We start from the raw sequence: 72,089 nt of genomic DNA, 5'->3' as shown, positions 1-72,089 counted from the left end.
GTAAGTTGATAATGTTGGGGTCTGAAAATCCAAAAGAACCCAAGCAATCACAAGGGTCAAGCAAAGCAAGAACTTTGTTGAATTAGGCAGCAAAAACTGATCATTCGGGGACAATGGCACAGATTCAGGTACTGACTGTCTTCAAAGGTTCATCTAAGTATTTAAGCAGATGACATAAACTTATTATATTCAAGCCACTAGTGATTGACTAGGGCCACAGAACCTAATGTCACAGAGGTTTTAAGCTTCAAAACCACAAACACTATGCCAAGTTTCCCACAAATCAGGATTTAGGGACAAGAGACTTCCTTAGGAACATGTCCTTGTGGTACACTTATCCTGTTCTCATAGGTTGGGTTATTCAATTGTGGTAGGGCAATTTGTCTATCATAAATGCCTCAACTTACCAACCAGGATATCAGTTACCCATGTACATGTCTCTTTCTGCCAAGCAGAGTGTCAGTTTTCCAGGGATGTCTTGAGAACTTACACTTTATTTGACCCCTATTCAAAATGAAAGCTTTATTCAAAATGACTTCAGTTTGGTTCCTTACAATAACAGTCAACATCGACAGAATAAAGCATGTTAGAGCTTTACTATTACCCTGTCAGAGTTTGTACTTGACAAGAGTACAGAGTTCCTGTACTTGAGTTTATTTATTTGTATGTTGTATATAAACTATCAAGTTTGGTCTATTTTTGTTTTTTCAAGTTTTGTCTGTTTGTTTGTTTGAGGCAGGGTCTTTCTAATTCAGGGCTGTCGTGGAGTTTGCTATGTAGATCAGGCTGGCCTTGAATTCACAGGTATCTTCTTATCTCTACCTTCCAAATGATGGTATTAAAGATGTCTACCATCATACCAGATTATTTATGCATTTATATTAGGGGCATTAATAATTTATATGCCACCTTTATAATGCAACACTACTTTATATAGCTCTATTACTACTTTCATATGTTGATTAATGTTTTCATATAATTTTGCAACACATTTCTATTGAGGAAATTTTCACTTTACTTTGAAGAACTTTGTGAAGAAAATCTTGTGTAGTTCAACAAATTCCTTCAATTTTTGCTTGTCTGGGAAAAAACCCTCCATATCTTCATACCACTTAATGGATGAGGATGCTAAATACAGAATTCTTTTTGCTATTTTCTTTTCTTTTAGTTCATTGACTAAATTATCTGACTATGTTGTCTAAATATTTTGATCTAATACATCTGTAGGTAGCATTAATGTTTTTCTCTCCCATATAAAATTTAGTTTTCTGTTGGTTTCAAAATCATCTCTGATTTTTGGCAATTTGATTATACCATTTGTTGGTACAACCCTTTTTGAAAGTTTCATTGTATTGTGTGCTGTTAAAACCCCTTTTGAGGTCAATTTCTTCAAGGATCTTTGAACTTCATGATCAGCATATACAGTCTCCTCTTAGAATTTGGAAGTTTCCAACCAGTACTTCCTTAAGCAACCTATTAGATTCTTTAGCATTTTCCTTCTTGAGATGTTATAATGTATTAGTTCTCTTGATGGAGTTCCATGAGTCCTGTAGGCTTTATTGCTATTGAAATTTTATGCTTTTCTTCTATTTTTAGGTCATTTTATTTTATTTTTCTTTATTAACTTGAGTATTTCTTATTTAAATTTCGATTGTTATTCCCTTTCCTGGTTTCCAGGCCAACATCCCCCTCCCCCCTCCCCTTCCTTATGGGTGTTCCCCTCCCAACCCTCCCCCCATTGCCGCCCTCCCCCCACCAGTCTAGTTCACTGGGGGTTCAGTCTTAGCAGGACCCAGGGCTTCCCCTTCCACTGGTGCTCTTACTAGGCTATTCAATGCTACCTATGAGGTCAGAGTCCAGGGTCAGTCCATGTATAGTCTTTAGGTAGTGGCTTAGTCCCTGGAAGCTCTGGTTGCTTGGCATTGTTGTTCATATGGGGTCTCGAGCCCCTTCAAGCTCTTCCAGTTCTTTCTCTGATTCCTTCAACGGGGGACCTATTCTCAGTTCAGTGGTTTGCTGCTGGCATTCGCCTCTGTATTTGCTGAATTCTGGCTGTGTCTCTCAGGAGAGATCTACATCCAGTTCCTGTCGGTCTACACTTCTCTGCTTCATCCATCTTGTCTAATTGGGTGGCTGTATATGTATGGGCCACATGTGGGGCAGGCTCTGAATGGGTGTTCCTTCTGCCTCTGTTTTAATCTTTGCCTCTCTCTTCCCTGCCAAAGGTATTCTTGTTCCCCTTTTAAAGAAGGAGTGAAACATTCACATTTTGATCATCTGTCTTGAGTTTCATGTGTTCTGTGCATCTAGGGTAATTCAAGCATTTGGGCTAAGAGCCACTTATCAATGAGTGCATACCATGTGTGTTTTTCTGTGATTGGATTACCTCACTCAGGATGATATTTTCTAGTTCAATCCATTTACCTATGAATTTCATGAAGTCATTGTTTTGATAGCTGAGTAATATTCCATTGTGTAGATGTACCACATTTTCTGTATCCATTCCTCTGTTGAAGGGCATCTGGGTTCTTTCCAGCTTCTGGCTATTATAAATAAGGCTGCTATGAACATAGTGGAGCATGTGTCTTTTTTATATGTTGGGGCATCTTTTGGGTATATGCCCAAGAGAGGTATAGCTGGATCCTCAGGCAGTTCAATGTCCAATTTTCTGAGGAACCTCCAGACTGATATCCAGAATGGTTGTACCAGTCTGCAATCCCACCAACAATGGAGGAGTGTTCCTTTTTCTCCACATCCTTGCCAGCATTTGCTGTCACCTGAGGTTTTGATCTTAGCCATTCTCACTGGTGTGAGGTAAAATCTCAGGGTTGTTTTGATTTGCATTTCCCTTATGACTAAAGATGTTGAACATTTCTTTAGGTGTTTCTCAGCCATTCAGCATTCCTCAGCTGTGAATTCTTTGTTTAGCTCTGAACCCCATTCTTTAACAGGGTTATTTGTCTCCCTGCAGTCTAACTTCTTGAGTTCTTTGTATATTTTGGATATAAGGCTTCTATCTGTTGTAGGATTGGTAAAGATCTTTTCCCAATCTGTTGGTTGCCGTTTTGTCCTAACCACAGTGTCCTTTGCCTTACAGAAGCTTTGCAGTTTTATGAGATCCCCTTTGTCGATTCTGGATCTTAGAGCGTAAGCCATTGGTGTTTTGTTCAGGAAATTTTCTCCAGTGCCCATGTTTTCAAGATGCTTCCCCACTTCATTTTAAATGACATGTCTCTTTCTCTTTTAATCTTTCCCCTCTTGGCTTCCCTTCCTCCAGTCTGTTAAAGTATACTGTCTTACTAGTGGCAACGTAGATGAAGTGTTATGTATAGGAGCGTGGGTGACTCAAAAGAAGGCGCATCATTGAAAAGTTTGTCACTCAGCATGGTGACAAATCATGAAATCAGCTTTACTGACTAAAGTCTCAACCCATAGCTAACCTCCCACCTCCTATATACTCTATCATCCGCAAAGACCACTATAGATGGAGGGAGGGCAGGTGAAGTGATGACTGGATCTCAGGCGAAGCTCAGGCTACTACCTCTCCATTACCACTCATCCTTGTATTATTTTCCTTGTTTGTTGTCATGTCTGCACATTGAGAGAATTCTGTGGGCCATTGAAGAGGTCTCTGCACATGGTGGCCATCCATTATGTTGATATTTAGTTTATAATACTCATTTTGAATATTTGGTTTAGAGCAGTTACTATGGAATTATTTTGCCCCTTTGTTGTTAGCTCACCCTGTCAGCTTCCTTCCAGACCTTCAGTGATGGCAACATGCATGATGGATAATTGTTGGCCTCTGTGCTGGAGGTTTTCCACAGAGATCTCTGGTCTGGCTAGGTTTGTGGGTCCAGGAGAAAGGAAGAGAACTTGGACAGGTGTTGTTCTGCCTCCATTTTAGGCTGGGCTTAGCCAGCAGGAGATGGACTAGTCACAGAGGGGTGCAGGAGGGCTTCTGGTGATGATTTTGTGAGAGCAGATCTTTTCCCCAAGCGGCGGTGTTATAGCTCTTATGACAGAAGTCCTCAGCTGACAGAGTGATTCTTGCACAACTTTAATTCTGAACACGACCCTTAAATACAGTTTTTTTGGGTGGGTCATCTCATCTACACTTTTGGGGGTGTGGTCCTGTCTCAACTAGTGATCTGTCTTGAGCCTACATGACCTGTGGTCACATCCTTACCTGTGGGGATTTGGGGCATTGCTCTGTATGACTTGGTCTGTCTCAAACCTCTCTATAGAGGTTTGTGGGAGGCTGCAGCTAGTGAAACCCTGATCTCGGAGGCTGGAAATGCTCCTGCTATCCTTTTTATGGTCCCTGGGGATTCGACCTGTCTTGACCAGGGATCAGGGTACCTTTCACAACTTGCCACCCCACAGATAATTACTCTTTTTCAGACTATATGGGTTTCTTTCTATAGGGAGAGGCTTTTGTGTACAGACAATTAAAAGTTATCAAACAAGTGGGGTAGAGTGAGTCTATCTCATAAGGGATGTGTACAGTGATGACTCCAGTCTTGGATGAAGGAGAAGTAGCAAAGTGTCTATCAAACATTGTCAGCTGAGGTCAATGCTGTCAAGGATGCCGAGGTCTCAGATGTCTGTAATTAGTGGGAAGCAGGAGACTTTCATGGTGAAACTTTCTGGTGTCCTGTTTTCCTTTTCTGACATAGGCAATTTGTAACATAGTGAGTTCTTCCTGACCCTCATTTCAGTATGCAGATGTATACAAAGGTGATGGGGTCTAGTGTCTGAAACTGCATGACATGAGCAAAGTGTCTGGGGGAAGGAACAGTCATATTGCTGCAATAGTGCCCCTGGTGTGCAAGGCACAGGCGCTCACTGAGTGACACACATGCATGTATGAAAGGGAGGCGATACCTCTGATCTGGTGTTGAGATCTCAGGTGGAGCAGTGTCAGCAGCTTTTCTCAGAGAAGAGGACAGCAGTGTTCCCTCTCATCTGGAGGTGCAGCAGTGGTGCATTTCCACTAACATGCAACGATGGTTCTTCTGGGGTGTGAGCAAGTGTCCTAGTGGGTCTTCTAGTGGGAGTACTATAGTTTCTCCTTGGTCCGGGGAGTACAGCAACATGAACTCCCATTAGCTGAGTTCTAGGGGACTTTGAAGCTATGCAGCAGTTGTGGAAGTGATGAAGGGTGTTGTCATCTTACTGTTCTTCCATCCAGAGTGAGGCCATGCTAAAGGGACTCCTTCAGATGTCAGCTGCTCAACTACAGAATGGTTTGGCACAAACATGCTGTTTGCTATGGTTTTCTGTGCAGCCCTTTTTATCTGTCTGCTCTACAGTCCTTTTCCAGCTTTGTTCTGGAGTGCTCCCACAGCGGTCCTCACCAGCATGGAGTTGTTTATTCATTATTTTTTGTGAAGGAAGGAAGCTTTGGAATCCAACAATCTGTCATCTTGTTCCCATCACTCTGGTGGGAAGAGCTGACAGTATGGTTCTCAGAGACATTTTCACTGATTATAAATTCTATAGTTGCCTCTTATGGGATGCTTAGAATGTACAAGATATTCTAATTTAAAAAAAGAATCCCATGAATTCTACCCACACCATTATTTTTATTTTGTTCCATTTTCGGCTATGTTATCTGCTCATATATAGAAACCTTTAACATAATATGTTAATAAAAATAATATGCATAATAATTCTCGGTATTTATGTTTTTAGTGAAATGCTGTTTTAATATGTACATACAAGCATTATTTTAGTAGGGTTTTATAATTATACCTGATAAAGTTTACTTATGTTGAGATTATTGAATTAGATTGTGAGAGTTCTCAGTTCCTCACATGTTCATCACCTCCCTCAGGAAATCACTGATTGTCGGGGCTGGAGAGAGGACTGCTCTTCCAGAGGACCTGAGTTCAATCACCAGCACCCAGTGTTGCTTCACAACCATCAGTGACTCTGGTTCTAGAGCTCTGAAATCCTCCTCCAGCTTCCCTGGGCACCAGGCACCCACACCAGTTCACAGACATTTGCACAGGGAAAACAAATCAGGTAGAAAATCCATACATATAGAAATACAATAAAAACAAACATATATAAAAAGGAAGAAATTACTATTTTTCAAAACTGGTAACATTTGGGACAGAAAGTGTTTTAGTCTTCCAGCTGGCCATCATGTGCCCTCCAGTGATGCTAACTTGAATCAAGTCTTTATTAAACATCTATAGTCATTGAACTACATGGTCTTACACTGTGTCCCTATTGCCTACCACATTAACTGGCAACCTATAGACACTCATCCATTCCATTATTGTATTGCAACTCTGAGGATAAGACTCTTATTTATTTTAAGGTTTTATTTTTATTTTTAAATTATGAGTATGTGTTTGTTTCTCTCTGGGCATGTGTGTATGTGGTGCCTGGTACCACAGTGGTCCTCACAGGTGTGAGGGCATCAGACTCCCTGGAGCTGGGGTTAGAGGTGAGTGAGTCACTGAGCATGGGTGCTGGGAACTGAACATTGGTCCCTTGTAAGATCAATGCAAGCATTGAGCTGCCAGGTCGCCTCTCCACTTCCAGTGTATTCTTCAGTTGGGAGAGGTTTTGTTGTTCCATGTTGTCACATGGCTAGAGCTCGTCAGAGCTCAGGTGAGGTACTCTCGGGGTTTGAGAATGATGGCTCAGACTAGGCTTAAGCTGAACAAAGAAGAAAAGTTTTCTAGGCAATAGGGGAATTGAAAAAAGAAGGCAAGGTGTTCTGGAAGAGGAAGAAATCAAGTATGAGACTTTAAAGATTGATCCACAGTCTAGATGAATATGTAGCTTGTTTGCAGCAAGAGAAGAGAAGCAAAGGTATGAGAGATGCTTAGGATAGTGAAATGGCGTGTTTGTACTTTCTTCTGTTACCACAGTGTATAATCAACTCCTTGTTGACTGTGGAATGTTATGGCTTAGACGGCTCATCACCTCCCACTGAATAGAGGAATTAGCCTTCCTTGGAAAACTGCTGCATCAGCTTCCTTATACTTTTGAAAGATTTATGTAATGTACTTTTGTTTGTGTGGATGTCTTGCCTGCATGCATATCACACACACACACACACACACACACACACACACACACACACACACACACACACACACACACACACAATGTGCATGTCTGATGCTTGTGGAGGCCAGAAGACAGTGTTGGATGCCCTGGAATTAGAGTTACCTATGACCGTGAGCCTTCATGTGAGAGATGAGAACCAAACTTAAGTCCTCTACAAAAGCAACAAGTTCTCTTAACTACTCCGTCATCCCAGTCTTTCTTCCTTTATATTTAAAAAGAGCGTTTTAGCATAGAGACCTTGAGACTCAAATGAACACGTGTGACCTAATGTAAATTACTTTATAATCTTTAAGTGTAGGCAATTTCCTTATATGAAAATAGAGATTTGAAAAGAATTTCCCTTCAAAATGTGCTTGATCTGGATACATAGGGTCTGGGTGTGCAGCAGCCAGGGGTGTGCAGCTGGACCTCACCCTCCAGATCCCAGTCCCTCCTCACTTGCAGGGCCTTCCTACTTGACATTTAAAACTGGGACTCCTGCTTAAAGTGAAAGAAATTAATATACTTGAATTGTAGGTGAATTTGAGAATATCATTTTTAGGTTGGGTCAAGAGTGAAGAGGAGACATTAATTATTAACTTGCCATCTCAGGACCCCTAAAGGTGGGAAGCCCAGATGTGTGACTCAGGAGAAAAGGAGAAGTGAGAATTGAAGAATACCTGTAAATTGGGAGGCTGCCATAACTCCAGAGAGCAGCTTTTTAAAAGTCTATAAATTACAAGTTTAGGAGAGAAGGAAGTTTTAACAGAATTGTTGATTTCAAGTTTTGAATCCATAAAAAAGTTAATAAGAGAAATGTCTGATTCTTATTTTGGTTTGTAAGCTAGAGATATTTGTAGGTGGACTTGGAGGACAAAGACAAAATAAAACAAAACAAAACACCCCAAAATCCAAATGTTGTAATAATTAATTCATTAATAATTCCTGGCGGTGGGTTCAGCTACCTACCTCAATGACTTATGTTCCTGAATGAAACACACACACACACACACACACACACACACACACACGCACACGCACACGCACACGCACACACCCATGCACACATCCTTTATATTTTAATCTGCCTTAAGCAGCACAAAAGCTGGGCCAATGCCTAACCTCTATGCTGTTAATCCAGAGTTACTATTTACTAATTCTATGTTCCATCATGGCCACCCATTTGTGCAGCTCTGGGCCTCTCTTTCTTAACCCAGAGCCCAGGGTGCTCTCCCTGCTTCTCTCCCCTATGGTGTCCTCTGTGTCTCTCCTCTGTCCACACTCTCCTTAAAGCACAACAGATCTCCTCCTCCCCCTCTCCCAGTTCCAAGTCCAGGAAATTCTAAAATCCTGCCTCTATCTGTCCTCCCCAGCTATTGGCTGTTAACATTTTTGTTTACCAATCAGAACCAACTGGAGATAGGTTCCCAGAAGCTAAGCAAACAGGTTTTTTGGGGGAACATAATTGGCATTAGAATACAAACAGCTACAAGCAAACAAACAAACAAAAAACAAACAAACAAAAACAACCAACCAACCAATCAACCAACCAACTAACTAACCAACCAATCAATCAACCAACCAACTAACCAAAACCAGAAAAGAAGCATGTGTTTCCATGAGAGAAAAATGTCTTCCCTCCCTTTTCCTCCCCTTTACTCTTTCCCCTTCTTCCTTCCCCTCTCCCTCACTTCCTGACATCTTCCTTTTTTCTTCATCCCCTACCTCCCTCTATCTCCTTCTCCTCCTCTCTCCCCCCTCCCTTCTCTCTTCTATTTATTAAACACATGTTATCCCATTGGTGTAATATATTATATGTAACTTTCAAACTTTCAAATACTGTGACAGAGATTAACAGTACAAAAGATGAAGGCTACCGTGCTCTGGGCTCCAGAGGGAACCACTGGAGGAATGAATGTGTGATGGAGAGGTGGGAAAGAGGGAGGAGTGGAGCGGCTTTTGCTGTGGAGAGAGGTAGAACTGGAAACACCATGGTGGCGAAAGGTGTGAGACAGGGCTGAGGTCGACAGTCCAACAGCCATCCAGTGTGGTCTGCAGGGTGGTGTGCAACAGCCTAGAACTTACGTAGATGCAGATTCAACCCTAAAACTTGTGGTCTCAGAATCATAATGAGGAAGGCAAAGAGAGAAGAGGAACATTCACTTTCTGGACTAGACCTCCTCAAGGGACCACTGTGGTCCACGATGCCACTGAGGGCCATGTGTGGGTCAGGGGTCTTGCTGTGGCAAGGGTCATCTAGATGTCTGTGGCCTGTGTAGCTACCTAACACCATGTTGACAGCCATGACCTATGCTGTGACCTGAAACCATGATGATGTCTGTAGACCATGCTGACTCCAGGGACCATGTGAATGTGGGTGGCCCGTGCCCTCACCTAAAGCCATGGTGATGTCCAGGTCTGTGCTGCTGCCAGGGACCATGTCTAGGTTCATGGTCCTGTGACAACTGGGGTCTGTGTTGGTGTCCATGGCATTGATGTTTGTGGCCTGCGTTAACCACAGAAGACCACAGTGAATATCCTGGTCTATGCTGCAACTGCTATCAGAGAGTCATGCTGCCACCAGAGGCTATATTGATGTGCACTGCCCTGCCTGCACTGCAACCTAAGGCCATGTTAATGTCCAAGATCTAGGTTGCCTTCCAGAACTGTGGCAGTTGTATTCTAAAGATAGAACACCAAATTTATCTTGAGCTACTTTTAATCTTACTAACGGCCATTTATCCTCACTTCTGCATCTTAACTAATATCCTTCTATCAGGTAAAACCTTCGGATTCTGTTAGTCAGATTCCTAGCTTCCAGAAACCTCCAAGCTATGAATGCCACCAGACAGCACCTGAAACATGTAGCAGAGTTCTCCTCTGGATTATTGTGACCAGTGTACTTATATATCTGTCCTGTGGCTATATAAACTCACATAATCCCTTTTGCAGTGAAATATGTAATTCAGGGTTGCCAGAATCCATATTCCTGGGCTATAGTCACTCATATTTGATTTAGAATAACCTCTATTCTCTTTGGAATATATTTTGGGGCATCCCTTTATCATAGTAGGAAAAATGTAAACAAAACCAGGAAGTACCAGATGCAGGGTAATGCATGGATGCAAGGACAAACTGGTCATCAATCACTGTTTCCCCGGTTGCTTTTGGTCAATGTTTAATCACAGTGACAGTAAAGCAAACCAGGGCAGGTTATTTGGGGGAGATTTAGATGTGGCACATTATTATCTGTTTTCTGGCCTTGAGGTAACTAGGATGAAGGGTTAAGGGCAGCATTGAAAGTTCAGTAAAGGAAATGGGTGTGGCTCAGACTCTGAAGTGCTGGTTTGAGTTTAAAAGAGTTACTGTTTACTGTCTTTGAAAGACGAATCCTAAGAAGGGTTCATAAGACTCCAGATGTCAATACATCAGAATACAGAGCACAGAGAACATAATTCATACACTAACTTGTAAATTAGTTATAATGGGATTGACTCAAACTCCAGTCTTTAATGTCTAGAGTACTAGGGCAAATTCAGGGTTACCTAAGTGTCTGAAGAGATGACATGAGAGTCTACAATTAGAAACAAGTTTGCTTGTTATTATTTCATGTTGAGATAGTTTACTGAGGGAGCTGTTTCTTCCTCTATATGTATTGGACATCTGAGCATCCTCTGCTCTGAAGAGAATGATCTTAGCAAACTAGAATCGGTATTAATCTCACATTTTGGCGAGACCAGCAGAAGACAGGCAAAGAATCCTAGAAAGTGGCTGTGGCCATCTTGACTTGGTTTTGTAGAAACAATACCTCTGTTGATCTTGAAATTTCTAGAATTGTCAGGAGTCTAACAGTTCATAAGTTAAGGACTGTTTTTGGATACATTTTACAAGATTCTTGAAGTGAAAGGAGGCTTCTGGCCTGACCGCTTCTCTCAAATGACAACAGGATCCATGAGGATCAGTTTGCAGAAGGAAAGTAAACTAGGGAGGGATGAGAGGCCTGTTTATTGGGCTCTGGGACAGAGGCGCTCTTCAGTATTAGCACTGTGCTCAAAGGAGGTCTTCACAGCTTGGCACAGTGCAGTTGGCTGTCAGAGCATATGCCCGTTGGCTAACAGTAGAGAGATGAGAAGGATCTGGGGTTCTGGAGTAAGATGTCATCCAGAACTGTAGCATGGCGAGGAAATTGCTCATGCTCTTCTGAGTTTGGGAAAGATCACTCTGGAGTCCCTTCGTAGGAAAACCAACCCAGACAACCTGGTTCTCATTACGTAGCAATTAATTGTCCCTTTACACACGTATTCTGAACTGTTTACCAGTGTTTGGCATTCCTGAGATGTTGCAAGCTCCCTTTAAATAGCATGCATTATTTTCAGGCACAATTAGAAACTTAGTGAAAAATCAATTTCACGTAAGAGTATAGATTCCATTTCACTCATGCTGTGTCTCAGGGGCTTTTCTCGGGTTAGCTGACATCCAAAGTTAGCTGAAGAGGACTTTCCCCACAAACGGGCCGTAGAAAATTCCACCAGCGTTATCTCACAGGCCAGTAAGCTTATACAACAATTATAAGTGTGAGAATGACCTAAAGATAAAAACTCCTTGGCTCCCTTGAAGAGCATCCTTCACTAGAGACTTTAGAGTCCTTAGAATAAAGGCTGCAGGAAAATGTGCATCTTGCACTTTATTTCTCTCTGTGTGTGTGTGTGTGTGTGTACATGTTTGTATATGTGCTTTTCGTGTGCACATGTATGCTCATTGGTATAGAAATCAAAGGCTGACTTGTTGAATCATTTCACACCTTACTTTTTTTGGAAGATAAGCTATCTCACTGAACCAGGAGCTCACGGACGGCCCGAAGTATCAGTTATCTTGGAGCTGGATTATATAGGTGGTTGTAGGCAATCCAGCTTGGTTACTGGGAACCAAACTTCCTCCGTCTGTAAAAGCTGTCTACTCTCTTAATTGTTGGGTTTACTCTCCGGTCTTGTGCTTAGGTTTTTACCTGGGTGCTGAGAGCCAAACTCAGGTCTTTATGCTTGTATCACAAGCACTTAACCCAACGAGCCATCTCCTCATCCTAATGAGAGTCTTACACTTTAGCATGACCAAGAGGAGATTTAAGAATGGAAATATCAAGACTACTCAAAATGGATCTCAGTAAGACAGTGGAGAGAATCTGACAAGATGATAGGTATTGAGTATGAACACTGGCACCCATAGAGTATTCTTGTCATAGAACGAAATTCTCAGGGCAGCAGAGGCATTTGAACAGTGCAACAAGAATGACCACCTTTGTAGTCTGAGTTATTTCTTGAGGCTTAAGGAGCTGCTTTCAAGGTTCACAAATGTTTAACACAAATTCTGCATTGCTAAGTTAATTCTTATCATTTAATCAAATGAAGGCTTTTACTTTTCCTCACCCTATTTTTTAATAATGGTTCTTAAATGCTTTAACCTCCCTTCTAGCCTACCACCCACCAGAGGTAGTGGGAAAGAAAGGTTATTAGGATGTGAAGGAAATGGACCTGCATAGAAATTGTTCTTTGGAGCAAATCCCATCTGCGTTATTAGAAAATCAGCAGTTTAGTTCACAGGAGTCAGCAGTGGCAGCTTGATCTACTTCACAAAAATACCAGCAGTCCAGTTGAGTAGTATCAGGATCAGCACCAGTAGCATGACCTAGCAGAAACAGCCAGGAGGATTAGGATCAGCAGGGACACCAAAAGAAATGCCTCTCTTAATAAAGTGAAGATCAGCCATGAAGACGGGAGACCAAGAAGCAAAACTAGCTGTGCAGGCAAGACCGTTTCATGGTCCACCAAGTCCTGTACTCCTTCCAAACATCATGTGCCCTCCATGGTCTTGTCTCACCATGTGTCTTGCCTCAGCATGAGAGTCTGTCTTACCAAAACTCCATGTGAGTCTGGATCAACTGGATCAACTCTGCCAATGGGCCTGAGTCTGCAGAAGTGACAAGAAGCTGCCAGCACACCACCGGAAGGTTTTTGGCGTCTTTCTCTCTTTGGCATCCTGACAAATTATAACCAAAAAACAATAGTAAGGCATCATCAAACGTGTCATCTATCACCTGTTGGGTCCTCCTTAACATCACACAGTCTTCCATGTGCTTGCTTTAGCAAACATTCACCTGTGTCCGCTTCAGGTAAACACTCCGTGTGTTTTGCCCAGCAAAACACCATCCGGCACAACTGACTTTCCAAAGAAACCAGAAGTTTACAGTTCAGGGTTAGGAGAGAGTATTTTTATGAAGCAGTCTGAAAAGCTCTAACTGTCAAAGTCACTCAGCAAACAACATTCCCCATAGACAACTCATTTCCTGGGTGACAATGTTTATAACTGGGGGAAAAGGCTGTAACTTGGCTACAATAGTCACTGTTCTCTATAAGATTCATCTCAAAGCTCTTTATCAGACACATTTGGATCATAGATTTCCTTGTTTGCTTGTTTATGTTGAAAGTCTGCATTAGAAAATTGGCTCCGTGGCACTGAAGAGATCTTAATATCCACAGATGAATATAGTCATTTCCTCAATTTTTAAACTAATTTTTAGTGTGGCAAAATTTGGGTAGGGGGTGAGACTCCTCAAGGGTATAACCTGCTGGCAGGTTCACATCTACAGAACACAAATGGTTTTCCATCTTGAAAGGGGACATCAGCCTTGAGCAAAGGGGGGGGATGCAGACAGACAAACTGCTGTAAAGGAAGGCTTGCTGTTCACTACTCATCCCCTGAAGCAGGATGGGAGCAGCAGTGTTTCTGCTGTAGACCTCGGTAGTCTGTATAATGTAAACCCATGGAACAGTTTCTGTAGTGTCTCAGAAACATCCAAACGAAAGGTTCTAATCAACATCCACAATGCTCAGAAATGTTGTTGTTTATTATTAATAATACATGTTTAGCAGACAAGTTTTCTCCATGTGAAGCAGTTCTGTTGGTGGCAAGGGTCTTCCAAGCCCCTTGAGTGTCCTATTTAACATCTTGAAGGTCTTTGGTGGGTAAAGAGAATTCCTATCTATGCTCTGGGTAATAAAAGTTACATGCTATAAATTCCCATAGGGGTATTCAATCATCAGAGCTCCTGAAAGGTCCTTGTTCATTGCAGGTAGAAATTTATAGTTTGTCCTTTTACCTTTGTGACTTGGAAATGACAGAGGAGTCACCCAGGGGCAACATTGACAGTGGAGTCATGTGCAAACCTTGAGTATCCAAAGGCTTAACCTTCTGGGCAGACAGAATGGGGACACTGGCTCAGTGACCTCTGCCTCTGTAACCACAGATCAGCTCTACCAGAACATCTTCCCAGAGGGCAGCAGAATGAAAACGTAGCATGAGGCATGGCACATTTCAGGGTAGGAAACCCACCCTCGCAGAATAGTTCTCCTATCCTTGACAAGGTCGGGGAAATATCAAATGTTCTGTCTTTTCATCAGTTTCCAGTGGTTACTTTCTCCAAATTCCCTCTCCTACGAATTAAAATCCTGACATGTTGGCACCCACTCATTCTTTGACACTTTTTATCACTTAGAAGCTTTGCCCTGGGGACATGAGAGTTTTATGATATCACCCGAGTGATGAGTCTGCTTTCGATTCTTTGCATCTTACCTTTCCTGAGTTGGTTGGTACTGTCTATGCACATCACACAGTAAACCTTGTTAGATTTCTCTAGCCATTCAGAATAGTACAGATAATAAGGTTCTGAGACTTAAGGCCAGCCACTTAGTAAATCCAAAATATATTTCCTTGTGCTTCATTTAGATTAAATGAATGGATATATTGACCAAAGGTTGTTTCTGCTTCAATGAGCAGTTATGTGAAGAGGATATGATGTTCACTGTATACACGTGCATTTCTTCAAACTTCTCCTCCTCACAGACCTGTGGGGACACATGGCTGTCTCATTGGGTTTGGGGGTGAAGTGTGCTCATTGTGACCCCGCAGCCCTTTCCTAGTTTGCACAGAGTAAATAGGTGGTGAGGATGCAAAGAGGTTGCAGTGGCCAATTTCCCAAGGCTGCATTTCTGCCCTGAATGTGCCCTGTGCCTTTGAGGGTTTGAGAAAACTGACAGAATACTTTCTCGATAGATAGAAATAATTTCACTTTTAATATACACTTCCTCATCCCAAACCTCTTATTTACAAACAAAAAGAAGATGCACAGAACGCAGGTTCAATTCCCGGCATCCACAAGGCAGCTCACAACTGTAACTCCAGTCCCAGGGAATCTGATGTTTTCACATAGACATGTATTCAGGCAAACTACCAATGCACATAGATAAAAATAAATAAAAAGCAAGCAAAAAGAAGATAAGCAGGACTGTGCCATAAGACATTCTTACAAATGTTGATTGGGATTGTAATTTGCAACAAAACTTATGGAGGATAATTCATATATTGCAAAGGAATCAAAAACTTCTGGTTCTTTGTGCTCAATGATGCTACATTTTTCATTTCTTTAAAAGATTGCATATATGTCGAATTTATTTTTGAGTATTTTATTGGACGTTAATAATGTGAAAAGAATTTGCCTGTTTGTGTGTAAAAGTTGAGAACAGTTGAGCAAATTACAGTATGCACATGTGATGAAGCTCACACAGACATTTTATGTTACCTCTAAGGAAACAAAGACAAAGAGACCAACAGAGTCGTTAGAACATTTGTTCTCTGGTACCGTGGGGAAAATATTTGTTTTCACTTTTTCTCTTATTGTACTTTGTGTTTTAGTTTCTAGAGAGGCTTTAATTTTAGAGAGCTCTCTGTAGCTCTGGCTGTCCTGGAGCTTGCCATGTAGACTAGACTGGCCTCAAACTCACACAATCCTCAGGCCTCTGCCTCCAGATGCTGGGGTTAAGGGTGTGGGCCGCCATGCCCAGTTCTGTCTTATTTTTGCTTAACAATGTTTTCTGCTTTAAACATCTATTGATTTTTAAGTAAGAAACATAATATGGAAATTAAAGCAAAAATAAGGACTTTTTTTTCAGATTAATGAGCTCCATTGGTCATTGGAATTTTAGGAGACTTCATCTTATTATCTAAGAGTTTTATATTTTTGTGTTTGTACTGAAGCCTTGCTACATTGATTTTACTCCTTCTTAATCCCAAAATTTAAAATGAGTGAATAGGAAAAAGAGAAATTAAAGCCAGTCTCACACGATCTTATTATGGGCTGCATTGCAACATACTACTTAAAAATAAGGAAGGAGATGTGGGGAACAGAAGGAGGAGGAAAGGAACAGAAATGAAGAGACTGCAGTGCTCTCTCCTGCACTTCTCAAAAACTAAATACTCATTAATAAATTCTTGGTTTTTTGTTTTCTTTGCAGATTGTTCAAGTACTGGGACTAAATGAGAACTGGCCCCAAATCTGTATTGTTTCTGAATCTTTGTCTCTCCTAAGAGAGAACTCCGCACGGAATCCAGAGGAATCAAAGGTGTTAGTCATTTTCTTCTGCAACCCTTCTTTACCTCTTTCTTGATCCCTTTCTCCCCCTCTTTCTCTAGCATGTGGGGATACTTTAATCTCTTCTAGAAGTTTCTGAGCTCTCTGTTCGATAGGCTCAAATATTTCACACATTCCACCAATAAAGAGCACCAAGCAGAAAACACTCTGTTCTGTGTGATGAGAGTTCACTGGAAGAGTAGATCCATGGGAACAAAGGACTCAGTCGTATCTATAGGCCACTTGGTAGTCACAATGATTTTTATTTCTAGTGTATTAATATATGTGTCAGCATGGGTCTTGTTAGAGTGTTAGTCAACCCTAACAATAGAAAACGTGATTAAAGTGTTCATCAGGGGTACATGCAGCCTGCTCTTGTGTTTTTGTTGAGATTGTCTCATTATGTACATCAAATTGACCTGAAACTCACTGTATTGGGGTTCTCTAGAGTCACAGAATGTATGCAATGTCTCTATATATTAAGGGAATTTATTGTAGTGACTTGTAGTCTGTAGTCCAATTAACCCAACAATGGGCACCTAAGAATGGGAAGTCCAAAAATGTCTGGTTGTTGCTTAGTCCATGAGGTTAGCTGTCTCATCTGGTCTTCTATGCAAGCTGGAGTCCTGAAGAGGTAGGTTTCAACAGATGTCCTGGCAGGTAAATGCAAGCAGGAGATGTGAATCTTCCTTCTTATGTAGGCCTCCAGCGGAAGGTGTGGCCCAGATTAAAGTTGTGTAACACCACGACGAGATCTGGAACTTGCTTTGTCCCATGCTGATCTTGCCTCAGTCTCCTGGGATTAAAGGCACATACTACCTTGTCTGGGCCTAAACTTTTCATGGCCAATATGCCTCAAGATCTCCATGCCAGTCTGAATCAATTCTTCATCATATAGTGTCTTTGGTTAAAATACTTTTAACAGCCCTTGTAAAGGCCAAAATAAATCCATTAGTATCAAGTTGATTAACCTAAGAGAGATTCTCAATTAGTAAAATGCTAGAGGCTGTTTTATTACAACTGGAAAGCATGCTGTCACCTGACTTGTCATTCTATGCCCTCAAGACTGTATCGTCTCTTTATTGGGTGGACAGCCATTTAGGGTCTTTACAGGGAAATGAAATCACTCTAGGAAAGGCACCCTTGTCCACAAGATTCGTTCAGGCACAGGATCTCAAAAACTCATGTACCACAACACTGGGTCATGATGAGATAGCTCCCACATACACTAGGGCTCTGAATGACTTGTAAAGGATTTTCAAAAGCATTCGGGGTACTTAATATTGGATGGCCTATGCTGAGCTGACTTGAAAGAGCTTTGCGAAATATGAGTACTACGTTCTGTAACCACAGAACTTCAGTATTTCATTTTCTTATGATCATGATCATAAAAATAAATGATGCTCATTGTAGAAAATTAGGAAAATCCATACATGCCAAAAAAGAGGAGCTGAGAGTTCTACATCTTCATCTGAAGGCGGCTAGTAGGTCTTAAAGCCCACACCCACAGTGAAACACTTACTCCAACAGAGCCACACCTACTCCAACAAGGCCACACCTTCCAATAGTGCTACTCCCTGGGCTGAGCATAAACAAACCATCACAGACCCCACACACACACACACAAACACAATTAAGTAAACAAACATGATTTTTTATTAACTTGAGTATTGCTTATATACATTTCGAGTGTTATTCCCTTTCCCGGTTTCTGGGCAAACATCCCCCTAATCCCTCCCCCTCCCCTTCTTTATGGGTGTTCCCCCTCCCCACCCTCCCCCATTGCCGCTCTCCCCCCAACAATCTAGTTCACTGGGGGTTCAGTCTTAGCAGGACCCAGGGCTTCCCCTTCCACTGGTGCTCTTACTAGGATATTCATTGCTACCTATGAGGTCAGAGTCCAGGGTCAGTCCATGTATAGTCTTTAGGTAGTGGCTTAGTCCCTGGAAGCTCTGGTTGCTTGGCATTGTTGTACATATGGGGTCTCGAGCCCCTTCAAGCTCTTCCAGTTCTTTCTCTGATTCCTTCAATGGGGGTCCTGTTCCCAGTTCAGTGGTTTGCTGCTGCCATTTGCCTCTGTATTTGCTGTATTCTGGCTGTGTCTCTCAGAAGAGATCTACATCCTGCTCCTGTCGGCCTGCACTTCTTTGCTTCATCCATCTAGTCTAATTGGGTGGCTGTACATGTATGGGCCACATGTGGGGCAGGCTCTGAATGGGTGTTCCTTCTGTGTCTGTTTTAATCTTTGCCTCTCTATTCCCTGCCAAGGGTATTCTTATTCCCCTTTTAAAGAAGGAGTGAAGCATTCACATTTTGATCATCCGTCTTGAGTTTCATTTGTTCTAGGCATCTAGGGTAATTCAAGCATTTGGGCTAATAGCCACTTATCAATGAGTGCATACCATGTGTGTTTTTCTGTGATTGGGTTACCTCACTCAGGATATTTTCCAGTTCCAACCATTTGCCTACAAATTTCATAAAGTCATTGTTTTTGATAGCTGAGTAATATTCCATTGTGTAGATGTACCACATTTTCTGTATCCATTCCTCTGTTGAAGGGCATCTGGGTTCTTTCCAGCTTCTGGCTACTATAAATAAGGCTGCGATGAACATAGTGGAGCATGTGTCTTTTTTATATGTTGGGGCATCTTTTGGGTATATGCCCAAGAGAGGTATAGCTGGATCCTCAGGCAGTTCAATGTCCAATTTTCTGAGGATCCTCCAGACTGATTTCCAGAATGGTTGTACCAGTCTGCAATCCCACCAACAATGGAGGAGTGTTCCTCTTTCTCCGCATCCTCGCCAGCATCTGCTGTCATCTGAGTTTTTGATCTTAGCCATTCTCACTGGTGTGAGGTGAAATCTCAGGGTTGTTTTAATTTGCATTTCCCTTATGACTAAAGATGCTGAACATTGGAGCTGGGGATTTAGCTCAGTGGTAGAGCGCTTACCTAGGAAGTGCAAGGTCCTGGGTTCGGTCCCCAGCTCCGAAAAAATGAACCAAAAAAAAAAAAGATGTTGAACATTTCTTTAGGTGTTTCTCAGCCATTCGGCATTCCTCAGCTGTGAATTGTTTGTTTAGCTCTGAACCCCATTTTTAATAGGGTTATTTGTCTCCCCGCGGTCTAACTTCTTGAGTTCTTTGTATATTTTGGATATAAGACCTCTATCTGTTGTAGGATTGGTAAAGATCTTTCCCCAATCTGTTGGGTGCTGTTTTGTCCTAACAACAGTGTCCTTTGCCTTACAGAAGCTTTGCAGTTTTATGAGATCCCATTTGTCGATTCTTGATCTTAGAGCATAAGCCATTGGTGTTTTGTTCAGAAAATTTTTTCCAGTGCCCATGTGTTCCAGATGCTTCCCTAGTTTTTCTTCTATTAGTTTGAGTGTGTCTGGTTTGATGTGGAGGTCCTTTATCTACTTGGACTTAAGCTTTGTACAGGGTGATAAGCATGGATCGATCTGCATTCTTCTACATGTTGACCTCCAGTTGAACCAGCACCATTTGCTGAAAATGCTATCTTTTTTCCATTTGATGGTTTTGGGTCCTTTGTCAAAAATCAAGTGCCCATAGGTGTGTGGGTTCATTTCTGGGTCTTCAATTCTGTTCCATTGGTCTATCTGTCTGTCTCTGTATATGGTTGGCATTCTTAAATGTTGCATTTCCCTTATCTTAGAAACATGATGCAATAGGTATTTCCCCCCTGTTTCTAGAATATGTTTGAATTTATATAGTTAATCAAAAAACTCAATGACTCTCCCTCTTCTGGTCTTTTAGTGTATTTATAATTATTAATTATAAAAGTGATGCATTGAACATCTTATGATCACAGGTCTGCCTGTGCCCTGAACTCATTCTTTACAACAGAGTCTTAGAAGAAGAATTTCAAGATCGAATATTGTGTTTTCCAAGTTTTTCATGTACATTGCCATGGTCATTTAAAAAAATCAGATTGATAAGAAATCGGATGTATTTTTTTTTCCTGAATATTAGTGTATTGGGTTAGGGAGATTGCTGGCCATTATAGCATAAGAATTTGAACTGTGTTTTGATTGTCTGATTAGCCAAAACCTTTCAGACTCTTGGCAGTATCATTTCAAGTCTTGTGCCTTAATTCTCTTACTTTGTGGGATAGTTAAATAATACCCCCTCCCTTTTTTCCTTGCGGTCTTTTAAGGAAAATTTTAAGTAGGCTGACTGACAAGAGTTTTAAAAGCATTTGAAAATTAATTTTAAAAGTTCTGTGGAAGAATAAATAATGCCAATTTGTTTATTTTCTTTGTGTTAGTGAACCAAAATCGGATGTTTGGCCCTCCAGTGGCTAGGGGTTTGGCCAGGAAAGCAGGAGACAATGGGGCTGGCCAAGGCAGCATTACTGTTGAGTGTAATTTCAAAGATATGCTAAAGGGAAGAAAGCTCAGCCAAGAATTTATGACTGGGTCAGAGGCAAAGTTGATAGCTCTCACCTGCTTCAAGGAGACCGCTTCGGTGAGTTCATATGTATGCATGGCACAGCGCTGCAGTCTAACTTTATGACTTTTAATGACGCCGACCATCTAATCACTTGTGAAAGGCTGTGCTGGAGTTCGCCTTCACTCAGCTTGACAAGGTGATGGGAGGCATATATCTTCCTTACATGAAAACACTTGTCAGCTGCATCATATTTGGTAAGACAAGCACCAGTGTCACCTTGGGGGGAAAGAAAGGTAACTCCGCTGACATGCAATGCACACGAGTCTCCAATGCGCCGCAACATTGCCTAATTCCAAGTGAAATATGCAAATCCAGCCTATTTTGTCTGTAGTTTTTATTTTCCTGATGCTTGCTCTAAGTGCCAAATCTTCTGCTGATGGAAACATTGTGTAACTTTCTCTGAGCTGATGCATATTTAAATCTGCACGGAGAGGAATCTCAGCCTTTGAGTGGAGGCGAGATAGCATACCAAGTGTACATCTCCCAGTCACCTGTCTGTGTTTTGTTTGTTTTATTTTATTTTTGGACTTGGGCTGCACTTACATAACCCATTCTCTTTAGTTCAAACTCCTGAATTTTTTACTTTTTATGCATAGTAGGTCAGTGGCATGAAGTTGGGGCTTATTAGGACTTAAGGCTAAACTATCTGGGCAGCTTAGAGGTAGAGGGGCTTATTTGGAATAATAAGAAATAGACAAAGAGCTCTGATTTTACTAAACTTTGAAAAACAATGTTTAAGCAAGTACATTTTTAAGTTCCTCTGGTAGTCTGGTATGTTTATTTGATTTTCATTTCTAAACTACTTTTTATACTGTGCCTAAACAATTCTAGGTATGAATATATTCAATAGATAAATACTGATTCAGATAAGTGTTTGCCATGAGGACAACAGGGTGGGTCTTTTCAGCATCGCAGAGCTCTGTATCCTAGGGCAAGGGAGAGTCAAGCTAGAAAGGGTGTAAGCCTTCTGCAAGGAAGAGGAAGTTGCTGGGGTGCATTGATGTGACTAGATGGCCCGTTGCTGGATGGTGACATACCTGCCCATGGAAGATGGAAAGGACTTTCTGACCATTATTAATTAGACTTCACGTATGAGATTACCTATGTCACATGTGGAGAAATTGTCTCTCTCGGCATTCATTTCAGTTTTCTGGGTTGCTGTGGGTCAGTTCTCTAGAATGTGCTTGTTAGACTGTTTCTTCCTTTTGGCTGACAGCTAGCATTTCCTAATAGCAACCAGGCAACTGTGGCAAACGGAATGGTCAAGGCCTCCATGACACTGGCTGTATCTTTGGGGGCATTGATACTAGTTATATGTATTTGGCATTTCTGCATGGCTTCAGGAGACACTTTCCCTAAATGACGTGTGCAATAGAATTCCGCCCATTCTGGAAGCAAACAGTGTGGGAGGTTTTCTGACCCATATGGGGCAAATGAAGCTTCTGTCTATGACCTGGTGTCATTTCATTTAGATTCCAATTGTTTTATTTCATGAAGTCTTATCACCAGCTGATGTTCTGAGCTATCTTCTTCTCTTCCTGGCAGCCATACATCATCAGAAACTGAAAAACAGTTCATGGTAGCTTTTTAGAATTTTTAGAATGTCAGAGAGAAAGCCATCTGCAACTGCCCCTGTACATGACTAAGGTATGTAGAGAGTAATGCGGTATTTTCATTTATACTGCTGTATATTCTGAACAAAGACTTCTCTTATTCCAAGAAATTTCTAGAAATGAAAGGCCCAATGTGAAAACATTGTCCTAGAAAATAATAAGTAAAATTATATGTTAAAAAATCATTATAATTCAACTGGGGATAAAGTACTATCAAGTTGATATATATGACCATTCATGGAAAAAAATTTAACCAAAGCTACCAATTAGAACCTATAGGAAAAAGCCACAGAGTGTACCATATTAATAAAACACTGCCTTTTGTGGCTGGGAGGCCATGTTGAAAGTTTCTATTTAAATTTCAAGGCTTATTTTCTTCCCAAAACTCAAACTCACATCTGTATAATATTAACATTATTATTAATATGATTTCCTTTTCAAAAGTTGGTGGAAGTCGGAGTCTAGTGATTATTCAAGTAGCAGTCACTTGAGAATCGCGTATCGCCATCAATCTGAAATAAATATATGTTAAAAAAAAATAAGCGCTCACTCATCATGCAGGTGTGTCACGGGCTAGTGAGGAGAAACGATCGACTTTGGAGTTTACTGTGTCATCCCGTCTCCTTTTGATCTATCCATTACTCCTTTGCAGAACTTGCTACTGCTCAGTGGTGGAGAAAGAAAACAAAGAAGTGTCCCAATTGTCACATGACTGCTTGGGGTAGTCATAAGCAACGGTTTCTTCTTGTATGAAACAATAACATTTAAATTTTGTGGTCATGTATCATGAGTTTTTGACAGCAGAATCCATTGTGATTGGCAGGCAGTAGATTAAATTTATGGGTCTTGGGCGCTTTTCTTCTTAATAAGGATACCTTGAGAAAGTCCAAGGGAAATAAAAGTCAGTTTTGTCATCTCACACGGATTTCAAAGGTGGGGGCTACAGCAGGGCTTGAAAGGTCTCTATCACACCGCTGCTGTCTAGCCATCCTTGACAATGAGACATACTGTATTTGCTCACGGTGCTGGAGTTTATCATGCAAGAGGAGTAATTATATTTGAATTGTGTCAGCCAGCCACCCTAAAATGAAGGAACGTCAACGAATGTTGCTCCAAGGAGAAGGAGATTATTAGTTATAATTACCCTCAGTGTCCAAGAAAAATGCTTCATTCCCTCATTCTGTTGCATAAGGGAGAGGGAAAAAAACCAACAAAAAAATTCTCAGTACTTCTCAGTATTTTTGGAAACTTTTAAGGTCATCTGTTACAGGAATTTCACATATGCTCTCTGGTGTGACCATTTAACTACCTGGGGACTTCATTGCTTTGTACGTAATTTTATAGGCTTTACATTTGAGGCTGTGTAGCACATCACTCGTTTTTCTCACTATTTAGAGAATCTCCTCTTAGGAAAATATTAGGCAGTAGGCAATTTCTTAATTCGCTTAATCATGGTTTTGTCTATATAGCACGAAAGTGTAAGACATAGCTTTAGAGCTACTCATGAATATGGTGATTTGATTTATAAATCCAGGAAAGGAGAGGCGATGAGATTATGCCTTAGAGGGTTGTTCTCACTTTCCTGTTGTGTGACCAGCCACTGGCACCGAGACTCGGCTTCCTTTGAAAGAACAAGCACGTTTTGTAGATTATGTTTGGGACATTTTGGTTGCCATGATTGATTACTGTAGTGTGTGTGTGTGTGTGTGTGTGTGTGTGTGTGTGTGTGTGTGTAAGTTTCCATAAGTGGCTTAGAGAAATAATAACTTGGGGACTATTCATATGCTGGCTAGCTCTCTTTCAAGTGACTGACATCTATAATTTCTAACATCAACGTTTGGAAATACATTTTCAGTTCAGCAATGGTGGTTTTGGCGTGTTGAGATAGTCATGCAGTTGATGGACTTATCTCTCAAACAGGTTATTATTACTCTGGTGTGATGAGGACCATCTTGATTCATGTGTTGACATTTGCGTGGCTTTTCCAGACCATTCCATCAAGTCAGCATTGGAAGTAATGGTACGGCAAGTGCAGATAAGGGATTTTTAAAAGGGACAGCGTTGATGCACGTGACCCAGCACCAAGTCAGCTCTTGACATTTTCCTAGGGGTGTCAACCTGTATGTCGGGAAGACGCTACAGAGGAAGTTTTGAGAGCACTGGGACACAAACTCCTGTCTGCATCTGCAGAGATGCACATTGAGAAGGAGGATTGCTGGGCCCCGCGCACACGCTCACCTCCTACTAATATAGCCACCCCTTATGCACTAACTAATGAATGAATGCCTGAGGTTTATATTTTGGGGGTTACCTAAAACCTTTTCTTCTGCTCATTTTGATTTCAAAACCAGACAAACAGATATCTTGGGAAGGAAATATATGCATATTTATTCCTTTGATAGAAGCAATAGAAGGCAGTTTAACTATATTTCACTTTCTAAGAACTCAACAATAAGGGCTAAGACTCTTTTACAAAAGGTTCTAGGTTCTACGTCCAGCACCATAAAATGTCCAGAACAAATGGAAAAATTATGACTAAAATTGAGAGGGCTTTGCTTTAAAATTGTGGGTTTTTTGTCATAGTATTGTAACCAATAGGTTTACTTGTATAAGCGGAGAGTTTGTTGGGGTGATTTTTATTTTGTCTCTGCATAAGTGACTAATAAAATTATTTCTGTCATGTTATTTACTAATCTAACACATCCGTTTACTATATTGTTCAAAGATACAGTAAACAATAGACCAAATGTGCGTGTGCGCACACACACACACACACACAGAGAGAGAGAGAGAGAGAAAGAGAGAGAGAGAGAGAGAGAGAGAGAGAGAGAGAGAGAGAATGGGTTTAATTTATATGTGTCTGTGGTCAGCTGCTTGGATGTTCGTGGTTTCCTAAGTTGACCATTGCATTTCTATTACGTTTCTTCACACGTGTGTTCTGTCTTCCAAATTGAATGGGCAATATGAATGGATGCTTCAGAAAGAAAGTTGGAGCGAAGTTTGCTGACTATCTTCACTGCCTACTTTTGTCAAGCCTCGTTGCTTGATGAGTCCAGTCTAGTGAGTCCCAGTCTGTGGGGCTACTGCACCTTTGTTTACTGAAGCACACACCTTGAACATCCAGGTATGGGGCCTGTTGATGGGTGTTGGTAGCGGGGTACAAGCAAGCAGTATCTCATAGACAAACAATCGCTGGCTGGGGACCATGAATTTCTGAAATTGTTTTAGGTTCTATTTCACTTCATATTTTATCCTCCTGTCTTTCCCATTATATCTGTGGTCTGAATATCTTAAGAACAGAGATAAAATTAAACACACAAAAAGACCTGCTATTTAACTTTGTGTTAAGCAAGCTATCCTAAAGATGTCTTGGGATAGCCTTGTGGTAAGGACCACTTGTTTGCTAATCTAAGAGATTTGGTTATAATTTCATATAGCATCATTTAGGTTTTCCTTTTCTATGTAACAGAAAACAAAGAACTGAAGAACCTCTCCTGCCCCAGAGCTGTGTGTACACTTCATTGTCTGCCTTTGTTAGGTAGAGACAGTAATTTTTAGTCTTTCTATTATAACTTTCCTTATAATATTTTTAAAAATTATCCAATATTAACATTGATTTGTGTAAAACTTATTAAGTCACCCCTTTAAAACTAAATATTTCAGCAGATTTCATAGCAATAACAACAATAAAAGCCCAGTGCTTTAACTTTTAATGTACACCTTATTAACAATTCCTAATGCTCTCTTTGGGATTGAAAGGTCCTTTTGGCATGTATTGGGGCTGGGCATGGTTATTAATTCATTAGGGATTGGTGGATCCAGTGTTAGACTCTTCTTCCTTTCTTTGGTCCTGGAAGCCATGGAGAGAAAGGAGGGGGGGTCTAGGGGGAAAGACAGTGAGGGAAAGAGAGAGACAGGGAGACAAAGCCTGAGAGGGAGACGATGACATTAGAGGTGACACATAGCTATCATGAGCGTCCTCAGTCTGAGAGGAAGAATAATGAAGGTTTTCCTGCCTTCTACAGCCCGAGGACAACCCTTTGGCCACATCACCTTTTCTAATCCCATTTTCTGTGTGCTACATGTCATAATCTGTAAGGCATTGGTTCCAGGAGGAAACACCGAATCCAAACAGTGCCCAGGTCTTGTATTTATTTGCACTTTAAAACTACGTAGTGTGGGAAAACTTATTTGCCAAGAGAAAGCAAGGCCTATCGGAAAGCAAGATCATGAGCTTGTTGACATCCGAGCTGAGGCGCTGGACTCAGTGAGCCTTAAATTTTAGTTTTTTCTGATTTATAGTCACATTTACTAGGGAGAGAAAAACGTGTGATCTCTTTTTTAAAACCTTGTATGAGAACGTTTGGAACATTGTAGGCGCACGCATTTGGGACCCCATATAAATGTTTGTGCTGCTGAGTCTAGGTGACCCCAAGTAACTCAAGATCTGCAGGGACTTCTGGGCCACAGCAAAGTGGTCTGGTGTGGGAAGCTGACAGGACGATTCTCCTAGAGGCAGAGATCTGGAGATAGCATGTGAAAAACTGCGGGGTTATTTATATTTTACTTGGTTGCTGCATGAAGAGAAGGCATAAAAGGCAGCAAGAATCCTCTGCACAGGGAGCATCTGAAGTAGCCCGAAGTTCCTGGTGAGTACCATCGCGATCCCCTTAACCAGTGAATACGAATATTCTGCAGCTAACGGATTAAAAGTATGGCAAGTCTGTGTACGTTCCTCAAAGGTATGATTGTATTTGGAAACTTCCTGGGAGTTGCAGAAGGAGGCCCGTTAGGACTTAGCGCGCCAGCGAGCTTCTTTTTTGGTGTGGCGGTAAGAGGGAGGGGCTGGGGCAGGGACAGGAAACCAAGCAGGGTTCTGGGAATGGTGCTGCTGTCATTTGTCTGTTAAGGGGCATATTTGCACAAAGAGAAACTGTGAAAAGGAGCTCAATTTATCTATTTTATAAATGGCGATCAGTCTACGTCTAACTAAAATTTGTGTGAAATGGTTTTTGGAAAAATTATAATTCTATAAGAAATTGGTTCACTATTTTAATCCTCCAAATACTGAAAGATTTCATTTTATTTGTGCAGTTATAAAACAAAACTAACTTGCTTTGAGCTATGTTTCCTAAAAATGAATTATAAAGTATAATCAATAATATTAGCAATTCTTAACCAATAGTTTAAAACAGTTTGAAAAATAGTTTGAAAGTAATAAAGCACAGAATGAGGTGTTTTAAAATGAATATTCAGTTTAGTTTTTAAACTTCCGTTTACCTCATCAAACATTTGTTTGCTTGTAGCCAAGGTGAGTGAGTGGACCTGGTCCCTCTGTTGGCCTGGCCTAGGCTGTGAATTTACTCTATGCAATTATTCAATGTTTTCAAAAGAAAAATATCCGATTCCTTGGTTTCGTGGAATTTCTTGGATGAAAGAGTTGGTTTAAAGTCCACACATATGCACTAAACATTTTACAGTAATCATGCCTACTGTAGCAGTAATAGGAGCTCTGCATTTAAAACAGAGAAGCTGCAACAAGAATACAAAGAAAACATTTGCTGGTCCAAAAGAAAACTCCTAGGAACTTTGGCCATCAGCCTGATTGCCAGTTGAATCTGTAACGGGCCTTCTAGTTCCTGGACTTGAGTTCTTCACACATCCAACCCATCTACTTGCAGAAAGAACAATGCACAAACCTTATTCCAAGGAAGAGCATAATTTGCCTTTTTATTTAGTGAAATTTACTAATTTTTATCAGAATATAACACTCTTTACCTTCTGTTATCTAGTAGCTATTTACAAAGAAAACTAGATCATCCAGAGAGCCCCACTTGTGATCCATCAGCCCCACATGTCTGTTTAATGATATCTGAGTTACCTAATACACCTTCCTTTCAGAAGAATTAGTGGATACTCGGGCTAAGTGAAGGGACTCTGGCCAGCTGAGCAGAACAAGCAGGGTTCTGGCAGGCTTTGCTGTACTCCCCATCCACTCATCCTTGCTAAACACCATTAGATCACATTCCTAAACTGAGCCACCAAGGTCTCTCCCCTTATTTGGCCACCTCCTCCTCCTGAGGCTGACTACCAAGGTCCAGGTATCAAAGTATTGAGGGCCAGCAACCACAAGCCCCTTTGTCTCACTTAAGTTACATTTTCAATAAAAATACACCACAGACTCCTAGCCCATTCTAACACCCATCCCTGCCCCCTGCCCCTTTTCCTCCTCTTAAAAGTTATGCCTGAATCAGAAAGCAGCCACTTTAACTTTTCTTCCCTACTTAATAGGATCTCTCTGTGAAAATGGGTATTTGAAAGTGGTTTGTACCTAATCAGGTATCCCAAGGGGAAGCCCTGTCCCCCCGCCCCCCATTCTGCGGATGCTCCTTCACTAAGGAATAGAGAGCCCTTTGTATACATTATTAAGCAATTTCCTACAAAAACAAAACAAAATAATCAAACAAAAAAATCCATCAAATTTGTAGGAAAATCCCAAATTACTTTATCTCAAAATAATATGAACAATATAGTAGGCCAAAATTTATAATTTCTGGTAAATTTTGATGCTGACTTCAGGGTTAATTTTAAATGCCATTACTGCTAAATAACAACAAGGCCAGATCTTTTGAATAATTCTATCATTCTTGCCAAACTAGGTTACTTACTTCCAAACTGAGGGCAGGGGGAGAATACCACAAAGTCAATAAAATTTGTGAATTACATCAGTGTAATGCATAAGTGAGTGAGTGTGTGTGTGTGTGTGTGTGTGTGTGTGTATGTGTGTGTGTGCCTCTCAAGTGCACACATGCATGCTATCATGCTATGGTATACATGTGGAGGACAGATGACAATTTGCAGGACTGGACTGTTTGTTTTCCTATCATGGGAATCTTGGGGTGAAATTCAGTCCATTAGTGTAGCAGTAAGTGCCTGACCTGCTAAGCTGTCCTAGAACCCCAAGGATATTTTAAATTGTAAAATTTCATGACACAGGAAGGATTTACATACTCTTAATGTAATGTTTATGTGGAAAGCTCAAACTGCCTTAACAATGTAATTAAATATTCCTCTTCATTCTAAGCTGTCAATACCTTTGAGAAGGCTGAGGCACTCTTGGTGTTGACTACTTCCTTTGGTCTTGCTGCATTATCCCACAGTTACCTTAGAGCAAGACATAAAACTGATTTAGAAAACATCACCAATTTTTATATATTGGTTACAATTGCCCAAACCTCAGCTCAAATTATCTAACGTGAACTATAGAGTCTTGTGTACTATATAGTTATTCATCCAAGGATGGGTCAATTTTCAGGCAGAAATAGAATCAAAGTATCTACTGTTGACTAGTGAACTTTATTTCTGTTTGTTTCAATCTCATTTTATCATTGATTTAATTTTTTGTCAGGTTGATTTTGAATATGATAAAAAAAGAGTGCCCAAGAACACATTCTTTTGAATTTTAATCTAAAAGAAATATCCTTTAACAACAAGCTTATATATAATTGTATCTAATAGTTCAGCTTTTGGCGATAATAAACTCATCCAATTATGACAGCTGAAATGAGCAGGCAGCATTCTGATTGGCCACCTCATAAGTGATGTAGGGGTTATGCTGCCATAGGCAGGCACATCTCCTTAACTCAGTGTCAAAAAAAAAAAAAGGTTCTGTGAGAGTTAGCTGTGTTGTGTGTAGTTTTATGCTCTACCCGTTTTGTTCCAGGAAGTGGCTATACTACCAGCCCCCTCCCAGCTTCCCTTGAATTCACCAATAAAAGACATAGACACATTGTTCAATTTCAGCTTGTCTTCTTGGCACAATTGCTGGGTGCTGCTATCTCCCACCTGGCAAAGTGTACCCTTATCAGTTTCTTACCTCTGTCTCTCCCACCCGTCCTAAACTTCAGTTGGCAAACTCCCCTGACCACCCGACTGCAGGAAGCAGCCTGTGTGACCACTCCATTTTGGCCTGGTTCTCCTCTCTCCAAAGCATGGCGAACTCCATTATCCTTCATTATGTGCCTTACTGACAAGTCAAGGACCAATTGGGAACAGGACCTTAACCATCAGAACCACCCCCTATATTGCTGTAGTTGTCAAGGTGATGCCATTTAAATCAGCTGGGAAGCAGGTTTCAGGAAGGACTGTCTACATTGGGTTGGGTTGTGGGCATTCCTGTCTTTCTTAAGTTAATTAACGTGGGGGAAGACTCGGGCCATTGTACACAGTAACACTTTCTAGGCAAAGGGCCCTGCGTGTGTAAGAATGGAGAAACTGAGTGGAGCACTGGCAAGCAATGAAGTGAGCAGTGAGCATCTGGGCATTGGCTTCTCCCTGCTCTTGACTATGGCACGATGTGCCTGGCTGAATTCCTGCCTCACTTTCCCACATCAATGAGCTATAGCCTGAGTATTGATCTGAAATAAACCCATTCCCCCTTCAGCTTGTCCTTGTCAGGCTATTTTTCTCTTATCACAGCAACAGTAATAAAATAGCAGATTTATAAAAGACAGGCATAGGCAGACTGAAGGGTTCAACAAAATGGCACTCTAACATAAAGCCATAAGTATGTTAGCCAAAGGTATCATTTGTCAATACAAAAAGGAGGGGAAACAAATAAGCCTGAGGTTGAAAGACTTTGTTTGCTTCCTTTTCTTCCTTCCTTCTTTCTTTCTTTCCTTTCTTCCTTCCTTCCTTCCTTCCTTCCTTCCTTCCTTCCTTCCTTCCTGTATTTCTTTCTTTCTTCTTTGGATTATTGAAGTAAATGACAAGAGTCTTCTGAACTAATTTAAAGTTAACTTGCCTAAAAATTTGAAAACTTTGTCTTATTCACTGTTTATTTTTGAAATCATTTATAATGTTAAAACTCCAATGTTCCCACACTGGGATGCCTCCATTTTTCTAGTTGCTAGCATGAGCTATCTCTAGTACTTCTTCCCTGTCCTCATTTCATACAACAAAGAGTAGAATTTGACATAGGTGCCCTAGCTTAAATGTACACTCGTAAGTAACTTTTGCCTATTTCTCTTGAAAAGCAAAGCCAAATAAAATTACTTAATTGTTAAATATTTATGAACACAAGATCAGTGTTCTATGTTCAGGTGCTAGTAATCCCTGAGGGTAAAAAAAGAATCTAGCAAATACTAGAAGACTTTAAAGATGAATCCCAGCTTTGTTTCTTTGAATTTTCTCTGTGCCGTTTGTGGGTAGGAGGACAGAGTGAATATTGGCATAGGCAGTAGACATAACTCTCACACAGCTAGGGGATGGCAGAGTTAAGGCTGGCGTACAGCAGATGCCATGAGTGTGTACTGCTAGCACTTCGCAGTTTTGACTTTTTGAAAAAAATATCTACTTTGTAAATTTTGTATAATTATAGAAGGTAGTGATTTGGGGTGGAACTTCCTGATATTAAAACAAGTAAAAGCAATAGTATTTTTAAAACATTTTAGATTGTAGGATATCAAATGGTGCCACTATAATCTTTTTAAAATTATAGACAATTCCTAAATCTTAGTTATGCAGAACAGAGGAGAATGCAAAGGGCTGTCTCTGAAGAATAATAACCATATTTCTGTGGGCAGTGCTCTCAAAATCAGACTCCCTTTCAGCCTAAAGAAAGCCTAGGATCCCATCACATGCTGTGGGAAATGGCAGGAACTGGATGGTGGGTTTTAGTCGACATTTTCCCCTAGGTCATGCCTTGCTGTTCCTCTAAGGCCTGACCTGACAAATCTTTCATTCCCTGCTCCTTGGCAGAAATGTCTAGGCCATGGGAACAGTCTCTGTCGTCTTTCTCACTTGTTTCCCTAATCTCTCTTTTGCACAATACATCTTGAATATAAATATATCTAACCAGAAACTATATGGGAATGAGATCGATGTCTCCTGGCCTATTCCTCATTGCACATTTCAATGCAGGTTTGAAGCTGCAAGATAAAGGAAACAACTTAATTTAGCCGTAAAACTTAAATTTATGCACTAAGCTCCAGCCTCTGCTATTCAGTTAAAACTATGTTTAAAAATGTCTTGAATTTCCCAAATTGGTGATCCATGTTATTATTCATTTATTTATTTAACAGCATGGGACACTGAACCCAAGGCCTTGTGTATGCTACCCAATCACTACCCAAATCACACCCCAGATGGCTAGCCTGAGCTACTTTGTACCATATCTGTCATGTAGCTTTCTAGTGCAAATGGTTTTGGTGATTAGCTCCAGGATACCTGAGTCCAGCACAGAAGAAGAGACATTGTATGCCATGGTTGGTTTCAGTTTCCAGATCTGAGTGTGTCTATTTCAGTTTGTAGTTTTTCTGACCATTTAAAAAGCTTTCCTGTTCCAACCTTTTGCTAATTAGCTCAAAAGTTGACAGTCACAATATTCTTCTAGCATTTGAGGTTACACAAGCCAATGTTAGCACAATTAGGTGTGTTTGGAAGATGTCCACATGCACTGCTATTATTGGAATAATGTTTGTAAGCAATTTCTTGAAGCCTGTAGTCAGCATCCTGAAGACAATACATGGGGTACTGTTCTTTTGTCGTGATGTCCCTCCTAAAAGTCAGTTTGAGTAAGTCATATTTCATGACCCACAAGAAGTTGGAATTCTATTTAAACTTTTATGTTATGGATTTTCTAAAATTCTCAAATGAGCTAAACATATATCACAATCACATTAATTGGAACAAAACTAGATAAACAAAGAGTACATCAGAGAACCGAAGTAGTTCAGTGACTAACTGGTTGGCTTCTTTTGAAAGATGAGAGCAAATTTCCAATTTGTAGTTTGGGATAAAATGATACAGTTGAGTTTAATTAATTAAGGTTTAGTTCACTGCTTACAATGTTGAAGTTTAATCTAAACCACGCGATAATGGTCAGGCGGTGGCAGGTGTGACAAGAGATGATGAGTTGATTCTACGGGTTAATAGCTTTGTATCTCTGAGCTACCTGAGCAAGGATCGTTTCAAAGTCGTGAAGTTCAGAAAGGGCCTGGGATCAGGCCCACAATCTCCACAAATGCTGTAGATATGGACAAGTCATATTTCTGAATTCTCAATTTCATTTTTAAAAATTACTTTATTTACTTAGTGTGTGTGTGTGTGTGTGTGTGTGTGTGTGCGCGCGCACGCGCGTGCTAGACAAGCATATATATATACACACCACATGTGTGGAGCTCAGAGAACAACTTGAGAGAGCCTGTTCTGTCTTTTCACCATGTGAGTCCCAGTGATTGAAACCAGATCATCCGACTTTGTGGCAAGCACCTTTACCTGCTAAGCCTTACCACCTTACCACCTTACCACCTTACCACCTTACCACTTACATCTTACCACCTTACTGTAACCTTATCATCTTACCATCTTACCATTTTTCTTACCATCATCTTACCACCTTACCATCTTACCATCTTTCTTACCTTCTTACCATCTTGCTTGTTCTCATTTTGTTTCTACACCATGAGGACAGTGATAAATTCTGCATTGGATCATTAAGATATTTGCTGATTCTAAATTAAAACCAAGGAATATTCATAAACTTTAGTATCTCTGATTCCCATGAGACAATTGTCCTCATTTTTGGTGTCTTTGCAAACTGGGGCATATCTTTTCAAGAATTATTTCATTATTTAGTGTCTATTGTACTCTGTAAAGGAATACACCACTTAGAATGTATACTCATACAGAGAGCTGAGTATGCAGAAACGAATTCTATGCAAAGAGGGAGCCCAGTGGACTCAACAACTGTGTCTGTCTCTTTGTAAACACTGGGAAAAGCTGGGGAAAAGCGAGCCAGCTTTATGGGCTTCCAAACCTTGCTCCCACTTTTAGACTGTGATGACAGGGTGACCTAACTATTCACAAAAGGCAACAGCCTTGGCCAGCGGCTGTGGGTGGTGCAGGCACCTGGTGTTGATAGGAGGAAACCATCAGGGGAGAATTCTGTGGTGAATGGTTTTCACCCAATTCTGGGATTCGGTGTCCAGTGCCAAGAGAAGGCGTGAAAAGACAGCCCAGTGAACTTGTCTAGACTCTGTGCATTCAGGGAATTCCACAATGAGACCAAGACCCATAAACAGCAGTGACCTTGGGGACATGGGAAGGAGTGTCACTGTGTCTCCTGGATTGTCAAACCAGCTTCTCCAGGCCAGGGCATATCCACAGGCTGGTATAAGCCATGTGCCTTTTAGTTTTTCTGTTATGTTTCTCTTGATTGCTCTTTGCTGGCTGTGATGGTTCACTATTTCTGGGAAACATTCCCAAAATATTGGGGAAAATTAGGCAAAGCACAAAAAATCTTGGAGCCTTTTATGGGTTAATTACATGAGAGAATGCAGCTATACCCACATGGTTTGAGTGATAGATCAATGGCCTCAAGGTCTCCCTGCTAGGTCTGGAGAGCCTCAGAAAATACCTATTTTTTTTAAAATGTTCAACATTTTGTAAGCCACCATGTGGTTGCTGGGAATTGAACTCAGGACCTCTGGAAGAGCAGCTAGTGCTCTTAACCTGCTGAGCCATCTCTCCAGCCCCTCAACATTTTATGCTAGTATATAGCCCCCAACTAGAAATTCACTAGTTAAATTTCATTTTTAATAAACTAATGAATATAAAAGGTAACAGTATCATTGAAATTAATAATATGGAAAAGGTATACTCATAAAAACAGAACATTAAAATAATGTTTTCATATGCTTCTGGGACATTTTAGGGGGTAATTTATCAGTAAAACTAGAGGAAGATGGAGGGATGGCTTAGTGATTTAAGACACATGCTGCTCTTTCAGAGAACCTGGGTTCAATACCCAGCACCCACATGGTGGCTCATAATTGCCTGTTACTCCAGTTCCAAGGGATCCAGCATCCTCTTCTGGTTTCCATGAGTACCCGTGTGTGGCAATACAGTAATCTGAAAAGCACCCTTCACATCCCAAGAGACTGGAACTTTTGCTGGACCTCATAGCCAAAGTTAATAATAAACTTTGAGGTCACTTAGGACTTAATCCTGCTATCCTAGAGTGAAACCCAGCCTGTTTGCTTAACCTGCCATTAAAAGAACAATGGAACAACCAACATTACTTCCTTGGATTTCCCAAGTTACAACCTAAGCTACTGCATAGCTGTAATCTTAAATGGTGTGCTCTTCCATACCCTCCCCCGACCCTGAGTGATATGTATGCATATGTATGTTATAATAATAAATGCTGGAGACACCAAATGAGAATGAAAGCAATCTTATAAAGTGAGTACCTGCAATAAATGTTGAGAGTAACACAGAGAGATTGGTAGACAGCATTTGTTTCTGGGTCAGTTAGGGTAGTCCCTGGAAAATCGCTGTTATAGGTTTCTGTATTCTAGTCTTTCTCCATGTGGTGTTGTTTTGCTCAATAAAAATGAGAGCAAGGCCCTTTGTTAGGAATACACACAAACATACACTCAGGTGTGTATATACACACACACAAACACATATAATCAAGCACACACAAACACACACACACACACACACACACACACACACACACACACACACACACACCAGCAGCAGCAGCAGCAGCAGCAGACTGGTTTTCAAGACAGCCTTCAGACAGGCACAGTTTCAGAATCACATAAGAATGATTATGCAGGGAGAAAGAAGTAGAGAATCAAATTTGGGCTCGTTCTTGGTTCGATCACTCTAGGGAAAGATGCTTTTAAATCTTTTCCTTAATGTAACACTGACTCACTATTGCTGACTCTCAGTCTATCACTGTGTTTCAAACCAACTCACCTGCACATACCTGATACAATACATTTATTCACACACACAAGTACACATAAGATTAAAAAATTAAGTCTCTAGGCTTTAAGTTTTTTTTTGAGTCATTTAGGAGAGAGAGCAGTGATGTATTATATATTTACAAAGGCTAAAAGAAAGGACCTAACATTATTTTCATCACAAAGAAATGGTAAATGCTAGAGGAGACACATGTTTAATTTGATTTTAAACATTTTACAACGTTAAATATATGTCCAAACATCATGTGGTGGATACATAATAATTTTGCATTTTGTCTATCATTTAAAAATAAATTTTATTTTAAAATTCAAAGGATAAGGACTAATAATGATAACAAAAATAAAATTCAAAGGAAGGCAGTCTTTACTCTTCCTGCATCTTCTCAACATTGGAAAGAATAAAAGACATTTCAATATTTTACTATGAACGATATCAACTTTCCAGCTCAGGTCTCTAGCAGTGGGAGTTACTTGAAAGTGAGCTGTAATTACATAAAAAAATATATACCCATGACCTTCATATTAAATGCAGAAAAAATGAAACACATAAAAGCTAACAATCCTAACCGACTAAAGTTTTAAATTGTGCAGCAATGTAGCAGAAAAACACCCACTCCCCTCATCTACCCTTTCTTTGGGAATTGTTCATATTTTCTTTCTTCTGCATTCCCAAGAATGTGAAGTCTGCTTTGGAATTTTTTTTTTTACTGTGTTGATCTTTCCCCATAATTTATTCAAGTAGAAAATGGCAAGAAAATGTCAGAAGATCATATTCCTTAAGGAATATAAATCAGCTCTTAAACAGAGTTCATTTTCAGTCCACAGATCACAGCTAAATGGTAAGTCTAGAGGCTGGCATCGTGCCTCCACCCACAGCAGCCATATAGAGTAGCATTTAACCACTCAGGCGGATGGACTGTTCTCATTTCCCCTTCAGGAAGCAAAAGCATGGAGAATCTGCCCTATACTTTCTGACTGCATCTTTTCTACAGTTTTTCTGATATCTTTTCCAAGCACATAGCTACGAAAGCAGCTCTTCTCTTCAGTAAGGGGTAGACTGGAGAGAGACTTTTCTCTCCAACCCAGATGCTCAAGAATCCGGAATAACTGGGCATTTGAATCAAGACCTTGACCAAGTTCAGCCTTGATAAGAGTCCTAAGATTCCTGTCCTTTGTAGCTTGTCCACCCACCTCTGTGCATCACCTAGTCTCTAACATCTTTCTCTATGTTTTATGCTGATTAATGACATAAAGATTTCTTTAACTGGAAATGTGGACCCGAAACCAACAGATTTTTAAACTGCAGTCAAGAATTATGATATCGACTGTCTTCTATTCTCATTTAAAACTATTCACCGTCTTTAGGATGCTATTCATGGTCATGCTTAATAGTGAAGTATACTCATAAATATTTAGAGAAAGATGCATTGTGTGTGTATGTGTGTATGCGCGTGCACACACACACACTTTTAAAATGTTAACTTATAAATAAACATATTAAATTTGCAAAAGTATGCATACTTCACGAAAGACTATGCTAAGTCTATTTTAAATAATTCAGCTACTTCAAGGCAGTCACCTAACAATACAGGTCAGAATTTCTTATTTTAAAGTTGAAAATATGCTAGTAGATTTCAGTGGTATTTTTAACTGCAGAATTAAACACTATTCAAAAAAATATACAAAAGGTCTTAAGAAAAAGGTGACACTTTGTAACATCTTAATATTTATTTTATTTGGGGGGGAGAGATCTGCATTCCAAGGGAAATCATTTAGACTAGCTTTACTGCTGGCTGCCTCCTGAACTTTTTGTTCTGTGCTCCTATGTGGAGAAAGCGTTAGCAGCAAGGTAAAATCACGTTATTCCTACCTGATTTAGTCATCAGATTAATAGAATTTATCTAGGTTTAATACTGTCTGAAAACTGCTTATATGCTACTAAGTAAGAAAGAATGAATAGCTTTGATAGAATTGGCTCTCAGTGTTAGTGACCCACTTGTCACATGTGCCCGAGGATTATACCCTGGACTTTCTTTAAATCCCATGAAGCTTCGTTGCATGAGGAGAACAGCGATGACTTGTCTGAGACCTGACTGAGGCTGAAGAAGTGGAGGGGCTGCTTCCACCAGCCCTTTCAGAGGCTGTCAGCACGCTCAGAGTGTGGTCACGTGGCCACGGGTCCTAAAGGATCGCCTGCTCTTTCTTATGTTCCTCTACCCCAAATCCTTTGCGTTTAGCAAGTCCTTTTGATTTGGCCCTGTTTCTGAGAAAGAAAGTCTTGTTTTGAGTTTCCAGACAGATTTTGATAACCCAAACACATTTGCAGTTTATGTAAAGTTACACAGCATCTAGTAAGGATTTTTTTCCTTCTTTTTTCTTTGCTTTTCTTTTCTTTTTTTTTTTCTTTTGGCTTAGTAAACTCTGACTCACGGTCTCTCTGTTTCTCTGCCTCTGTCTCTCTCTGCCTCTGTGTGTGCGCACACACACACACACACACACACGCATGCATGGTGTATGTAAATGATGCAGACATATTCATGTTTGGGACAGAGAACAGTCTCATGTGTCAGTCTTAATGTCTCCTCTTGTCTGGGACATGTTTTTCCTGCTGTGTACCGTTTGGGTGGCCTGTAAGCACCATGTACTTGTCTCTGACTCCTGTTGCTTGATAGGAATGTTGGAATTACAGAATGCCCCAGTTGTGACACACATTTGGCTTTTATGTGGATCCTGGAGATTCAAGCACAAGTCCTTATACTTGGGCACATGCACTTTTACCCACTGAGCCATCTCCCTAGTTCTAGAGTAAATAGACGATACAAAATACAGTTTAATTCCTCCCCTAGTCAATGCTACCTTCTTGTGCACAAGCTCCAAAACTCATAAATTATGAACTTGAGTAACCTAAACTGCTCTCAGACAGTAGAAGTTTTGGTTGTTGAAGATTCTCTCACCCTCTGTTCATCCTCCTGGATGCTCTGGTAGCTTCCTGTGGTCTGTGGGTCAAAGGCAGGTACACCTGGCCAAAAACTTGAAGGCCTATATAGTAACCTTAGTAATCTTTCCTTTTTTGAATTGGAAGCCATGAAGAATTTTATGTAATCTGTTTTCTTATATTTCTACTATAGTAACATGCAATCATTGTAGAACATTTCTTCACTCATCAGACTAAGTCTTCTGTACAAACAATGTTCCTTATGGGTACAAGATGTCTCCAATGACCCACTCCGACGACCTACAAATGTTTCAGTTTGCATTTCTAGGAGCAGTAATTGAGTTCTTTCTTCCTCTGTTACGATGGATTGGAAGCAAATTAACTTATGCACCAAGCCAAAGGCAAAGCTGGGGTCGTTTTAAAACTTAGGTTTTAGACTTTCTAGTTCTCCGTTGCCTGTTTGCTAATCACAGTAACAGAGCAAATGTCCAGCCAGATACTCCTGCAGAGCCAGGGTTTATGGTTATGTATTCTACACCATGCACCAGGGGATGTAGCTAAATGTACACTAACATTGATACATAGAGCTCTATGGAGAACGCTATACTGTTCGTAAATCCCTCCTGTCCCTGTGCAGTCGACTATGGCCTTCGTGGACATGTTTTTTTTTCTTTAATCATGGAATTTTGTTTATTATTGTATCCCAAAAACCTGAAGAGTGACTGGCAGAACTCAGCATTTTGGACTGAATGTTAGGCTGTTCTCAGACTGGCTGTCAGCTTGATACCCCAGTTTAACTTGAAGTTGATGCTGGAGATTTGTTGATGTGATAGGCTGTCAAACACATTCTCAGAAATGCTCTTGATTCTCTTCCATATCCGTAGAGCCCTGGTGCTGAGGGGTGCACATTTGTCTGAGAGTCACGGCAGGAGAATGGCCCGGTCCATGGTTTTTGTGCTCCGAGAACATGAAAACTGCATATTTCTCAGGATTTAGGGTTTAGATATCCGTGTTGGCTTCCATGAACACCCAACGATAAGTGCTCTTTGCTTCAGAGAAGCATTGTCTGAGAGATGAAATAATAAACAAGAGAACCATTTTTTTTTCTTTTTTCTTTTTTTCGGAGCTGGGGACCGAACCCAGGGCCTTGCGCTTGTTAGGCAAGCACTCTACCACTGAGCTAAATCCCCAACCCCGAGAACCATTTTTTTAAAAATGATGGCTCATGGATAAAAGCCTTTTGTGCAAGTGTTTGGACCTAGATTCCGATCCCTGGTTCATCTGCAAATGCTGAGTGAGTGGAGACCCACCTACAACCCCTATCTCAGTGTTGGAGAGCCAGAGATAGGGGAGCCCTGGTCTGGCTGGTAGACTAGCTGAATTGATAAGCTGCAGGTTCAGGTGAGAGACCCTCCTTCCACATAGAGGGGATAGAGAGAAGGAGGAAGACATTCAGAATCAACCTCTGGCCTACACACACACACACACACACACACACACACACACACACACACACACACACACACAAATTCACTATACATGTGCACATGCAAGAAAACTAAAAACAGAACAGCAGCCCCTTAAAGTGCAATGTCTTCTTACAGGAAACAACTTGCTGGGTACTGGGAAGATAGCAGAGTTAATCTAGCCAGTCTCCTAAAATGGCAAACTCCCCCTTTCTCTTGTGGGATCTCTCAGCATATCTCACTTTAGTCAGATTGTCTTTTAAATCCAGTTTCCTCAAAGGCTTCTGAATTCTAATCCTAAAATTACTTAGCCTTTTGGGACAATGGGCTTCTGGATTTGTTCAGTGTTCTAAGTAAATCCTGAATATATTTCCCACCTCCTGGTCATCTTGACTGTTCCCACCATTACTACTTTACTGTGTGTGCCCCTAGGTGATTGTTTCAGTTGTGACTCGAGATACAGTAAGTAGGAGTCAAATCCACTCCTTCCGGACTCAAGTAGATTTTAATCATGTGATGTTCTAAAGTTAACCCTCACTTATTCCAGTCATTTCTGCACAAACTGAAGGCTCGGGCATCAGATGCATAATCTGAGGGCGAGGCGGTTCCAAGTACAGTTGAGGAGAAGGTTTCTATTGTAGATGTGAGGGAGAGCACAGCCAAGGGCAACTGCAATGGTCCAGAGCAGAGAACAAAGGGAGAGGGGACCCAAGGAGGAAGACCAGAGGATGAAGAGAGTGCGAGACTGAAATGGCAGGTTATATAGGAATGAGAAGCTGGGGGGAGGGTCCAGAAGCTGGAGGTTCAGGGTAAAGCCAAGGGAAAGAAGTGCTGAGAGGAGCCACAAGACGAGGATCCTGGAAGCCAGCACCACCTGGGCATGCTAGTGGTCACCACAGACAACCATTTGTCCCTTCTGGCAATGAGGGGGAAATGAGGCCCAGAATTTGGGAGGAGTGGAGTTTCCTTCAGACCTGACAATTTCGGTCGTTAAAGTTCCCATTTTATTACTTCTTAACCCTTACATCTTTCCGTAATCCTGTGGGGAGGGGAAAGTGTAATCTGCCACCTCTCTCCGTCTCCAGGGCGTCTGTCTCAGACAGGTTGCTCTTGCCTCTCAAAGTTGCCAACAGTTAAACATTCTTTCACTTTTTGTTGTTGTGCTGACTCAGACTCATCCACGTTTGTTTGGTTCCTTTGCTGCTGGTCGTGACTAGAAAAGATCACACAGTGTCCCACGATGTATGCCTCACAGAGACTGTCAATTCATTAAAGACACAGACAGTGAGTGCCTTTCAAAGTTAGCTCTCTGTCATGTGGTTCTAGTAGGCGCTCAGTTATGCTTCTGATGAATAAATAAAAGTACAGAGTGTCAAGACAGTGTTTGTTACTAAAGTCATACAGAAATCTGTTGAAAAAGGAATAGTCTCTACACATGTTTATATTATATACATATATGGTGTGTATGTGTGTATTCAAGGTGCATATGTGTGTGGTATATGCACTTGTTTGTGTAAGTATAGGGGTGTCAGAACTGTGTCTGGAGTGTCAGATGCTTCCTCTTTCACTGCCCACATTGTGCCTCTGAGGCAGGATCTCTTGCTAAATCATAGCTTGTGTTTGTCTGCTAGTCTTGCAGCCGCCAAGCTCCCATACTCCTACATCACTCCCAGGCAAGGTGGGACCACATCTGCCTTCACGCATGCGCGGCAGACATTCTTAGCTACTAATCCTTCCCAGTCCTTGGACATCAGATTTTTAAGTGTGAGAAGCTTCAAGCACAAAACTGACAGCTCAGAGAACTCCTTTACAAAACAAACTGGTTTTACTCAGCTTTCAAAGGAGAGAAACTCAACAGCTCTCATTTAAATCATGTTATTTGGGGTCCATACAAAATCACAAATGTGCTATTATTTAATTGATGAGTCTAGCTTAGCTATTTTTGTATTGTTTTTAAATATATAATCTTTGTTTAGGCTCAAGAATAAGCTGTATTTTACCCGGTACCGATTGTATTATAATTCTTGTATACTGGGGAGTATTATAATAGCTTTGTAGTTGTCAATGGCTTTTAAATCCGCAGTCCGAGTTAGTACGAACTGGCAACAGGATAGAACCTAGAAAATCCAGTTGTACTTGACGATGTTGATATCCTCAGTAATTCATGTAGCAACTACAGAGGAAGTGATTAAAAACACAGAAGATGTAGTAACACTTCAGTCGGTTCCACCTAACTGATCACACATATTCATTCAAGTCGGCCATATTCTGATTCAGTAAGCCAACTCAGTGAGTCTCAAAGAACTGTAAGTTGACAAAGTATTTCTAAGAAGCTAAAGTTTTACTGAGCAGGCTTCCAGTTTAATTTCTACCACTGAGGGCTGGCGAGATGGCTCAGCAGTTAAGAGCACTCTTAACTGGCCGCTCTTCCAGGGATCCTCAGTTCAAATCCCAGCAACCACCTGATGGCTCACAACCATCTGTAATGGGATCTGATGCCCTTTTCTGCTGTGTCTGAAAACAGCTACAGTGTGTACTCAAATAAATAATTTCTACCACTGAAGCTAAAAAATCAGTAACAGAACAATACTCATTAAAAGTATTTGATTAAATTATATAGTTTTGTACCATTCAAAAGTAATAGCCTAGAGCAAAAGCCATCAAAGAGAACTTTTTAAAATTGTCAAGTGTAGCTCCCCACAACTGATGGTTTCTGGTGGGGGCCTGGCCACTGGGAGTATAACCATGTTCTAGTGAGTACCTGGGTAACACAAATTGGACATTTTCTTCTTTTGACGGAGGGTGTCACAAAGGGAGTGGGCCTGGGAGGGCTGGGAAGGTGAGTGTGATTGGGGTTCATGATGTGAAATTTCCAAATAATAAAAAATATGAAAAAACAACAGAAAGTGCATAGTTTTAAATAACTGATGAGAAAAAAATTCCTAATGGAAACGGGAAGATATTTGGAAGAAAAAGAATGCAAAATGTAAATGTTGAAAAACTAAGACTGCACCTCACCAATGAATAAAGACATCTGTAGCCACTCAATTCTGGTATTAAAGGAAATTTTAGATCAATATTCAAAATTTTACCTTCAGAAATTAAAGTAAAAAGCAATTTAAGTCCCAAATGGACGAAAGGAAGCTTTACCAAACAGGAAAAGCAGCATCACAGGGGGAAAGGCATAGTTTAAAATTAATCAAAAACTGAAGTGAAACTTTTTGAGAGATGGGAACTTGACAAGCTGACTTCAAAATTATGTGTGGAAGAGCAGGCTGCCCTTCATTGTCAATAAGAAAAAAAGAGCTGCAAGATATTTTCTAGTGGCTGGGAAGTACTAAGGCACAACTCTCACATCAGAGATGCTTGATTCCAAACAAAGTTGGTACTGGAGAATAATAGAAGAAGGCAGACTTCAAACACCTAGGGAAATCCTGCCAAGAAACTGCTTTCCTCCTTTGCACCACACGAATATAAGACCTGTGTATTCAAGGCCATACAGCAAAGCTCTCACATGCTGGCCCCTGAGATTGCTTTGCAACACTTTGTATAATACCATGCTGATAAGACCATGCTTAGTAATTCAGACAATATCCTTGGATTGGATTATGGTAGGATTTGAGCACATGGAATTATGGGAAGGATAGTCTAAGCACAGATGAAACATGGAGTTTGGGGAGTGCTGATTAGACTGGTTCAGCCGGGAGGAGAGTTTCCTCACCAAGAGGGAAGTTAGACAATGTGCTCTGAGGCAGAGACGTTTGAGGCTTTGAAGGCCAGGTGAGGGGACTTAGCTCACACTGCAGGGAAGATTCAGCACTGCTCCTTGAGGTGTCTGTGCTAGCCTGGAGGTGGCACAACCGTTGGAGCAGAAGTCCTCATCAAAAGAGCTTCCATGGACGTTCCAAGTATCGTGTCTAGGAGAAGGAGGTGAGTGAGGCAGAGATAAATATGATTCCAACTCAGGATACATGGAGAAATGCTGGGTAATTTCAAAATTAGGGGTGTGTCAGATTTGTAGATATTCTAGGCTAGTTGCAGTAGAGATATCCAAGAGGCCATTAGACACAAAGGGTGAGAGCGAAGAAATGGATTAGATGCTGTTGGTGTACGTAAATGAATCAAGGGGTGTCTGCAACTGTAGTTATGGATGAACTCTCTGGGCATGAAGTTTCAGAGATCACTGAGGGCTGGGAACTAGGCCTCAGGGAACACCCGCATTTGGGAAAAGAAGTAAAAGAGGAAACGGAATCTAGCGGGGAGGTGGGGGATTAGAAACAGGTGGGAACCAGAAAGACTGGCTTACAAAATGTGATGTTTTAACGGTTCTAGTTACTCCACCTCGGTGAGGAATGCAGTCAAGACCCAAAAGCCTTCTGAGCTTGTGGTCTGGAGACGCCAGATGGCCTTGGTGCATCGCTTCAGCAGAGGAGGGGAGGAAGCTGCATCTGCAGGGCTGAAGGCAAATGCATGGGAGTTCATTCCCAAACACTCTGCAAAGGAAGAAACAGATCATACATAGGGAGGAAAGGTCATTCGTCGAACAATTCCTTTATCTTTCTCTTCAAAGATGGAGACGGGTTTTAGAAATGACTTAAAGACTTTGCTGACTGCCTGAAGAAGCAAATGCAAACCCAAGATCCTGTTACAGCCACAGACTCTTGTTTGTTTATTTGGGCTTTAGGAACCGAATTAGTTTTGAACATTTAGGCTTTACAAAAAAATTTTTTTTCTTGTTTCTAGTTCCTCTTTAAGAAGTTGGAAATTTGGCAACCTTTCCCATCTTACAGAAGCCGTCATCTCTTAACACCTGTGTCTTAGCCACACTGATTAATGGCCCAAGTCTCTACAGGCCAGCTGCTGCATTCTCCAAGTGTTCAAATCCACACTCCCTTATTAAACCCACCAAGACCATTTTGTAGAAGCTCAAAATGGAGAGAGCGGCCCTAGAAATCACCTATCTGACCAGTGGAGGATTCCATTTTAGAACTGTCATGTCCTAACTTTTATTCCATGGGTGTCCGTTTCCTGTGTGGTTCTCCAAGCCTTAATTCGCCAAGTGTTTTACATCTCAGTTGTCCCTTATGGACTGGCCCAAGGCAGGGTCTACTCCTTGGATTCTAGGATTGGTAGATATCGTTGCTGTGATTTGTCTGGGTCTCTCTCTGACCAGCTTCTCGGAGCTTCTCATGGGTTCAGGTGATGAGCAAAGCCATCAGACAAGCACACCAACTCCGCTGCTCACCAAAGCCAGGCTCAGTCAGCCTTTTTAGAACTTTGGCAGAAACTGGGAGAACATAAATTCCACATAAGGTTTCTTTTGTGGAGATTTTTTTTTGAGGCCCAAGTGGAATGATGTTAAACAATGACTATTATGTGTTGCCTCCCTAAGTAGAAAATTAAGTTCAGCTCACTGAAATTAGTACCAGATCACACTCCTCATGTCCCTTTATCCAAAACCTATAGTCAATCTGTCAAGGGAGCTTGAATACCCCATTGGCATTTACATATTCTCTGCCTCGAGAAGAAATCTGTCAGATAACGGTCTGTCTTTTTCTCCTCTACATGATTCAAAGGTTCTCTGAAATTCAAGGGGGCATAGCAACTCCAATTGGATGGCAGATAGCCCCCACTATCTTCCCAGAGCCTGGGGAAGTCCTGCACCAAGGCCTTTTTTTTGTCCTTAGCCCAAGCCCTTGCCACCCCCACCACACAATATGGATTATATTGTTATAAAAATAAAGGCCTGGGTGGAATTTGGCTATTGGATTTAATAGACAGTGTCATTCTGCTTACTGTGACAGACTACCCCTGTGGATGTATGGAAAACCTGCTGTTTCCACCAAACCAGACTCATACATTACATTCTATGTCAGTATCACAAACAGCCAATCTTCCAGGACTTACCTCTCCTTATACTCCCCTCCAAGAGCAGCCTAGAGCGGCCCATACACACTAACAGTGATTTCCCCGTCCTCTACTTTCTTCCCCAGGAACCTTTGTCTTAACAGGCTGTGCTTTATCTATGAAAGGACAACTGGTACCTTCAGAGCCAGTTTCCCCATCACATGAGAGAGCATGAGTGCAAGCCGCCATGTCAGTTTTTTCTGTTCACCAGGTCACATTTTATAGATTGTTACAGCAATAGTCTCTATTGATGACGTATTAGCTACTTGTCCCATGCTGTGACTAAAGAAGGACTTTTTTGGTTCCCAGTTCGAGGGCACAGTCACCATGGTGGGTAAGGCATGGTGGGTAGGAGCTTGAGGCAGCTGGTCATGTGGCATCCCTAGTCAGGAAACAGAAAGATGAATGCAACACAATCACCTTTCTTTAACATAGTCCAGAACCACAGCTCATGGAATGATGTCAGTCAGGGGTGAGCCTTCCCACCTCAACTGACTTGATCTCACTTGACCATGAGAATTTCTCACAGACATGCCCAGGAGTATTTTCATGGTGATTTTGACTCTCATCAAGCTGACAATCAAGAGTGGTCACCATGGTCAGTTGGTAACAATAGTTAATTCATCAAGCTCTGTGACTAATGCTGTCGAAATAAATGGAGTTTAGATGCCCATGGTATGTATAGCCAGCAATGAACTGCTTCTTTCTCTCATTGTCTCATTGTATGCATGGAGTGGCTCATCTTCATCCCGGGGCACTGCCATCTTTGTCACCAGGTCTCCGCAGTCACTCATATGGATGATCATGCAATAAGCTGTAATAACTAGATAATGTAAGGGCTGATATTCACATTGAATTAGTGTAAACAGTGCCCTCTGTGCTCGTGTATCATTCAGCCAGTCACAGTTCCAAACTGGTATTCCTATCAAACCACGCCACAGAACCAGGTAAAATCACTCCACGGGATAATAATAATAATAGTAATAATAATAATAATAATAATAATAATAATAATAATAATAATAGCTTGGAAGTTACCAACACAAAGATCCCATTTCCATGGGCAAGAAAAGAATCTGGAGTCTATGATAGTATTGTTCTCCTTGACTTGTGGGTTTGCACCACTAATTATATCCCTACAGACCATCTCCCATGCTATAGGCACACTTACAGAAAGTCCATCAGTATGGCTGGGTGTTCCTTTCAGAAACCATCGCATTCCTCATGTGGCCCACCATGTCCATAGCACAGTTGGTGATTACCTCACAGAGAATGGCAATGTTTATGACACATCCCAGGAGTTATGTGTACGTGAGCCTCTGGACAGAGCTGTTATTGAGAAATGAGAAAAACAGTTCGCGTGGTCCTTAGCATCCACACTTGGTTTACATCAGTATCAGTTCCAGGGGGCTGTTCTTGCTTCCTTCCAAGCCAACTTAGATTATTTTTGTTTACAAGCTTCCTAAGACGGTATGCAGCCTGTTCTTTCCAGCTAAGGTCACAGGATCTGCACTGCTAGAGTAATCATTTGAGAAAGTGCGTGTAGACAGGTCCCAGCCTGCGAGTTCTGGGAAGAATCACTCAAACTTAAGCAAGTTCTACTGTCTCTGCCCATCTTAGTCAACACCTTTTAATTCATTCAGAGGGATCCAGAAGAATCTCGCAATATTTCTACAGTTCCTCTGTCTCATGTGAATTGGAGATTGAAATGGAAGGGAAAAGAAATTGTAAAATCTACTATTCACACTCTAGGCTCTCTCTAAGGTCTTACAGACCCAAGGCACATTGTTTTGTACCTATTAGTATATTCATGGCATATATCCACTTTCCATTTGCTATTTAAGACATTAATGCAATAGCCAATATCTCCTGGTCGTTTATCTAATGCAGCTCTTTTCCTTCAGGACACTAAGAATATTGATCCATAATCTCCTATCCCATCACATGAAGGCTAACGACATCACAAGAATCTTATTCATATTCCCGAAGGAATTCTAAAAAGTTCCACACTCCTTAAAGGGAGACCTCCCTGGCAGATACAGGTTGGGCTCTTGTGTGGAGATGCTGATCCTTGGTGTTCAGGTTGACTGTCCTGGACCTGTGGTACTTGTACTTCCTCCACCCTGCTTCCCCAGCAGTTATCCCAGACCCACACTGCCTCACCTGTTTTGTTTTTGTTTTTTAAACAAAAAAAATGAGTGAGCAGAACTGGAAAGATTCATTGGTTAAGAACACTTGTTCTTGCAAGTGATGTCAGAGTTGGGAGAGGGGGAGGTCTGATTCTCAGTACCCGGATGACAAAGCACACAGATCTCTAGCTGCAATTCTGGGAAATCTGTCTCACTTCTTGGACACCAGGCATACACGTGGGTGCAGGCAAGACACACATACCCATATGAGCATGACAACCCTGCTGTCACCCCAGCATTGGCCAGGCAGACCCAGAGGAACCCCAGAGCAAGCTAACTAGCTAGACTAGCTGATTCAAATATCTAGCGTTTTATCCAGACATACTGCCTCACTGAAGTGAAAAGGAAGGAACACACCCAGTATCAAGCTCTAGTCTCCTCCCTCTAGTCCACACACAAGGGAGCACCAACATACACATGCAAGAAAGGCACAGCCTATGCTGGACAAAGTCCACATGCGGTATATTATCTTTTAATTGAGTGTTCATTTACATTTCAAATGTTATTCCCTTCCCAGTTTCCTGTCCACAAGCCCCCTAAAACCTCCCCCTCCACTTCTATAGGGTATTTCCCTCCCCATCCACATCACTTACTGCCCCCCAATCCAACCCCACTGGGGGTCCAACCTTGACAGGACCGAAGGCTTCTCCTTCCACTGGTGCCCAGAAAGGCCATCCTTTGCTACATATGCAGTTGGAGCCCTGGTTCAGTCCATGTACAGTCTTTGGGTAGTGGTTTAGTCCCTGGAAACTCTGGTTGGTTGGCATTGTTATTCTTATGGGGTTGCAAGCCCCTTCAGCTCTTTCAATTCTGTCTCTAATTCCTCCAATTGGGGTCCCATTCTCAGTTCAGTGGTTTGCTGCTAGCATTTGTCTCTGTATTTGACATGTTCTATATCCAGTTCCTGTTAGCATGCACTTCTTAGCTTCATCCATCATATCTAGTTTTGGTGGTTGTACATATATGGGTCACATGTGGGGCAGGCTCTGAATGGCTGTTCCTTCAGTCTCTGCTCTAAACTTTGCCCCTCTTTCCCCTCCTATGGATATTTTTGTTCCCCTTTTTTTTTTATTAACTTGAGTATTTCTTATATACATTTCGAGTGTTATTCCCTTTCCCGGTTTCCGGGCAAACATCCCCCTCCCCCCTCCCCTTCCTTATGGGTGTTCCCCTCCCAACCCTCCCCCCATTGCCGCCCTCCCCCCATAGACTAGTTCACTGTGGGTTCAGTCTTAGCAGGACCTAGGGCTTCCCCTTCCACTGGTGCTCTTACTAGGGTATTCATTGCTACCTATGAGGTCAGAGTCCAGGGTCAGTCCATGTATAGTCTTTGGGTAGGGGCTTAGTCCCTGGAAGCTCTGGTTGCTTGGCATTGTTGTACTTTTGGGGTCTCGAGCCCCTTCAAGCTCTTCCACTTCTTTCTCTGATTCCTTCAATAGGGGACCTATTCTCAGTTCAGTGGTTTGCTGCTGGCATTCGCCTCTGTATTTGCTGAATTCTGGCTGTGTCTCTCAGGAGCGATCTACATCCGGCTCCTGTCGGTCTGCACTTCTTTGCTTCATCCATCTTGTCTAATTGGGTGGCTGTATATGTATGGGCCACATGTGGGGCAGGCTCTGAATGGGTGTTCCTTAAGTCTCTGTTTTAATCTTTGCCTCTCCCTTCCCTGCCAAGGGTATTCTTTTTCCTCATTTAAAGAAGGAGTGAAGCATTCACATTTTGATCATCCGTCTTGAGTTTCGTTTGTTCTAGGGATCTAGGGTAATTCAAGCATTTGGGCTAATAGCCACTTATCAATGAGTGCATACCATGTATGTCTTTCTGTGATTGGGTTAGCTCACTCAGGATGATATTTTCCAGTTCCAACCATTTGCCTACGAATTTCATAAACTCGTTGTTTTTGATAGCTGAGTAATATTCCATTGTGTAGATGTACCACATTTTCTGTATCCATTCCTCTGTTGAAGGGCATCTGAGTTCTTTCCATTTTCTGGCTATTATAAATAAGGCTGCGATGAACATAGTGGAGCACGTGTCTCTTTTATATGTTGAGGCATCTTTTGGGTATATGCCCAAGAGAGGTATAGCTGGATCCTCAGGCAGTTCAATGTCCAATTTTCTGAGGAACCTCCAGACTGATTTCCAGAAAGGTTGTACCAGTCTGCAATCCCACCAACAATGGAGGAGTGTTCCTCTTTCTCCACATCCTCGCCAGCATCTGCTGTCACCTCAGTTTTTGATCTTAGCCAATCGCACTGGTGTGAGGTGAAATCTCAGGGTTGTTTTGATTTGCATTTCCCTTATGACTAAAGATGTTGAACATTTCTTTAGGTGTTTCTCAGCCATTCGGCATTCCTCAGCTGTGAATTCTTTGTTTAGCTCTGAACCCCATTTTTTAATAGGGTTATTTGTTTCCCTGCGGTCTAACTTCTTGAGTCCTTTGTATATTTTGGATATAAGGCCTCTATCTGTTGTAGGATTGGTAAAAATCTTTTCCCAATCTGTTGGTTGCCGTTTTGTCCTAACCACAGTGTCCTTTGCCTTACAGAAGCTTTGCAGTTTTATGAGATCCCATTTGTCGATTCTTGATCTTAGAGCATAAGCCATTGGTGTTTTGTTCAGGAAATTTTTTCCAGTGCCCATGTGTTCCAGATGTTTCCCTAGTTTTTCTTCTATTAGTTTGAGTGTGTCTGGTTTGATGTGGAGGTCCTTGATCCACTTGGACTTAAGCTTTGTACAGGGTGATAAGCATGGATCGATCTGCATTCTTCTACATGTTGCCCTCCAGTTGAACCAGCACCATTTGCTGAAAATGCTATCTTTTTTCCATTGGATGGTTTTGGCTCCTTTGTCAAAAATCAAGTGACCATAGGTGTGGGGGTTCATTTCTGGGTCTTCAATTCTATTCCATTGGTCTATCTGTCTGTCTCTGTACCAATACCATGCAGTTTTTATCACTATTGCTCTGTAATACTGCTTGAGTTCAGGGATAGTGATTCCCCCTGAAGTCCTTTTATTGTTGAGGATAGCTTTAGCTATCCTGGGTTTTTTGTTATTCCAGATGAATTTGCAAATTGTTCTGTCTAACTCTTTGAAGAATTGGATTGGTATTTTGATGGGGATTGCATTGAATCTGTAGATTGCTTTTGGTAAAATGGCCATTTTTACTATATTAATCCTGCCAATCCATGAGCATGGGAGATCTTTCCATCTTCTGAGGTCTTCTTCAATTTCTTTCCTCAGTGTCTTGAAGTTCTTATTGTACAGATCTTTTACTTGCTTGGTTAAAGTCACAACGAGGTACTTTATATTATTTGGGTCTATTATGAAGGGTGTTGTTTCCCTAATTTCTTTCTCGGCTTGTTTCTCTTTTGTATAGAGGAAGGCAACTGATTTATTTGAGTTAATTTTATACCCAGACACTTTGCTGAAGTTGTTTATCAGCTTTAGTAGTTCTCTGGTGGAACTTTTGGGATCACTTAAATATACTATCATGTCATCTGCAAATAGTGATATTTTGACCTCTTCTTTTCCGATCTGTATCCCTTTGATCTCCTTTTGTTGTCTGATTGCTCTGGCTAGAACTTCAAGAACTATATTGAATAAGTAGGGAGAGAGTGGGCAGCCTTGTCTAGTCCCTGATTTTAGTGGGATTGCTTCAAGTTTCTCTCCATTTAGTTTAATGTTAGCAACTGGTTTGCTGTATATGGCTTTTACTATGTTTAGGTATGGGCCTTGAATTCCTATTCTTTCCAGGACTTTTATCATGAAGGGGTGTTGAATTTTGTCAAATGCTTTCTCAGCATCTAATGAAATGATCATGTGGTTCTGTTCTTTCAGTTTGTTTATATAATGGATCACGTTGATGGTTTTCCGTATATTAAACCATCCCTGCATGCCTGATGAAGCCTACTTGATCATGGTGGATGATTGTTTTGATGTGCTCTTGAATTCGGTTTGCCAGAATTTTATTGAGTATTTTTGCGTCGATATTCATAAGGGAAATTGGTCTGAAGTTCTCTTTCTTTGTTGTGTCTTTGTGTGGTTTAGGTATAAGAGTAATTGTGGCTTCGTAGAAGGAATTCGGTAGGGCTCCATCTGTTTCAGTTTTGTGGAATAGTTTGGATAATATTGGTATGAGGTCTTCTATGAAGGTCTGATAGAATTCTGCACTAAACCCGTCTGGACCTGGGCTCTTTTTGGTTGGGAGACCTTTAATGAATGCTTCTATTTCCTTAGGAGTTATGGGGTTGTTTAACTGGTTTATCTGTTCCTGATTTAACTTCGATACCTGGTATCTGTCTAGGAAATTGTCCATTTCCTGAAGATTTTCAAATTTTGTTGAATATAGGTTTTTATAGTAAGATCTGATGATTTTTTGAATTTCCTCTGAATCTGTAGTTATGTCTCCCTTTTCATTTCTGATTTTGTTAATTTGGACGCACTCTCTGTGTCCTCTCGTTAGTCTGGCTAAGGGTTTATCTATCTTTTTGATTTTCTCAAAGAACCAACTTTTGGTTCTGTTGATTCTTTCTATGGTCCTTTTTGTTTCTACTTGGTTGATTTCAGCTCTGAGTTTGATTATTTCCTGCCTTCTACTCCTCCTGGGTGTATTTGCTTCTTTTTGTTCTAGAGCTTTTAGGTGTGCTGTCAAGCTGCTGACATATGCTCTTTCCTGTTTCTTTCTGCAGGCACTCAGCGCTATGAGTTTTCCTCTTAGCACAGCTTTCATTGTGTCCCATAAGTTTGAGTATGTTGTATCTTCATTTTCATTAAATTCTAAAAAGTTTTTAATTTCTTTCTTTATTTCTTCTTTGACCAGGTTATCATTGAGTAGAGCATTGTTCAATTTCCACGTATATGTGGGCATTCTTCCCTTATTGTTATTGAAGACCAGTTTTAGGCCGTGGTGGTCCGATAGCACGCATGGGATTATTTCTATCTTTCTGTACCTGTTGAGGCCCGTTTTTTGACCAATTATATGGTCAATTTTGGAGAAAGTACCATGAGGAGCTGAGAAGAAGGTATATCCTTTTGCTTTAGGATAGAATGTTCTATAAATATCCGTTAAGTCCATTTGGCTCATGACTTCTCTTAGTCTGTCTACATCACTGTTTAATTTCTGTTTCCATGATCTGTCCATTGATGAGAGTGGGGTGTTGAAATCTCCCACTATCATTGTGTGAGGTGCAATGTGTGTTTTGAGCTTTAGTAAGGTTTCTTTTACGTATGTAGGTGCCCTTGTATTTGGGGCATAGATATTTAGGATTGAGAGTTCATCTTGGTGGATTTTTCCTTTGATGAATATGAAGTGTCCTTCCTTATCTTTTTTGATGACTTTTAGTTGGAAATTGATTTTATTTGATATTAGAATGGCTACTCCAGCTTGCTTCTTCTGACCATTTGCTTGGAAAGTTGTTTTCCAGCCTTTCACTCTGAGGTAGTGTCTGTCTTTGTCTCTGAGGTGTGTTTCCTGTAGGCAGCAGAATGCAGGGTCCTCGTTGCGTATCCAGTTTGTTAATCTATGTCTTTTTATTGGGGAGTTGAGGCCATTGATATTGAGATATATTAAGGAATAGTGATTATTGTTTCCCTTTATATTCATATTTGGATGTGAGGTTATGTTTGTGTGCTTTCATTCTCTTTGTTTTGTTGCCAAGACGATTAGTTTCTTGCTTCTTCTAGGGTATAGCTTGCCTCCTTATGTTGAGCTTTACCATTTATGATCCTTTGTAGTGCTGGATTTGTAGAAAGATATTGTGTAAATTTGGTTTTGTCATGGAATATCTTGGTTTCTCCATCAATGTTAACTGAGAGTTTTGCTGGATACAGTAACCTGGGCTGGCATTTGTGTTCTCTTAGGGTCTGTATGACATCAGTCCAGGATCTTCTGGCCTTCAGAAGTTTCTGGCGAGAAGTCTGGTGTGATTCTGATAGGTCTCCCTTTATATGTTGCTTGACCTTTTTCCCTTACTGCTTTTAATATTCTTTCTTTATTTTGTGCGTTTGGTGTTTTGACAATTATGTGACGGGAGGTGTTTCTTTTCTGGTCCAATCTATTTGGAGTTCTGTAGGCTTCTTGTATGTCTATGGGTATCTCTTTTTTTAGGTTAGGGAAGTTTTCTTCTATGATTTTGTTGAAGATATTTACTGGTCCTTTGAGCTGGGAGTCTTCACTCTCTTCTATACCTATTATCCTTAGGTTTGATCTTCTCATTGAGTCCTGGATTTCCTGTATGTTTTGGACCAGTAGCTTTTTCCGCTTTACATTATCTTTGACAGTTGAGTCAATGATTTCTATGGAATCTTCTGCTCCTGAGATTCTCTCTTCCATCTCTTGTATTCTGTTGGTGAAGCTTGTATCTACAGCTCCTTGTCTCTTCTTTTGGTTTTCTATATCCAGGGTTGTTTCCATGTGTTCTTTCTTGATTGCTTCTATTTCCATTTTTAATTCCTTCAACTGTTTGATTGTGTTTTCCTGGAATTCTTTCAGGGATTTTTGCGATTCCTCTCTGTAGGCTTCTACTTGTTTATTAATGTTTTCCTGTGTTTCCCTAAGTGTGTTCATGTCTTTCTTGAAGTCCTCCAGCATCATGATCAAATATGATTTTGAAACTAGATCTTGCTTTTCTGGTGTGTTTGGATATTCCATGTTTGTTTTGGTGGGAGCATTGGGCTCCGATGATGGCTTGTAGTCTTGGTTTCTGTTGCTTGGGTTCCTGTGCTTGCCTCTCGCCATCAGATTATCTCTAGTGTTACTTTGTTCTGCTATTTCTGACAGTGGCTAGACTGTCCTATAAGCCTGTGTGTCAGGAGTGCTGTAGACCTGTTTTCCTCTCTTTCAGTCAGTTATGGGGACAGAGTGTTCTCTCTACAGGTCTTCAGCTGTTCCTGTGGGCCTGTGTCTTGAGTTCACCAGGCAGCTTTCTTGCAGCAGAAAATTTGGTCTTACCTGTGGTCCCGAGGCTCAGGTTCGCTCGTGGGGTGCTGCCCAGGGGCTCTCTGCAGCGGCAGCAACCAGGAAGACCTGTGCCGCCCCTTCCGGGAGCTTCAGTGCACCAGGGTTCCAGATGGTCTTTGGCTTTTTCCTCTGGCGTCCGAGATGTGTGTGCAGGGAGCAGTCTCTTCTGGTTTCCCAGGCTTGTCTGCCTCTCTGAAGGTTTAGCTCTCCCTCCCACGGGATTTGGGTGCAGAGAACTGTTTATCCGGTCTGTTTCTTTCAGGTTCCGGCGGTGTCTCAGGCAGGTGTCCTGCCGCTCCTGGGCCCTCCCCCACGGGAGCCCAGAGGCCTTATACAGTTTCCTCTTGGGCCAGGGAAGTGGGCAGGGGTGAGCAGTGTTGGTGGTCTCTTCCGCTCTGCAGCCTCAGGAGTGCCCACCTGACCAGGCGGTTGGGTCTCTCTCTCACCGGGTCTGGGAGCAGAGAGCTGCTTTTTGTTCCCCTTTTTAAGAGGGAGTGAAGCATCTGCACTTTGGTCATCCTTCTTCTTGAGTTTCATGTGGTCTGTGGATTGCATCTTGGGTAATTAGAGCTTTGGGGCTAAGATCCACATATCAGCAAGTGCTGTTTTTCTGTGTGTATTTTTCTGTGATTGGGTTACCTCACTTAGGATGATATTTTCTAGTTCATTCCATTTGCCTATGAATTTCATAAAGTCATTGTTTTTGATTGCTGAGTAGTACTCCATTGTATAGATGTACCACATTTTCTGTATCCATTCCTCTGTTGAAGGGCATATGGGTTCTTTCCAGCTTCTGGCTATTATAAATAAGGCTGCTATGAACATAGTGGAACATATGTCTTTGTTGTATGTTGGAGCATCTTTTGGGTATATGCCCAAGAGAGGTATAGCTGGGTCCTCAGGTAGTTCAATGTCCAATTTTCTGAGGAACCTCCAGATTGATTTCCAGAAAGGTTGTACCAGTCTGCAATCCCACCAACAATGGAGGAATGTTCTTTTTCTCCACACACTCGCCGTCATCTGTTGTCACCTGAGTTTTTTATCTCAGCCGTTCTCACTGGTGTGAGGTGGAATCTCAGGGTTGTTTTGATTTGCATTTCCCTGATGACTAAGGATGTTGAACATTTCTTTAGGTGCTTCTCAACCATTCGATATTCCTCAGCCGTGAATTCTTTGTTTAGCTCTGAACCCCATTTTTTAATAGAGTTATTTGTCTCCCTGCAGTCTAACTTCTTGAGTTCTTTGTATATTTTGGATATTAACCCTCTATTGGATGTAGGATTGGTAAAAATCTTTTCCCAATCAGTTGGTTGCCCTTTTGTCCTAACCACAGTGTCCTTTGCCTTACAGAAGCTTTGCAGTTTTATGAGGTCCATTTGTCAATTCTTGATCTTAGAGCATAAGCCATTGGTGTTCTGTTCAGGAAATTTTCCCCAGTGCCCATGTGTTCGAGACTCTTCCCCACTTTTTCTTCTATTAGTTTGAGTGTATCTGGATTGATGTGGAGGTCCTTGATCCACTTGGACTTACAGGACAATAAGAATGAATCGATTTGCATTCTTCTACATGCTGACCTCCAGTTGAACCAGCACCATTTGCTGAAAATGCTATCTTTTTTCCACTGAATGGTTTAGCTCCTTTGTGAAAGATCAAGTGACCATAGGTGTGTGGGTTCATTTCTGGGTCTTCAATTCCATTCCACTGATCTATCTGCCTGTTTCTGTACCAATACCATTCAGATTTTATCACTATTGCTCTGTAATACTGCTTGAGGTCAGGGATGGTGATTCCCCCCAGAAGTTCTTGTATTGTTGAGAATAGTTTTAGCTATCCTGGATTTTTTGTTATTCCTAATGAATTTGCAAATTGTTCTTTCTATCTCTGTGAAGAATTGAGTTGGAAGTTTGATGGGGATTGCATTGAATCTGTAGATTGCATTTGGCAAAATGGCTATTTTTACTATATTAGTCCTGCCAATCCATGAGCATGAAAAGTCCTTCCATCTTCTGAGATCTTCTTCAATTTCTTTCTTCAGAGTCATATAGATCTTTCACTTGCTTAGAGTCACACTGAGGTACTTTATATATAATATAAAATGCCTCACTTGTTTACTACCATGTATAAATGGTCATTTTCTCCAACACTTGAGGACACTAAGTATTAGTGTAATCACAGCTGACTTTCTCGAATGAGAGGATATCAGATGTCTTGCTCTGTTGCTTTCTGCCTTATCACCTGGAGTCAGGGCCTCTCACTACTATTTTTTAGTTGGCCACAAACCCCATGGATCCTTCTGTTTCTGCCCTCAATACTGCTAGAGTACAAGCATGTTATCATATGGGCACATATGTAGTCAAAGCCAGCTTTTTATGATGGTCTTGGGGATCCAGGTCCTCATGTCTGTACAGCAAGCACTCTTGCCCACTGAACCATCTTCTCAGCATCCAAGTGCAAGACTCTTGAATATAATTTTCTTTAAAACTCATGTTACTTTAAATAATAGTCTAAAGTTATCCTTTGATGGCTATAGAAATGACTACTTGTTTCTCTATGGATGCTCTCTGATCATGTGTTTACAGACAGCCACTTTCAGTAGTTAGTAATAAGGAGTGATCAAGTCTGCCAGTGTGTATTATTCTCAGAAGTTGTAAGTAAACATGTAGATGGAGTGACAGTGGCGAGCCTTGCTTCCGCAGGCTGCCGGATATTTCAAAAGTCCCATGTAACAAGATCTGTACTAGTGCCTCCTTCCAGGTAACAAGTAGATTCCACAAATCCTCATCTGGTCAATGATTGGTCCTTTTTCCTTTTATTTCAGACATTATTCATCAGGGTGATGATGACCTCATGGAGAGTTCAGAGGTCTCTCAAGCAGCTTATGTGACAATCACCAGTGGTGAACTGTATACACAGTGACACCTTTAGCAAGCATAATGTCTCCTGTGCTTAGAAGAATTTATTGTACACTGAAAAAATTGCTTTGCATGTCAGGTTCTAGGTCCTGAACTGAATATAGTACTCTCTCACTGCATACTGAGAAAAAGCACCTAATGTTTGCAGGTCGTTCCTGTTATGGTGCTGTTAGTGGAGCAAATTGTAAATGTGAACAAGTTCCAAATTTTTATTAAGAGACTGGTTTTTGTGAGTGGAAAGATAAATTTTCAGCCTCCTCCCAGTATCTTTCTGTTTTGTTTGATTTTGGTTTTTGGTTTTTCCAGACAGGGTTTTTCTGTGAAGCCTTGGCTGTCCTGGCTGTCCTGTAGACCAAGTTAGCCTTGAACTCAGGGATCTTCCTGCCTCTGCCACCTGAGGGTGGGGATTAAAGGTGTGTACCACCACCACGTAGCTTCCTCCCAGTATCTTCAGGAGTGAATAGCTGCCTATCAATTCAAAATAATAGGCTCAATGAACATTGAAATAAAATATTAATATACTTTAATTGTTTCTAATTAAATCTCAGATGTTGCTGTGTTTTAAAAAAAAGTAAACAGCCTGCCACTAAATGAGAAAGCTGGGAAGGTAGAAGGCAAACCTGTTTCCTGTACAGTCTTCTGGAAAGTACTTTCTCTAAGTAGTCTCAGCTGACCCATCCCTGAGGCACTCCTACAGAACCTAAAGGTCATAGAATATTGGTTTCTGTACAAATAAGTTTGGAGTTGTGTTTTCTATCACACAAAGTAGTTATGTGTCTTCTCACAGGAAAGGTATTTTTTTAGTAGCATTTGTCTATCTTTGTCCCTTTTACATACATTTCTGATGTGGAGCCCCTCCACTGCTTGTTTCAATTAGTCTGTGCTTAAAATAATGTAATAGAAAATGAGGGACTATGTCTGGAATCCCTTGGAAGGTTCTGGCTGTTTGGAGCAACATGGCTTCTTCCAGTTTGGTTTTGGCTAATAGACAGTGGCTTCCCTTCAGCTGACTATCAGTACTGTAAGCATAATAGGGTGTGTAGCTCCTGCATATCATAAATATTGGGAAAACCCCAGTGTGTTAGCTCACTTAATAGTAGTAACAGGTAGCCTTTGGCCATCATTACTGGATGCCTTGTAAACCTGCTCTAACCATAACAAACTTGATGTGATCATTAACGGGTAAGGAAGCTGGAGCTCTGAGCTTACACAGGTGTTCCAGGACAGTGTCCAGTGTTTGGCTTCTCTTAAGCCAAAGCAGAAGTTCACATTGCTCAAGAGTGACAAATGCTTGAACTTTCTAATTATTCTGAGAAGGGAGTCTTCCCTACTGGGGAGAGGTTCATATGGGTTTGTTTTTTTCCTGTAGACTTATTTATTATATTTTATGTGTATCAGTGCTTTGTCTGCATGTATTTGTATGCACAGTGTATATGTCTGGTCCCCACGGAGGTCATAAGAAGGCGTAAAATCCTCTGAAACTGGAGTTGGAGGTGATTGTGAGCTGCATTGTAGAGATATTGGGAACAGAACCCAGGTCTTCTAAAACAGCATCAAGTGTTTTAGACTATTGAGCCATCTTCTCAGCCATACCCTTTTATTTGTTGAGACAGGGTCTCACTAAATCAGGCTGGCTTGGACCCAGTCATCTTCCTGCCTTGGGTTTCTGAGTGCTAGAATTACAGGTGTGCAACCATCCCTGGTATTAATATGCAATGTTAAGATAGTACTTCTCTCAAATTCCCAATGTTTAGTCAATCTTGTCCTATTCTGCACTCTTACCAAATTATTGAGTACTTATTGACTCTATGTCTTTTGAATCTACTGTCCTTGAAACAGAGTACGGGAGAGAGAGAGGGGGGGAGAGAGAGAGAGAGAGAGAGAGAGAGAGAGAGAGAGAGAGAGAGAGATAGGGAGAGAGAGAGAGAGACCCAGGGAAGGACACAGTATTGAGGAAGAAGGCAGAAACCTTGTGTGTTGAAAACACACTTCAACCTTTGGTTAACACTGATTTTGAAGTTGTACAGGCTTTCTGTGGTGAGTCTAATACAGTATGGCCATTCTGAAGAAGTTTCAGATGTTGGATCAGCTGAAGCACAACTGAGGTACCTTATTTGAAATTATCTGAGAGCACAAGCTGCCCAAATGGTTCCATGCCGAGTACCTGGAAGATTCAAAAAGAATGTATATGGAACCTTTGCTAGTGGAAATCATGTTTGGTAAGGATGGAGAGCACATCCCTGATTCATGTGAACATGTGGGGCCCTGAAAAGCGAGCTGAGATTTTGATATTCAGGCCGTCTTATTTCCAAAGGACGTTGCTCAGATGCTCTTGAATGTGGTTCACTACTGAATGGAAAAGGAGGCTCTGGAGGCTAGAGTTGAATGTTGTCTTATGGTGGTCCATAAGGGGGCCACCCAGCCAGCTCCCGAGCAGGTCTGTGAGGCTGCCACACAGCAGACTCCTGTGGGGGTCACTGAAGTCGCCCAGTTGGTTCAGTTGAAGGCTGGTAAAGCCTTCTCCCACAACACTTCAGGGAAGGTCCACCAGTATGTCAATGGACAGTCTGCCATTGAAGTCTGCGAGGCTGACAACCAGCAGCATTCTGTAGCTGTCTCTGAGGCCGTATCCCAGAAGTGTCCTGAGCTTCTTGAGTGGTGGGAGACCAAGAATTCTTTGGATGGCAGCTATGTCATAATTCACCCTCCAAGGTCTGTCTGGGAATCATTTATCAAGTTATAAATGTACCTCTGGTGTGAGCCAGGATAAATGGCACATACTTGCAAATCCAGAACCTAGAGGCAGGGGGCTAGACTGGGCTGAGTAAGGCAGTGGCCTTAAACCTCAGCCTGCCTTCATCTTCATCTAAGACTCCCTTCATCTTTCTTTCTGGGTGTTTTTACCTTAGGAATTGGGAAGAATGGAGTAGACCTGTTTTGTTTCCTCCTTGTATTAAATGCTTGCAAATGCAATTTAAGGCACTCTAATAAAAAATTACATCATCCACCTCCCCACAAAAAAAAACAAAAAACAAAAAACAAAAAAAAATACCTTTGCTAAGAATTTAAGAAAGGTTAGAGGCCAACTTGTGACAGTTGCTGTTTGCATTTGTTGCAGTCGCCAATTAATCTCCACTCAAATCGTCCTGGTAGCTGAGGTGCGCATTCCTCGATGCCCGCCACAATGTTCTGGCTTCTCTAAAGAAACACACACGCACACACTCACATGCACACACATCCACACATATACAGCCTTATATTTTAATATGCCTTAAACAGTTCAAAGGCTGAGCCACTCCCAAACCTCCATGTGGCTAACTCCTCCCCTCTGATATTCCTGAGTTATTGACTAAAATCTATATTCCATCATCATTGCCCTTAGGCTGGGTGGGCGGCTCTTTCCTGGCTCTGACTTGTTGACTGTCTCTCTGTCCTGCGTTTCTTAGGCCTGGTCTTTACTCCAATCCTGGCATGGTGGTTCCCTCTTCCCTCTCCCTCTCAGTCCCTTGCCTAGGCATCCTAAAAGTCCCACCCCTGTCTTCCTGCTAGCCATTGGCCACCAGCAACTTTATTTACTAATCAGAACCAACTGGGGGAAGGGTTTCAGGAGACTGGAGGGACCTTTCAAGGTGCTATGTCCCACCTCCCATTCTGGTTTAGTTCTCTCTGTCTTCTGATAAGATGTGAATAAGCCATGGACAGAACTGCCCCATGATCTTCTATCATGGAGGCCTCCCTGTCTCGTAATAATTAAGTGTTGCCCCTGAATTGTGCACTGAAATAGGCCTGGCCTGCCTTAAGTCACTTCATTTAGGTATTTGTTGTAGTAACAAGAAAATCTACTAAACAACGGGCCTAGCAATAATAAAGGGTCATCTGCTTTACTATTTCTGGGTGATTTTTCCTCTGCTGGCCTATGATGTCATGGTGCATGCAGGTTCTTAGTCTACCCATCGGATAACCAGGAGTCATCTCCTCTTGTCCCCTTGTCCTTTGTGATGTGGCAGAAGTAAGAGAGTCTCCTTGTCTCATTGGTCTTTTCTTTTTGGAAGTCATTATCAAAGGACAACAGAGACTCCCTCACAGCTGCTGCTGAGAGAATCAGTACACTGATTCTGTAGATGGGCATATCTATGTAAACACATTACAATACGTCCTTCATACAAAGTGAGCATCAAGCCTTAAAATATGCAGTCTCTCATTTAGTGCTTCCATTTCTAGGAAGTTTTTAATGTCTAAGGAAATATTTAATCAAGTGTGTCAAGGTATATAAACAAGGATGTTTATAGAACTGGAATTGTTTATAACAAGGAAATTGGAAGCAGCTACACTGTCCATTGATAGCAGATGGGCTAATCACTTATGGTATTTGCATAACAGAGTACCGGGGAACAGCATATGCTCCCCAGTTATGATGGAGTAATATCTCAGGTCCATGACAAGTTGAACATATTTTAAGTAAAGGATCCACTTGATCAACTTATCCTCCCATACACCATAGATTAGAATCCCAGAGCACAGCAGAGCATTGGTTCTCTACTGAAAGATGAACTTTATGGCATCATGGGAAAGTGCAAGATAGGAGGACAGGGAAATAGCCACATTGATACAGTGCTTGCTTTGAGCACAAGAATGTATGTTTGATCCTCAAAGAGATGGGCATGTGTCATGGTTTGAATAGACTTGGCCCAGAGAGCGGCATTATTTGGAGGTGTGGCCTTGTTGGAGTTGGTGTGTCACTGTGGGCGTGGGCTTTAACACCCTCATACTAGCTGCCTGGAAGTCAGTCTTCCACTAGCAGCCTTCAGATGAGAATGTAGAACTCTCAGCTCTGCCTGCACCAGGCCTGCCTGGATGCTGCCTTGCTTCTGCCTTGATGATAATGGGCTGAACTCTGAACCTGTAAGCCAGCCCCAACTAAATGTCGTCTTGCCTTGATCATGGTGTCTGTTCACTGTAGTAAAACCCTAAGACAGCATGATAGCACACATTTGTAAATCTTGGGAGACTGGGGAAACAGGTTACTGGGGCTCAGTGGCCAGCAGCCTAGCTTAGTTCCCTAATCAATTATAGAACCCATTTGAACAAAAGGGGGCGGTGTTGCCAGAAAAACTGAGGAATGGCATTCAAGGCGGTACTTTTGCTTCTACATACACATGCACATATGTACATACATGTGCACTGGCACACACACACATGTCTATGCACAGTAATAGATCATTTATTGTTAGTATGGAAAAAGTTCAAAATTCAAAGTACACTTTCTACTGAATTTGCTTTTATACCACCATTAAATAAAAACTTCTAAGTCTGGAACCATCCATCCTTTACAAATACAACCTGGAATATAATTATTATAAATATATGTGTGGAAAATCAATTCTTTTTCCTTTGGAGTAAAGAATTATAGTATAATTTGTTTTTTAAAACTGTGTGTGTTCCCCTTGCATGAATTTGTGTGTGTTTGGGAAACTCAGAAAACGGAAACAGAGTGTGAACAATAGCTATTTCAGATTGTAAGATTGTGGATGGCTTTAATCTTTCAGATCATTTGGCTTTCCTGGTCTTTCTCACTAACTGTGTTTTGCTTACATAATAAAAATGATTATGGAAGACTCGGCAGAGTCTTCTATATGTTCTTCTCTCATCAGGAAAGTTTGTACACCCGAGCATATAGCGGTGCTGTTTCCTGTGTCCAGTGAGGACAAGAGAGGAAAAATTGATTCTCGCAAACCAGCATCACTAGGAATCAGACACTGCTTTAGCTTTGTCATTCTTGCTGACTTATCAAAACAGAGCACTGTAAATTTGCTTCTCTTTATTTAGGTGGTGGCCCTTCTGTGCTCTCCCTAAAAGAGCTTTTGAAAAAAATATGTGTACATGTGAATGGGTAAGTACATGTGGGTGCACATACCTGTGGAGGTCAGAGGCATTGGATCCATCGGAGTGAGATTCATGCAGTGAAAGCTACTCTGAGTGAGTGCCGGGATCTGACCTTAGGTCCTCTGAGAGAGCAGCAAGGACTCGAACTGCTGAGCCAGCTCTCCAGCCCCAGTTCTTTCTGGATTCCTGCTAGAGTGAGGCACTGTAGTTAACCATCTTCCCTGTATTCATTCAGCTTGTGCACAGAAGCCAAGAACAGAGAAGAAAGCCAAGAACTAAAATACATCTTTGGTCCAAATCTTAATTGGAAAGTATTCTAAAGAAACATCGTTGATGCCCAAGACTTGATGGTACTGGATTTGCTCCTTTGGGTTGCGTGAATTTTTGTACATGTTTTTTGTGCATTCTTATCTGTAAGTTGGTATTTCGCACAACTGGAGTGCCAAGAGTGCTTCGCAGTTTCTTAGGTTGACGTTTCAGTGGTGTTTCCATATTAGGGAAGAAAATATGACTTCACGGAACTCGGGTAAACAGATCCAGGAATGACTTCTGCAACTGACTGCTCACCAGGGTGGTGAAGATGGCTCGGAGTCATATGTAGATTATAACTCGGTGTCACAGAGCATAACAAGTGCCAGGTCATTGTAAGCAATGTTGCATTGTTTATAAATCAAGCCCAATCCTACGTGTCAGTCTCTTGCTAGGAACTCAACTAAACTGTATTGTCCTGTTCAGTTCTGAAATCTTCCTGAGAACTATATATTACTAGTTTCATGTTGTGAATTGGGTGTCTATTTCTAGGAGGTTATGTAACAGACACTGTGAGTTAGTGGTTGTCACCAATATCTTGTTCCTTCTCATTTTCACCCTACTTATCTCCTCAAATTTCTTGTCATTGCTGGAGAATTGGGTTTCTAGTCAATAAAATGGTAAATTTAGGATACCTAAGTAAGCAGTAAATTTAATGGTACCCTTTAAGATCCAGCAGCGAAATAGCCAAGAGAAGGTGCTTCGTAAAGAAGGAAATTTGTTTAGGCTCATGGTTCTGGAGGAACAAGGTCCAAAACACAGCATGTCACAAATTCTGATGTAGTCCCTGGACTACGTCTCATCTTGGTGGTAATGTATTTTCTGTGCCTACAGGGTCTCTCTCTCTCTCTCTCTCTCTCTCTCTCTCTCTCTCTCTCTCTCTCTCTCTCTCTCTCTCTCCTTCTAAAGCCAACAGGACTTAATCATGAAGAATTTACCCTAATACAAATACCTAATATTAAGTTCCACCTCTAGGTATTGTATGATTAGGGATTAATATCTTCCAGTACCATGAACAGTATGCTTTGGAGGTCACACTTTAGCATGAATGGAAGGCGAGCCAAATAGATAAACATTTCACATGGCATGATTAATCAGTGTCTTCTGCATTTAACTATCTAGGGAACACTTTCTTTGTCTTTGTTCCTGCACTTTGGACTTTTGATTTGTTCCTAATAAGGACATTTCCTCATAATTCCAATGTTGCGGCCCCATAAATGAGACAAAACAATATCTTTCATCAAACTGTTCCTTCTAGCCGGCTGGAAGTCCCCCAGTCAGTCTGACAATCTGAACTGAAAGCAGATTCCCTTGGAAGTCTGGCCTGGGCTCTTCCTAAGCTTGGTTTGTTAATGGAGGGCTACTATTCCAGCTGCACCACAGTCAGGACAACTTGCCAAAGACATTGAGTGCCCACTTTTTGTTTGTGTAACCTTAATTACCATTCCAGTCGCCTGTCAGAAATGAGAGCTTTAAGCAAAGAGATAGCCAGTACCTTAATGAGTGGCTTGTAAGAAAACCAGGCATCACTTCATTTTAACTTAAGGACAACTCCAGCTTCTGATAGCTAACTCAGATGTGCGTTTTCAACATGGTTATAAAAAGAGCTGATAACCACTATGTTTGAAAGCCTTGGTGAGAGCATCGATGAAGGCAAGGGTGTCAGACTCCTATCTTGAGCAGTAAAGGCATCTTGACTGCCATGAGAGGCAAGTAACAGGCATCTTGCAATGGGAGCAGGGAAAAGAGACCACTTTGCCTTTCTAGAATGTAAGGTAGCTGGGGCCATCCTAAGTAAAATGTTTCCAGTGAAGGTGACAGTCCATCAAAACTGCAGCTTAGTAGACTCTAGAAAGTGTAGATGTTGCATAACTCTCACACAGGGTGAATAACTTGAGACAGAATTGTGTGAAAATGTACTTCCTTAGTAATATCATGTGCATATCCACAGCCTTGCCACGCAGAGTGTGTCCATTCTTTATGAGAAGAGGATGCTTTTCTCTACTTTTGTTTTTGCCAATCTCATGTGGTTAGGTGATGTTCTACAAGGTAAGCATGGAGTCTTGGGATGCCAATGTCAGGTGTTGACTACATTTAATGATAAAGTTGCTACAGACAACAACACCTCTTAGATGTGTGCAGGTCACATGCGCGCGCGCACACACACACACACACACACACACACACACACACACACACACACACACACGGAAATGTAGGAAATCCAATGTCACTTTTTGGGGATGTATACAATCTCTCCCATGTAGCCTGGCCCTGAATTTACTTTGTAGTCCCAGCAACCCTGAACTCAAGATATTCCTTTCTCTACTTCTCAGTCCAAGTCTATTTTTGTTTAAAAAACATGATCCTTAGTTCTTTTCTGGAAAGATCGAATCATTCACATAGGTAAAAATTAATAAGTACTAATAATGTCAATGATTGCCAATGATGCTCCTCACTTTTTAAGAAGATTTAGTTTGTTTCAGAAAACAGAGAATTCTTTTATTTCAGCTTCACCCTACTAACATGCTCTATGCTGTTCAACTAAGCATTATCTCTATTTATTGGTGTATTTTGCTAATGAAGTTTATTTTAACTTACATGAAGCACGAAAATCATACGTATAAATGGAGTAGTATGTGATGCTTCAATATTTGAAAATTTTGTGTAATGTTTAAACAGAAGTAAATATAACCATTTTCTTAAATATATACTGTTTCATAATTTTGGTTGGGATCCCAGATGACATCTGAGTCATCTCTCTAGTCCATATACACTATTTTAAAAAGGAGTTTTCATAATTCTTTCTTCTGGCTGACTTGAAACATATAGTTCATTTTTTGTCCTGTACAATTACTACACATGCAAGTGAGAACTTCTTACTTCTAAACTGACTTCAACTAATCTTTTGCTTGTCCTCTACTGTCTACTCTCCTGGCCTCTGGTTCTGCTCTTGGCCTCTACAAACTCAATTTCCTTAGATTGAAAGCACTTGTGAGGTCATGTGGTAACATCTTTCTGTGCCTGGATTACTTCCTAGAGATATGCTCTGTAGCACTCTCTATATTAACCTGAGTTACTGGGTTTCATTCTTTTCTATACAGCAGAAACATTGTGTGTAAGTGTTTCATTTTGCTTTACACATCCATTACACATCTATTTGCTTTTCATTTTAATTAATTAGTTTTTATTGATTTTAAGCATATAGAACATAAATTATGCTTTACTTTGTTCTATTTCCCCACTATTCTCTCCCACTGACTTCTTTTGGATATACATCTTGGTAAAAATGAAATTGGCAGGTCAAAGAAACACCTCCCCTCCCATGTTTACTAGAGCACACTTCACAAAGGAATGGGGAGAAATTCCAAGGATCCACCAGAAGCTGAGCAATCATGAGGAGGAAGCTGTTTTATGGTTGGAAGAGAGTTATGGCATACCTGTGAAATGAAGACAGTAGGGGAGCTATTATGCAGAGGAACCAGTCTGGAGAACAGAGGGGAAGATGCTGTGGGTGAAAGCCTAGCTGATTACCTCACGGTTCCAAATCCTCCAAGGAAAAACAAAAGCAGTAAATACTAACTATCCCCAACCTATAGTTTCACGGTTTATTTTTGACAACCTCCTCTAATGAGAATTGGTAGGGGTTGATGAGATGGTTCAGCAAGTAAAAACACTTGGCTGCCAAGCCTGCGACCTGAGTTCAATCCCTGAAACCTCCATGGTGGGAGGAGAGTGTCAGCAAGCACTCTTAAGATGTCCTCTGACCTCCACACACATGCTGTGGCCCACACACTTACCCCTCCCTCATAAATAAATAAGATTTATTTTAAAATATTTTAAAAGAATTAGCAACTGAGCATGTCAGTACACATCCATAGTTCCAGTGTGTAGAATGAGGAAGTAAAAGAATTTACAGATTAAGACTGAAAAATTTATAACATTGCAATGTTTTCCCATTGTGAACACAAATTATAAGCTTTATTATTGTTTTCAATTTTGTATTGAATTCTGTTAGACAAATATTAATATTGTGCCTATTATATGCTGGGCTCTGGATTCCAAGTACTAGGTAAGTTTGGTAAGCAGATATGTGAAGATGTTCATTGTGTGTGAGCAGTGGTTTTGTGCCTGGACTCTATGGTAGCCAACAAGGAGATGCAAGCTCTGTGTCTAAGATCTTAGATAATTTCAGCCTGACCCTTTCGTATGCTCCATTCATAGCCCCTGAGACCTGCAGAGCAATTATTTCTGAACACTTGATCCGTTTCTTCAGAACCTTTCCTGTTCCACAGCCTCTAGCTGAGAGGCTCTGAAAAGACCCTTCTACTATTTGTAGAGTCTTCATTGTGCCTTTCTATGTTCCCTTCTCCAGAAGATCCATTGCCTTTCTATGTTCCCTTCTCCAGAAGATCCATACCAGTCTCCTCTTGGTTACCAACATAAATTACTGCAAACTTTGTAGACTTTAAAAAAACAAATGTATTCTCTTAAAGTTGGTGAGGTGGGAAAAAACCCTACCCAGGTTCACAGAGCAAAGTCAGGCATAGACGGGCACAGCTGATTTCTGTGGGCTCTGGTGAGACACACTGCCATTTCCTTCCTTTTCCCAGCTTCTACAGGGCGCTTTTCCTTGCCTCACGGTCATCTCCACTCTCTTGAAGGCAGTGATGTTAAGTCAAGTCCTCCCAAGGCTGCATCACTCTGACCTCATCTCTTTTGTCTCTTCTCTTTTATAAGCACCCCTATGATTCAACCTCTTGATTTTAAGATTTGAGGATTAATAGCTCTCATTTTTTCTGTTTAATCTCCCTCTGCTCTATAATGAAGTATACTCATAACTTCTGGAGGCGAGAATGTGGATAGCTTTGAGGAGATCATTCTTCCTTGACCCATCAAAGTCACAGCATCTTTTGCAGTGTGTCCTAACTGTAAGACAGTCCCCTGTGTTTTTCCTCATGTTCCCAACACAGGCTTAATGTGTTGCCTTTTTTCTGTTGTGTGTACAATGTATATTTGTGCAAGTGTGTGCATATTTATAAATGTGTGTGCATGTGTGTGTGCATCCTTGTGTGTTCATATTTATGCATATGTGTTTATGAACATGGCATGTATGTGCACGTGTGTGTGTATGCATGTTCTGAGTACTGTACTCAGTCCTTGTTTTCTGTAGGCAAGCACTTTAATGCCTGACCTTTTTCCCTAGTCTTCTTCCATAGTTTCTGTCACTGACGCTGCTTTCCCTCTGTGTTGATTGAGAACACCACTTGAGAGTACTAAGGTGTTTTTGTAGAAAGCAGATCATATTTATGCTGAAAGAAGTCACATGACCTCAGGAAGATGATGCCATGGGTGTGATTATATGTCAGTTATTAAAATTGCCAGCATTAAGTTCCTTTATCTCTCTTTCCCCTGGGTTCTAGTTTTTTTTCCAGAAGTTTTGCTCTCTGGAATTCCCTATCACTTGGTCACTTCCAGTGCTAGATGGATCTAAGTCATCATTTTTTTCACGTAAAAATGGACTGGGGAGGAGATCAAAAGCAAGTCTTCTCAAAGTGAAGTGTTCTCAGGACAAGCATGTCACATCACCCTGTACTGAGTGCTACACTCTATTCATCAAACACTTTCCACTCATGTTCTCCATTAACCACGAACTGTGATAAATATTTGGACAATATCATGCCTTTTGGTGGTCCCTAAAGAAAAATACTGGCTTTTTTCTAGCCCATTTTGTATGCATTTTATGACGTGAAAATGATTTTACCCAACTTTACATTGTGTTTTAAAATTTTTCCATGAACAACTTCTTTGGATTTGGTCCCATGACTTAAGAATCCCATGGGCACATTATTTTCAGTCACAGTTTTTCATTTTCAAAGTTATGTCACCCTGAGACATTTGCTTATTCTCTGGGGATGAGGTTTCCAGAAAAATGGGAGGTTTTGTTTGCTTGATTTTTGTTTTTATATTTTAATGTCCCTAGCTGTCTTATGGTAATATTTGTATCCCATAATGCTCTATCCTACATGTAAGTTTAAACTCCCTGATGCTCTCCCAAGTGGCTCTAAGAAAATACATGAGAAACAATCCTTCTTCCTCACCAAGACACAGCAAAATCCCCTCAAAATAGCATTGCATCTATCACACAACACCTCATGTTGTTGGGAGACTGGGCATCACGGTAACCGAAGATTTGGAATCAAGCCATGATACCTTCTGACCTAGACATTTGTTTGCTTCCACCAGCTGAACCTTGTTCAGATCTCCTCATGGAGTAAAGCCTCTGTGCTGACAGGACACCCCATGTGCTAACTCGCAGCTTGGGCCCCTGATAGAAGTCTGCTGGGAAAAGCTGCTAAGCATGGTTGGTCTTATCAACAGACTTCAGTGATGAGTGTGGCATTTCAGTGACACTAAGCCAGGGACCAGGCTGTTCAGACATACCATTCACCACCTCCCTTCGCTTTCCTGCTTCCCATCGGTACATATATGGTCTTGGGAACAAGAAATAAGAGAAGCTGCCAGATGCCCACAGGGGGGCACAGCCTGCTGCCCACAGGAGAGCGCTGCATGTGTCTAGCAGGTATTGAATTGCTTGTGTGCTGATTGGTTTCATTGTGCTATATTACTTTGTATTCTGTACTTATGAACAATAGGCAAATGTGAGGACAAAAGTTGCCTCTCTTGGGGTCTGGGTTTCAGAGGAACCAGCTGTTGGAGAGCCTATGCTAAAGGGTTTAACCAAGGGGTTGGGGATTTAGCTCAGTGGCAGAGCACTTGCCTAGCAAGCACAAGGCCCTGGGTTCAGTCCCCAGCTCCGAAAAAAAAGAAAAAAGAAAAAAAAAAGGGTTTAACCACAGTCTCTCTGAAAATCTGTCAATTTTGGTATTACACACAATGATATAAGGTCAGCAGCCTAGAAGTTAAAACTTGACTTGATGTAATCCAGCTCCAAGTTCTTACGCATGTGGGGTTGGGAAGGTTGCAGGGCTCCATGTGGGTCCATTTTGACCAAAATGACTTGGTGCTGCTGTGGGTTACAGGAGCCCAGTTTCTCCTTGTGGCTTCCTGGGTCATTCATACCAGAGAAACTACTCATAGCTTAAGAAAGCAGTGTGAAAGACCACATTA

At 41.2% G+C, this 72,089-nt stretch overlaps 1 long non-coding RNA gene across 2 annotated transcripts; it reads right to left on the bottom strand.

The window, feature by feature from the left end:
• Positions 1-42,601: 42,601 nt before the first annotated feature.
• Positions 42,602-47,960, bottom strand: LOC147999424 (uncharacterized). Of its 2 annotated transcripts, none has more exons than XR_015644331.1 (3): positions 47,876-47,951; positions 45,139-45,290; positions 42,602-44,714 (listed from the first exon to the last, which is right to left on the bottom strand). It is a non-coding gene; the product is annotated as an uncharacterized LOC147999424 (long non-coding RNA). The 2 variants fall into 2 exon arrangements; XR_015644332.1 differs by having other exon boundaries at positions 42,606-44,714; positions 45,104-45,290; positions 47,876-47,960.
• Positions 47,961-72,089: the final 24,129 nt, after the last annotated feature.

Source organism: Rattus norvegicus, chromosome 19 (genome assembly GCF_021556685.1).
Source record: "Rattus norvegicus strain SHRSP/BbbUtx chromosome 19, alternate assembly SHRSP_T2T, whole genome shotgun sequence".
NCBI lineage: Eukaryota > Metazoa > Chordata > Mammalia > Rodentia > Muridae > Rattus > Rattus norvegicus.
This window is presented reverse-complemented; position numbering and strand designations above follow the sequence as displayed.